The sequence below is a fragment of the Ovis canadensis genome, chromosome 4 (assembly GCF_042477335.2).
Source record: "Ovis canadensis isolate MfBH-ARS-UI-01 breed Bighorn chromosome 4, ARS-UI_OviCan_v2, whole genome shotgun sequence".
NCBI lineage: Eukaryota > Metazoa > Chordata > Mammalia > Artiodactyla > Bovidae > Ovis > Ovis canadensis.
The window spans coordinates 130,551,672-130,623,480 of record NC_091248.1 but is presented as its reverse complement, the minus strand read 5'-3'; the positions used below and the strand labels follow the sequence as shown (position 1 = coordinate 130,623,480).

Here is a 71,809-nt window from a genome sequence, read left to right as displayed (position 1 = left end):
TAGTTTCATCCATTTTGTTACAAGTGACATTATTTGATTCTTTTTTATAGCTGAGCAATATCCCACTGTATGTATGCACCAGATCCTCTTTATCCATTGTTCTGTCAATGTGTATTTAGGCTTTTTATCCCATACCTTGGCTGTTGGAAATAGTGCTGCTGTGAACACAGGGGTGTGTGTATCTTTTGAATTATAGCTTTGTCTCGGCTTCCCAAGTGGCTCAGATGGTGAAGAATCTGCCTGCAATGCAGGAGACCCAAGCTCAATCCCTGGGCTGGGGAAATCCTCTGAAGAATGGAGTGGCTGGAGAGAGAATGGCAACCCATTCCAGTATTCTTGGCTGGAGAATCCCACGGACAGAAGCCTAGTGGGCAACAGTCTGGGTTGCAAAGAGTTGGATACAACTTAGTGACTAACATACGCTGGACACATGCCCAGGAGTGGGGTCGGTGGAGCACATGGCAAGTCTATTTTTAGTTTTCTGAGGAATCTCCAGACTGTTTTCCATAGCGACTGCACCAACTTTTCATTCCCACCAACAGTATAGGAGGGCTCCCTTTTCTCCACACTGATGGATCACTTTAAAAGCTGAGAAGTAAGAAGCTAGTACAGAACTCAAAGGGGAGAGAGGGAAGTGTTTGCTAATGTGCCTGCTCTGGGAGTTCTCATGGAGCTAGTGGCCAGCCAAGAGCTTCTGCTGCCTGAGTGAGTCTGAGCCCCAGGATGCGATTTGGGAGGAGACTTGCCCAGTCACGGCCATGGCCCTGAGACTCTGGTTCATTCCCCGCTCGTACCACTTTCCCTGTCCATGCCCTTTTTTGAAGCTGAGACTCACCAGCAGAGACAGGCTCCTAGGGAAACCTGTTAAGAAGGAACTCTTTCAAAGCCATTCCTGACTCTTGTCTTCCTTTAAACCCTAGGGTCTCACAGGATGAATGATCCAACCCACTCCTCCCCCCTAAATTTCTGCTGAATGGAATTGAGGTTTCCCTAAATAATACTTGAAAAAGCACAGCCAGGAGATGAGTTTCACCTCCTTAATTAGAAACAGAGAGGAGCATCTGGAGAGTCAGAAGCTACAGGAGTACCAACAGAAGCAAAGGCACTGGGGTCCATACCAGCTCAGGATTCAGGGAGGGTCCAAGAAGGGCGGCCACGGATGAGTGAGTGCAGGAAGATGCCCGAACGCCCTGGTTTCCTCTGGCTCACGTCCCCACTCACACCGCCTGTGGCTCTGACGACCAAGACCCCCGAACTGCAGAGAGCTGCGTACTTGCCTGGCCATATTACCAGGTCCAACCGACTTACACAGTGTCTGCTTGCAGGGCCCCGTGGGACTCCTGGGCACAAGGCCTCTGTGTTCCCCAGTTCTTTGATTATAGCAAACAGCCTTCATTCAGTCTCTATGATGTTAAGGTCCTGAGTGCCAATGGGCAGATTCAAGCAGCTGTTAATTAGGGAAGTGAGTAGATATGAGGGCTTCCCTGGTAGCTCAGATGGTAAAGAATCTACCCACAATTCAAGAGACTCGGGTTCAATCCCTGGGTTTGGAAGATCCCCTGGAGAAGGGCATGGCAACCCACTCCAGTATTCTTGCCTGGAAAATCCCATGGACAGGGGAATCCAGCGGGCTACTGTTCATGGGGTCACAGAGTCAGACATGACTGAGCAGCTAACACTTTGACTTTGATTTTTGGAGATGTGAACCAAGGAGAAACAGTCAAGAGCAGCCTTGGGGCAAGATTCTGTTCCTCCATCAAAGGACACACACAGCAATACCTGTGAGCTTGTTTACAGAGACTGAAGCTGCTCCAGGTGGGAGAAGTTAGCATTTAAGCCTGGTATGCTGCCCACGAGCATCCAGACCCCAGACCAGTTGGACCAGAAGGTTGACGATGCTGACTCCTACTTAGCTCACCACCAGCCCATCAGAAGAATGTCCATGAGCTGATCACACCCTCTTTGGACAATAAACCTTCTCACTATCTTCCTCAAGCTGGGATACGTGGTTTGGGGGACATGAGTCCTCTGTGTCTCCCTTCGCCTGGCAAAGAAATAAAGCTATCCTTTTCTTCTTCACCCAAAACTCTGTCTCCAAGATTCAATGTGGCAAGGGTGCATAGTAATTCTGAGCTTTCAGAATCAGATGTAGGGCGTCTGAAATGCCATAGGTGCTCTTAAGCCCTAATTCCCAACCATAGCCTTGCTGTTCACAGGCACCACATCACACTTATTCTTGAAAGCATCTCTCTCTCCACTCAGTCTTCTCCCACTCTTTGTGACCCCACAGACTGTAGCCTGCCAGGCTCCTCTGGCCATGGACTTCTTCAGGCAAGAGTACCGGAGTGTGTTGCCATTTCCTTCTCCAGAGGATCTTCCCAACCCAGGGATGGAACCCAGGTATCCTGCGTCTCCTACATTGCAGGCAGAAGCATAGATGACTTCTATCAGAGAAGCCTCCTTTTGCCTTAAAGCACTGTCTCTCAGATTCCTATATTGCGCACATTCAGGGATGATGGACGACTTCCGAATTACTAACTATCCTAGGAGTGACACATTTCTCAGTTATTTACTCAGAAAAGAACTCTGATAAATGACCTCCTCTCAGGAATCACAGGTAGGTAATAATGGGAGTCACATGGGTAGAGGTGTAAGAAACACAAAATTAATAGGAGAAGTGAGCCTGGGTCAGGAATTGTAAGGGAAAACTGGAAGCTGGGGAAAGAGGGATGGGGTGTAGAGCAGTAATTGGGCCACCATATAGAAGGCTGCCCACGCAGGAGACATACGAGATGCAGGTTCGGTCCCTGGGTCAGGAAGCTCCCCTGGAGGAGGGCACGGCTACCCACTCCAGTACTCTTGCCTGGAGACTCCCATGGACACGGGAGCCTGGTGGGCTGCAGTCCAGGGGGTCACAAAGCGTCTGACAGAACTGGGTGACTAACATACTTCCAGGGAAAAGCTAAGAGCTGGACGGTTGTGATGGTTAACTTCATGCGTCAACTTGACTGAGCCATGAGTTCCTGGTTATGTGGTCAGACTTTATTCTGAGTGTGCTTGGGAGGGTGTTTTGGATGAGATTAACGTTTGAACTGGTGTAAAGCAGATTGTTCTCCCAATGTGGGTGGGCCTCACCCGGCCCAACCCACTGAGGGCCAGAACAGAACAAAAGGGCTCACCCTCCCACAAGTAAGAGGAACGCCTCCTACTTTGAGCTGAAACATTATTTTTTCCTGTCTTCGGTCTCAGCTGGGTCTGGAATGTGTCGGCCTCTGGAGCTAGGTCCCTGCTTTCCTGGGGCTCCTGAGGCTGGCTGCAGACCTGGGGACTTGAGAGCCTCCGTATGACATGAACCAGTTCCTTACGTTAGCTGTGCACACATGCACACACGCGCACACACACACACGTGCACACACACACGCACATGGTCTATTGGTTCTGTTTCTCCAGGGAGCCCTGACTAATGCGTGGGTTTCTTCTCCTTTTGAGCTGTGTATGCGCAGTCACTCAGTCGTGTCTGACTCTGCAACCCAATGGACTGTAGCCTGTCAGGTTCCTCTGTCCATGGAATTTCCCAGGGAAGAATAATGCAGTCGGTCGCTATTTCCTCCTCCAGGGGATCTTCCCAACCCAGGGATCGAACTCACATCTCATGCATCTTCTCCACTGGCAGGCAGGTTCTTTACCAATGAGCCACCTGGAAAGCCCCATTCTCTTTGAGTTCGGGGCTCACATTGGCCATCTTTCCTGCCATATGAAAAGAACCACTAAGTGTACCACCTCTTAAAGCTGTTCATACCGATTAGTAAGAAAATACTCCCTCAAGCACACTCGCCCTCTAGCACCTTTGTGCTTGAGTCAAAGTCCCTTGGCACAGATCCAGGCATCATCATGTCTGGGGAGCAAATAAACCATTTGGACAAATAAATCACAGTGGACAGCTGTGACCCCAGGAGTTGCCCATGACACCCACCCTGTGGCTTTATTGCTGGCTCTGAGGGAACTCGGATTTCCTCTTAGGGAGCTGGGGAAATGCTATCGTGGGTGGCTTGGGCTTGTGCAGACACAAATATAAAGTGCATCCTCTCTCACAGAATAAAAGTTGCGGAAGGAGGGGTCCAGCAAATAATCCTGCCTCCCACCCACAGCATGAGCCATCACCACAACTACCCTAACCAGTGATCGGAATATTTTCGGATGGGCAAGACCCCCCAAGAACTCTGAACAACCATGGACTCGAGGTTTGGAAAGATTGAGGGCAAGACAGAGGTGAACAGAAGGACCACTCCTGTGGCCAAAAATGTGGCTTTATGGTTTGGTCTGGCGGGGGAGAAACATCTCTCCACCAAGAAACATCAGATGTTTCCTTCCACAGGGCTGGAACTCTACCCTTAGAAATGTTTCCCTTCAGATCAAGGCATTGCTGGCTTCAGAATTGAAAACTGCCATTATCATAAAATTTTCATTTGCACTTCAGGGGACTAGAAGCTTTGTGTACATCATCTCAATCGGACTCCTCAGATGGCTCACGGAATTCCACACGCTACACACGGGAATGTCACACAAGTTGTCCTGACCATACAGAATGGGGTGTGTCTCGGGGTCGATGACCAGATACCCAGCAGGTTCTCTGGCCTTGGCAGCTGGCACCCTCAATGCCCAATTCCTGCCCTAACTTTACAGAATCGGGCATAACCTTCAGGGGGAATCCAACCTCTTACCTCCAGGGCAGGTGGGCTCACATCCGCCGTTTGTGTTTTAGCAGAAAACAAAAGCGACCACCACAACTGCCTGTCTCCCCAGCCCCAATCAAACTTCACGTAAGGAAAGAACAGAAAGTAAACAGCAAGTTGTAGTTAAAGCCTCAAAAAGAAGAGGGGAGGGGAAGTGGTACTGTGACCCGATCGGGATCTTACAGCAGGAAGGAGATGCCCCACTGCCCACGTGGTCACGTCTAACCAAGAGCGTGTCCTTGGGCACACAGAGGGACAGGCAGACAGACCTCTGCCTTCGATCACTCTTCCTGGAGCCAGCAAGGTGCTCCTCCCCAACCCTTCTCCACGTGGCCCTGGACAGGCTGGATGGCTCTCCCCGGGGAGGACCGTGCCAGGTGTGCCGCAGCTGGAGGGGCTGGCCCCAGAAGTCCATGTGGCCAGTTCCCCCACTTTCTTCAAGAGCTGTTCAGTTCAGCTCAGTGTCTCAGTCATGTCCGACTCTTTGCGACCCCATGGATGGCAGAACGCCAGGCTTCCCTGTCCATCACCAACTCCTGGAGCTCAAGAGCTGTGAGCTGCTAAAATTACAGCTTCTAGTGCCAACCGCTCTGAGGCTCCATTTAAAAGTGCAAGCAACCCTCCCCATGCAGGTGCTTCTGATCTCCTGTACACATCCTTAGTTTTTCCCGTGGCATTGATCACCTTCTAACATACTGCAGACAAACACTCGCATACACACCTAGAAAGGTACACGTGTGTGCTATATGGACTGCCTATATAATGTGCTTTGTATACTGTATACATATGTATAGGGTCGGCCAAAAAGTTCATTCAGGTTTTTGTAAGATGTCATGGAAAAGCCCAAACAAACTTTTTGCTGCTGCTGCTGCTAAGTCGCTTCAGTCATGTTCAACTCTGTGCAGCCCTGTAGACAGCAGCCCACAGGTGGTGCTAGTGGTAAAGAACCCGCTTGCCATTGCAGAAAACGTAAGAGACTTGAGTTTGATCCCTGGATTGGGAAGATCCCCTGGAGAAGGGCATGACAACCCACTCCAGTATTGTTGCCTGGGAAATCCCATGGACAGAGGAGCCTGGTGGGCTACAGTCCATAGGGTCACACAGAACTGAACACATGAAGTGACTTAACATGTATGCATATATACATGTGCACACATGACAGCATGTAGTCTACATATAATGTGCATATGTGCTGCTGCTGCTGCTGCTAAGTCGCTTCAGTCGTGTCCGCTTCAATCTGTGCGACCCCATAGACGGCAGCCCACCAGGCTCCCCCGTCCCTGGGATTCTCCAGGCAAGAACACTGGACTGGGTTGCCATTTCCTTCTCCAATGCATGAAAGTGAAAAGTGAAAGTGAAGTCACTCAGTCGTGTCCGACTCCTAGTGACCCCATGGACTGCAGCCCACCAGGCTCCTCCGTCCATGGGATTTGCCAGGCAAGAGCACTGGAGTGGGGTGCCATTGCCTTCTCCGGCACGTGTACTACACAATCTTAATTATAGTTATATATATAAACTCGTTATTCATTGAGTATTGTCTGCGTCTCCTAGAGGGTAAGCTCCATGAAGGCAGGGAGGTTTGGGCTAGTTTTCCTCTGCTCTATTCCAGCCCTTAATTTGGTGCCTGGTGCAGCAAAATCTTTCAATAAATATTTGCTGACTGATGGAATACAGGCTTTAGGCATTTGGCCACATAAGGCATTACTGACACCTCTCGATGTGCATCTTTCCCTTAAGAGCCGCCGCGTCCCTTGGTGTTTCCAGCATGTGGGATGCATGGTCCTGAGAGGATGAATGGAATCCCGACACTGACGGTTTCTTGCTCTTGTGACTCCCTCAGCGACGGACTGGAGGGCTGTTGTAAACACTGAGGAGTTCAAGCTCCTCTCCTCCAGTCAGCCGTCCATTCACTTATTCACTCTCCATTCATACATTGAGCTTCTACCTGCCAGGGCTGCATAAAGCCAGGTTCATCCACAGCAACTGCACATAACTTGGTCTCAAGTTGGTGAAACTTCATTTTAAATGCAATTTCGACGTTTTAAAAAGTCATCAGGAAAGCCAAGGAATGATGAACGCTGAGTACTAGTCGTCCTCCTTGTTCGTTCTTCTGCAGTGATCTGCTCATGGCACGTTGCTAGGTCTCCAGAAGGCTGGGGCCGTAGCACCTGTGCGGAGCCCGGGGTTCAGAACCCTGGGCTGGGAGCCAGCTCAGCGCCAGGTTCCCTGTCCTACTTAGAGACCTCAACGCCCAGCCTCCCTGTAAGACGTCCACAATGTGAGAAGTGGGTGCACTCAGCGTTCCCTGAAAGAGCAGTGTTTAAGGTAGAATTCACACAACTGACTATTGGAGGCGATGCTGAGAGAATTGCAGGATGAGGGCCTCCCTGCAGAGATATGAGGTAGGACTCGAGGAAGTGCAGGATTTGGCGGCGGGCAGTTCCTAGGCGATGGCACCCCACTCCAGCACTCCTGCCTGGAAAATCCCATGGACGGAGGAGCCTGGTAGACTGCAGTCCATGGGGTCGAGAAAAGTCGGACACGACTGAGCGACTTCACTTTCACTTTTCACTTTCATGCATTGGAGAAGGAAATGGCAACCCAGTCCAATGTTCTTGCCTGGAGAATCCCAGGGATGGGGAGCCTGGTGGGCTGCCATCTATGGGGTCGCACAGAGTCGGACACGACTGAAGAGACTTAGCAGCAGCAGCAGCAGCAGCAGCAGTTCCCAAAGAAGCAAAAATTTTACCTTCGTGATATTAATAATTAAAATTATGTCAGCATACACTCAAGTTACTTTACCGAACAGATGGCAAGTTCTCACGTTACTTCACTAAATTAATATTTTCCCTCCAAACAGTGGATGGAAATGACCCTCACATGAGGAAAAAGCCCATAGTGCCGGTTTCCCAGAGGAAGGAGATGGGCAGGGGTGAGGGGTGAGGGGAGTCGCTGATGAGCCCTGTGTGGGGCTGCTGCGTTTGGCACCTGTTCCTATTTCCCCAAATATGAGGGTCACAAGAGATACCGGAACCACCAGAAAGGTTCATCTGTGCGTCAGCAGGGCCTGGCCCAGGAAGAATCGGGATTTGAGAGGCTGAAAGTCCCTGGATGGGTGTGCTAAGTCGCTCAGTCCTGTCTGACTCTGGGGGACCCCATGGACTCCGCCAGGCTCCTCTGTCCATGGGATCCTCCAGACAAGAATACTGGAGTGGGTTGCCATGCCCTCCTCCAGGGGATCTTCCGGACCCAGGGATCGAACCCAGGTCTCTTACGACTCCTACATTGGCAGGTGAATTCTTTACCACTAGTGCCACCGGGGAAAAGGTCTTAGAAAAACCCCTATAGAAATGCAAATAGATGGGCAGTGTCATTGAACAAAAATGACACTTAAGGGACTTATTTAATCAGATCAACCTCAACCACCAACCAGCTGAAGTCCGGAAAGGTGTACACTCAGTCTGGGAACAGAAGCAAGGAATTCCTACAAAATAGCAGGAAAAGCTATGCCCGTGTGCAGAGTGTGTGCGGTGTGGAGCGTGTGTTTTGTGTCATGGTGCGCTGCGTGTTGTGTGTGTGGAGACTGTGTGTTCAGTGTGTTGTGGGAGCCTGCCCAGCAAGGAGGGGGAGGTGAAAGGGGACGAGAGTGGGGTCATGGGGGCCCCCCAGCCCCAGAGCCGTTCCAGCTCCAGGTAGAGGCTCGGGGTCCAGCCCCGGGCATGGTTTCCAGGCATGGTTTCCGGGCACACCTGCGGGGGAGGTGGGTGGGGAGCGGGTGTCCGGGCACTGGCCTTTGCCAGCACAGATGGCCTCGCAGGTGGTGACCAGTGCAACACTTTGCAAAACAAGCTTCGAAGAAGGCATCAAGCTGAGACGTGGGCGGTGGGAACAAACCAGCCACGGGACCACGGGGGGCCTCAGGCTCTGCACGGCGTTCACCCAGCGGGTCCACTGGCGGCTCAGAGCCTCCGAGACCAGACCCCACAGCGTGTGTCCACCGCCTGCACCCCTGACCCACAACCCTCCTGCACCCCTGCCTCTGCCCGTCCATTTCTGGGGTCTCTGTGATGGTCTTCTCTCCCCAAAATCCTTAACCTTCTCCCCTCCCTTCCCCAAAGCCACCTGTGTTCAAGGTGTCCCCCGGGATCAGGTTTCAGCAAAGGGTCCCTAACTGCCTCCGAAAGCCCAGCAGAAACGTGACCTGACCTAAGAGGGAGTGGGTTCTGCTGGAGGAGCTAGAGATGAGAGGAGCTGCAAGTGAAGGAGGGCCCTTGGAGGAAGTGACCCCTGAGACCTGGGCGGCATCTGCGCAGGTCCGGAGCCCAGGGGCTCACCTGCTGCCATGTCTACTCAGACACAGCGTGTTCCTGGAGGGTCTCGCTTTGCACACGTACCTCCCACTTCCCAGTGCGTCTTCCCACCCACACCCAAACCCACGAGGCAAAGAATGGACAGAGAAGAGGGTGCAGAGAAAGCCCAGTATGAAGACTGCGTCCAGATGGCATCTTTCTGCCAGCTCTGTGTGGCCTTGGTTCCCGCGGGGCAACTTGCCAGTCCTCAAAACGAGGCGCTACTCAGTCCATGCCGCTTCGCTGATCGGAAGTTGTGTCCTGCTCGGGACCCTGCTGAAGCCACAGGGCCTCAGGGCTGAGACCAAGGGCCCAGGAGGCCTCCAGGCCAGCACTGATTTGGGGCGGGGAGGTGGGAATGTGGGCGGTGGCACCCACAGCAGCACGTGGCCGGGGTGAGACGGAACCACCGCCCCAGGAACTGCAGCTGGGGACACGCTCCAGGAGCAGGAGCCCTGAGGAAGGTCTGCGGATTCCTGAGATGCCCGGGTGTCTGCAGGGCTTCATGGTTGACCCTGGAGTGCTCCATCACCCGTTCAGCCACAGGGCACACGTCCGATCGTAAGGCGTGGAGGGGACTGTCTGCAGAAGAGGAAAACACAGCCCTGGGGACAGACTCTGCCCTTCCCTGCCCATCCATCCTCTTAGGATCTGACGACCGGTGAGCTGAATGTGTTAGTCGCTCAGTCGTATCAGACTCTTTGCAACCCCGTGGACAGTAGCCCACCAGGCTCCTCTGTCCATGGGATTTCCCAGGCAAGAATACTGGAGTGGGTTGTCATTTCCTCCTCCAGGGGGTCTTCCTGACCCAGGGATCGAACCTGTGTCTCCTGCATTGGCAGGCAGATTCTTTACCGTCTGACCCACCAGTAAGTGGGGGGTGTCTTTGTATCCCTTAGATATCTCTTAGGTTCCCTTAGATATTCCCTGCCGCGGTTGTCGCCTGCACAGTTTCTCCTCCAATGCCTTCATGCAACCGCTGTGGGGCTATGAATACACGGGGACCAGGACTGACCTGCCCTCTCCCTCACGGCAGGAGGCTTAGGCTCCGTGACGATGCTGTCCCCCAGCAGATGGCCCATCGGTGCGGCGGACAGATTGCTCCCCACCACCGCCCGCCTTGGAGAGGGCCCTGAGCCGCTCCCAGGAACACATCACACCCTGGGCAGTTCTGTTTCTCGGGGACCTGAGTAAACAGTCTCCCTCACAGGCAGGCTCGTCCTCTGTCTGCCCTGCCAGCGGCTGGAAGAGCAATGTAAACACAGTCATGGGAACCAGCTCAGCCCCGCTGGCCTCAGCCAGGAGGGAGGGGACAGGAGGAGCAGGCTGACAGTGGAAAGCGGGGCGCTCGGTGGAGACCCTCCCCGAGGTCTGGCCCTGAGACCCTGAGGCTGGCCAGCTGCTCCTGTCTGTAATGAGAGGTCACTGCCATCCAGGGGGCTGAGTCAGGGCCAGGGACGAAGGGCAGAGGCAAGGGAAGGGCGGGCTCTGACTGCAGGGCACTGAGTCACAGCTGGGTAGAGCTCTGGGGTGAACTCCGTCCCCCACATTCACACTTTGAGGCCCCCACCTCCAGATCACACAGTGTGACTCTGTTGGGAGGAAAGGAAATGAAAGGGAATTCGCTGAGTCATGCCCGACTCCTTGTGACCCCATGGAATATAGCCTGCCAAGCTCCTCTGTCCATGGCATTTTCCAGGCAAGGGTACTGGAGCAGGGAGCCATTTCCTTCTCCAGAGGATCTTCCCAACCCAGGGATCAAATCCGGGTGTCCCACATTGCAGGCAGACGCTTTACCGTCTGAGCCACCAGGGAAGCCCCTATTGGGAGATACGGCCTTTAGGCCTTGAACGAGGTGATGAGGTTACAATCAGGTGTCAAGGTGGGCCCGCATGACGGATGGCCTTTCAGGAGGAGGAGCCAAGGACACAGACCACACGCAGGACGACCCGGTGAGAAGGCAGCCACCCGCAAGCCGGGGAGAGAGGCCTCAGGAGGAACTAAGCCTGCAGACAGCTTGATCTGAGGCTTCCAGCCTCCAGAGCTGCGAGAAGCCCTCCAGCTTTGGCCCTCTGCTGCAGCAGTCCCCCTCAGGCTGACTCCTGCCCGCGGTCTCCTCAAGTACCCAGGGCAGCTTTCTTGGGAGGCAGATAAAACTCTGCTTGAAACTCTCTACGGTGGTATAGTCGTGGTGGTTTAGCTGCTTAATCGGGTTCAACTCTCTGCAATGCCATGGACTGTATCTGCCAGGCTCCTCTGTCCCTGGGATTCTCTAGGCAGGAATACTGGGGTGAGTTGCCATGCCCTCCTCCAGGGCATCCCTCCAACCCAGATACATGCCCAGGAGCGGGACTGCTGGATGATATGGCAACTCTGTTTTAGTCTTTAAAGGACCCTCCATGCGGATCTGCATGGTGGTGGCACCAATGTACACTCCCAGCAGCGGTAGGAGGGTCCCCTTTCTTCCACACCCTCCCCAGCATTTATTATGTGTAAACTTTTTAATCACGGCCATTCTGACAGGTGTGAGGTGGTGCCTCATTGACCCTCTGATTTTTAAGAAATGCTCCCTACATTTAAGGTAACTAAATGAGCTTGTTTTTCCAAGATAGGAGCATCTTAACTCCTGGAACAAGGCTTACGTGATTCCTTTCCCTCTTTCATGTGGTTTGGGTGATAAATTATTTGGTAAAGTTACGCTTCTGAGTGTCACATTATTAAGTTAGTAATATAAACGAATAGATCCTTGCACACACTTTCTGGGAACAAACACTCAGTTTCATTTCAGCAGGTGAGGGAACGGAGCAAATGATGTTTATCATGATATTTAAGCAGAAGTATGTGTTCTTCTGGGCTTCCCTGGTGTCTCAGATGGTAAAGAAACTGCCTGCAATGCAGGAGACCCTGGATCGATCTCTGGGCTGGGAAGATCCCTGAAGAAGGAAATGGCAGCCCACTCCAGTACTCTTGCCTGGAGAGTTCCAAGGACAGAGGAGCCTGGCGGGCTACAGTCCCTGGGATCGCAGAGTTGGACACGAATGTGCAACTAACTTGCACATTCATTTTCAGATGATCTTCCCTTACTTTTTCTCTGATCCAGTGGATGTTGGTAATCTGATCTCTGGTGCCTCTGCCCTTCCTAAACCCAGTTTGTACATTTCAAAGTTCTCAGTTCGCATATTGCTGAAGCCTGAGCGACTGAACTGAACTGAACTGAGCTGAAGCTTGAAGGATTTTGAGCATTACCTTGCTAGCATGTGAAATGAGCGCGATCTCTTTTTCCATCAGGACATTAGGTGTTTTATTGTAATTGAGTTTCATGTAAATCCCTCTGTGTTCAAGAAGACAAAGCCCTCTTTCCTGGGAGGTTCATGGACAAGACCAGTTTCCTTCAGAGCCTTTGGGGTCTTCTCTTGGGTCACATAGTAGCAGATCAGCTGCTGCTGACAAGTGTGCTTGGTCGTGTCTGACTCTGCGACCCCATGAACTGGAGGCTGCCAGACTCCTCTGTCCAGGGGATTTTTCCAGGCAAGAATACTGGAGTGGGGAGGTGTTTCCTTCTCCAAGTAGCAAGTCAGAGCTGGGATTTTTGTGTTTACCACCCTTCTGGGAGAGTTCAATATCAATTTTTCTTTCTTTGGGTGTATGGGTGGGATGCCGTGATTTTCCTCTTTGTTTGCTGATTAGCTTTTGGTTAAATATTTGAAAATTAATGGCAGAGAACTGTTATGCCCAAGTTGCAAAATCTCCCAATGACCACCAGGGAGCCAATATCCGAAGCAAAAGCAAGAGAGTCTTTATTACCAAGCTCGAGCTGGGGCTCCCACCATTACCGCCGCAACAGCTATAGGGAGGAGCCCCGGGTTTTGGGTTACATTGCTTATATAGGGAGGGTTCATGGAAAAAAAAAAATTTCTAGGTAGGGGGACGTCTGATTGGTCACTTTTTTTCGAAGGGTTGTGTGTTGGTTTTTGATTGGTCCCTATTACCTAGGTAGACCACAAGCTCCTGAACGTTAAGTCAGGAGATTCTGGTCTGGGGTCCCATTGGCTCGTGGCTGGTGGGGTGAGGTCAGGGGATTTCCAAAAGCTCTTTTCCCGGAACCTTACAAAATGGAGTTTTTCTGTTAACAAAATGTAGTAGCTTAGATTCTTCAGGAACCAGAGATAGCAGGTCTCGCCCTGATAGACTCCAGGTGTAGGAAGTGCACTTCTCTTTAGCCCCTCTAGAAAAGAAAGGAAAGGAAAGAACCAAACTTCTAAGCTTAAGCCCAGACATAGAATGTGTCTGTTCCTCCCTTTGCTTCTTTTTCTTGCCCCTGCTTTTCCTTTGCTTCTTTACTTCTTGATGACTTGCAGGCCATGGGCCTGTGTCTTAGCCCATTTGGGCTGCGTTAATAAAATGCCATGACGGGTGGCTTGTGAACACAGGTGCTTATTTCTCACGGTTCTGGAGGCTGAAGTTCAAGATCAAGGCACCGGCACATTTGGTGTTCAGTGCGAGCTGTCTTCCTGGTTCATGGGCCTTCTCTCCATGTCCTCACATGGCAGAGGGACAAATGAACTTCCCTGGGCTTCTGTAATGCGGGCACTGACCCCACTAATGAGACTCTGCCCTCACTACCTAATCACTTCCCAAAGGCCTGGCCTCCAAATAGCCATCACATCATATCAAGTTTTCAGCATATGAGTGATGTGAGTGTTGGACAGACATAAACGCTCAGTCCATAGCAGCCTGTGTGCAGGTTCCTCCCGAGGAGTTGAAAACCATTAAAAGCTGCTGTCCTGCCAATTTCCCTCTGCTGTGCCAAATTGCAGAGGAGGAATAAGGTCGGGTTTACATCAGCTCTGAGTAAAGGAAGCAGCCTTGGGCGAAAGGCTACGGACTGGAAGGCAGGCCCAGAAGCCGATGCTTCTCGACTATATAAGGCAGTGAAGCCAGCAGAGAACAAGGGACGCATCTCCCTGGTGATGAATGGCCCCAGAGCGCTCAGACCTGCAGCCAGCTGGCGTGAGAGATGGGCTCGGACAGAGAGGCTAAGCATTACTAAAAGGGAAGCAGTTTTCAGAACGAGGAACATAATGTTCTAAGGAACTATTTGACACCTATGAACTGAACTAGAAATTGAAGAACGAGGCTGTCCACAAGCAGGTAGGAACTCTTCAAAAGCAACAGGGGACAGGAGAGGGGAGGGTTGTCGATCATGTGACCACAACGCCAGGGGGAACTGAGTTCAAGACCCAGCAAGAAGGTGCATTCAGTGCAGTTTTACACAGTTTAACCCGGCTTCAACTCCTGCAAGTGCACAACCCCGTAATTGTTAGTAACTGCAGAGATGAGCCATCATTACCATAATTTAGTCGGAGTGCAGTTCCTCTGTCTCTAAAAACTTTCCAGGAGCCCATCTGCAGTCAATCAACACTCCCATCCCAATAACCCCTAGTCTGTGCTCTGTCTCGATAAATGTACACTTAATACAGAGTATTCACTGACTTTGAAATAGGAAATGGCAACCCACTGCAGTCTTCTTGCCTGGAAAATTCTATGTACAGAGGAGCCTGGTGGGCTACAGTCCATGGGGTCGCAAAGAGTTGGATATGACTGAGCACACACACCGGCACACATTCACTGGCTTGTTAATATTAACATTTCCCCGTCAATCCTAAAGGAGATCAGCCCTGAATATTCACTGGAAGGACTGATGCTGAAGCTGAAACTCCGAGACTTTGGCCTCCTGATGCGGAGAGCTGACTCCTTGGAAAAGACCCTGATGCTGGGAAAGGAGGATAGGGGATAGATAGGAGGATAAGGGGATGACAGAGGATGAGACGGTTGGATGGCATCACTGACTCAATGGACATGAGTCTGAGCAAGCTCCGGGAGGTAGTGGAGGACGGGGAAGTCTGGCCTATTGCAGTCCATGGGGTCGCAAAGGGTCAGACACAACTGAGCGGCTGAACAACAAATTGCCTGGCTTCTTTCACTTAGCAAAACATTTTAAGATTCATCCAGGTTGTAGTGTACGCCTGTAGTTCATTCTTTTTTGAAGAAGAAGAAATTTGACTTGTTCTCAGCTTGAGGCTGTGATGAATAAAGCTACCATAAACATTCATGTACATAGGTCTTTGTGAAGACATACACTTTCTTTCCTTTCAAGTAAATTCCTAGGAGTCTCATGGGAATTTTAGTGGGTACGAAGTGGCTTTGATTTCACTTCCCTAAAGATTAATTATTTAGCATTCGGCGTCCTTCCCGTGTCCTTCTTAGCCATGCATGTGTCTTCTCTGGAGAAATGTCTACTCAAGCCTTCTGCTCACTTTTGAGTTGGGTTCTTTGTGGTTATGACTGAGTTACAAGTGTTCTTTATGTGTTCTGCAGGCCAGTCCTTCATTAGACATTTGATCTGCAAATGTTTTCTCACAGTCTGTTACTTACTGTTAGCTTTCTTAATGATGTGCTTTGAAGTACAGAAGTTATTAAATCTAGGGGATCTTCCCAACCCAGGGATCGAACCTGCATCTCCTGCATCGGCAGGTGGATTCTTTACCACTCTGCCACCTGCGAAGCCCTGTTAAATACAAGAACTTACATTTTTAAACTTAAGTATAGGAAGCTGTGGGCTGTTACTAATCTCTGCTGTCTCTCTGCCTTGGGTTTGATTTCTTTCTTTTTTATAAAAATTTATTTATTTACTTATTTTAATTGGAGGATAATTACTTTATAATATTGTGATGGTTTTTGCCATACGTCAGTATGAATCGGCCACAGATACACATGTGTCCCCTCCATCCTGAACCCCCTCCCACCTCCCTCCCTACCCCATCCCTTCAGGTTGTCACAGAGTCCCTTTGGGCGCCTTCTTTATATATGAAACTTGCACTGGCTATCTATTTTACATATGGTAAAGTATGTTTCAATGCTATTCTCTCAAAGCATCCATGGTTCCATCCACATATATTATATTATATATATATATATATATATATATATATATATATATATATATATATATATAAAACCAAAGTCAGCAATTCCTTCTATTAAATTCCTCTGGTTAAGAACTACAGGAAGTTTCTTTGACCCTGATCAGACCCTGGCTAACACACGTAAAAATCCTGAAACTTTATTTGCTCCTAATAATGGCTCTTTCATCATGAGGTTTTTCTGCCAAGAACGATCTCTCCAATTCCTTAGTCCCACCCTTGACACACACCATTGACCTAGCAAACTTTTATTCATTATCGAGATTGCAAACCCAGAGTCACTTTCTTCATGTATCTTCCCTGGCCTCCACCCCCAGTCTAGATCAGGTTTCTTTTTCTTTCAGAAACATCAGCTCCAGGAGACAAGGACTCTTCCCCTCATGATCATTTTCCCCACCACTCAACATAGTGCCTGGTACACCGTTCAAGTTCAATAAACTGATTTGAATGCTTGAATGTGGCAGAAGTTCAATGGATCTCTGAACTTGACACTTCATATTTTAAGAAGATCAGAACGAGGGTGAGAGCTGTTGAAAGGAAGAGAGCTGAACAGATTGACTTAATGAGGTAAAAGGAATTCTCTCCGGGGACCAGGCGCTGTTCTCAAGTTGAATGATGAACAGACTCTGGAAAGCCCAGATGACAGGTGTTTTGAAAGACCTGGGACTCCAGACATCAGGGGAGAAAGCAGCCACTCAGGGGCCTGACTGGGCCCCCCAGTTACGCTGATAAGACAGGAATGAAATATGAGTGAGGGTGTCCCTTTGGCAGGAAGCTCGGGACTGGAACCAGGATGCCTGGTGGGAACGTTCAAATTTTTCCTCTTTCCGTTTGGAACCTGCCTCAGTTATGGACCGAATATACATGTCTCCACCAGATTCCTGGGCTGAAGCTCTGCCCCTAGTGGCTGTATTTCAGAAGTAATTAAGATTAAATGAGGTAGAGAGGTGGGGCTCTGATCTGATAAGATCAGTGTCCTTCTGTTGTAGGAAGGAGGAGCCTTCAAGGGTCAGAGCGTGGGCTCTCGTCTAACACTCAGAAATGATTGTCTGAGGAGACACACAAGCTGACAAAGCAAGAGACTACTGGGAAGGGGCGCCCGGGCAAAGAACAGAAGGCTAAGGGAACCCAGGAGAACTGCTTGGCCACGTGGCTCGAAGTCTTGGGTTTTATGGTGATCAGATTACTTTCTGGGTTGTCTCTGTCCAGTTGTTCTGACTCAGGGTCCTTCCTGGTGGTGCACGCATTGCTCAGCCAAGATGGAGGCCAATGAGAGGGATTCTGGGAGGTGGTCAGACACGGGACGTCTCCTTTTGACCTTTCTCGAACTCTTCCGGTGGGTGGTGGCTTATTAGTTCCGTGTTCCTTACCAGGACCTCCTGTCATAAAACAGCTCACGCAAATGCTTACTGTGGTGCCTGGCCAGGGTGGGCGGTTTCAGTCAGCGTGCTTCCCTTAACACGTAAAAGAAGAAACAGCAGAGAGCTCTCTCTCCATCCCCCCTTTCCCAGCCCCACGGGCACACACAGAGCAAGGGCCACGTGAGGGCAGGGAGAATGTGACCCTCTGCAAACCAGAAGCAGAACTCTTGCCAGAAAGTAAACCGGACAGAACCTTCATCTTGGACTCCTAGCCTCCAGCAGTCAGAGAAAATAAATTTCTGTTGCTTAAGCTGAGGAAGGCAAAGAAGCAGGTTGCCCGGACTGAACTAACTCCATCTTGAAAGAAAGGAAACTCCATCTTACACTTGTAAGGAACTCTCGACTACATATCTGGTAACCATGGAGATAACATACCAATGGCCAAGCAAGCCTCCCGGATGGATAAACACCAGACCAGGCTGACCTCCTACCTAAACTCCCTGGAGCCAAGAAGAATACAATAACTCACTATGTATCAGACATTTCCTGTCATGTTCAAGGAGCCATTGATGCGGGCTGCACTGCAGGGCCTGGTGACCTTCAGAGTGGGAGTCACATCTGTCACGTAATTGTATCTCTTTCTGACATTTTCCAGAGTAGACTTGAGAAAATCGGGGACATGGGCTTGGGCACGTACATTTTGGGTGTAAAAAGTGGTCTCAGAAATCAGTCAGGGTCCCTGGCTAAGAGGCCACTCTGCCTCAGGCCGGCCGGTGGGATAAACTGTGCTCCACTGTCTGCACTGTCCTTCTGAGGGAGTTTGTTTCCCGGGGTGTTTGGCTACAACAAAGCCAAGCAGTTCATCGTATTTTACGGCAGTCCTAGATTCAATCGATGGCTGGATTCAATGAGGGAGGGAGTCTGTGTCTTTGCTTGAGTGACAAAGTGAGGAGAAAAACAGCATCCTGCAGAAGAAGGATGACGGTGGCTCAGGGACACAGGGTTCTTAATGAGCCCGGGGTCCTGGGCTGAGGGCTTTGTGTGCTCAGTTGCCCAGTCATGTCCAGCTCTTTGCGGCCCCATGGGGCCCTCCAAGCTCCTCTGTCCATGGAATTTTCCAGGCAAGAATACAGGAGTGGGTTGCCATTTCTTCCTCCAGGGATTTTTCCAAACCCAGGGATCATATCCGCACCTCTGTGTCTCCTGCATTGCAGGCAGATTCTTTACGATCGAGCCACCTGGGAAGCCCAAGTGCTTTACGTGTATCAGCTTGATTAGTTCTCACAACAACCCAAAGCGATGGAATCAGGAAGTAAGGCGCAGGATGACTGTTACCCACTTAGTCCACAGTGGAGCTGGGGTCCACACCCAGGCATGTCCCATACTGCACTGACTCTCAGAAGCATGGGCCAGATGCGGGCAGGTCAGAGGGCAAAGCGGAAACCAGAAACGAGGAGCAGGACTTTGGAACTTGAGGCGACTAGTGACCCAGTCCTCCTACCTCTGATCCTGCTGTTTTCTGAGAGAGGTTTGGGATGAGTAGAAAGTGTCCGTTTCTTTAGGGTGTGCCGAAAGGCAATGCTCTCTGTCCCTTCTCTATTCATCTCCAGCAGCAGCTGTGGAAATCAAGACCAACCAAATGAGAATAACCAAGGGCTCTTCATTCAGAGGCTGTTCCTGTCTCTTGTGTTCAGCAGAGAATCAAAGGTAGGTGGGGGAGCAGGACGGCTTCACGGTGGGAGAAGGAGCCTCAGAGGCACTCAGATGGAGGCTGTGGGGCCAGGAGCTGCGGGCAGGCCAGCTAGAAGCAGGGAAGGTCCTGTATGATTAGTTGGGGTGTATATTTAGACTTCTCTGGTTGGTTTAGAGAAGCTGGCAGATAGTAATCAAGTCCTAGTCATTTCAGGCAGATTACTGTAGAGGCTCTCTGTTGGTTTCTTGAGCTGGTTGCTGTTAGGGACCAAACGACGGTCTCTAGGACCTGAGTCATGTTTACCAAAAAGAGACAGGATATGTGCTCATCCTGCCTGGCCAATCATGTAACGCCAGCTATTCCTGTAACTGAGACAAAGAACTGCCTGTATATAAGCCGCCATACTCCTTTGTTCGGGGCTCTTGTCGGATTCCCTTGTGTGGGATGAGACTTGGGCCCTAGTGCGCTAGAGATAAACTCCCTTCTTGTTTTTGCATTACTGTGGTGGACTTGCTCTCTCGGTCGGTTCAGAGATACGGGCTCAGAGCATAACATTTGGGGGCTTGTCCGGGATCTCCGTCCCGCCGGGGAGGACAACTCTTCTGATACAAGGGAGTAACCTCGTTAAGAAATAAGAGCTCTGAGCACCGGTGCTAATGTTGCAGAAGCCCAGATTAAGTCCAGGGCCCAGTTTCGTGCTGGGGAGGCATCTGGGTGTAAAGTGCAGAGGTAAGCCCAGCGTAAGGCCGGGGCCCAGTTTCGTGCTGGGGAGGCAGCTGGCTCTGGTTACTGGATTAAGTCCAGCATAAGGCCGGGGCCCAGTTTCGTGCTGGGGAGGCGGCTGGCTCTGTGAACATCCTGCAGGTAAGATTGAGTGCATTGTCGGTGGCCACCTTGCGTTTGTTATCTGTTTGTCTATTCGTGGTGTCTGCGTTGCTCTTTGTGTGCTCTGTTGGCTCCCAGTGTACTTTTCTGTGATCATGGGACAAACAACTTCTACTCCTTTATCTCTTATGATTAACCACTTCTCTGATTTCAAGTCTAGAGTACAAAATCTCATTGCTGGTGAAGAAAAGCAAGTTAGTAACTTTTTGTTCTGCCGAGGGGCCTGCTTTTGATGTCAGCTGGCCACAAGAAGGCACCTTCAGCCTGCCTACTATTTGAGCAGTCAGAGAGAAGGTGTTCGCCCCCTACACTTCGGGACACCCAGCCAGACCAAACTCCATACATTTTGGTCTGACAGGACCTGGTGGAAAACCCCCTGGCCTGGCTAAAACCTTTTGTTTTTCAGCCCCTCATTTCCCTTCCCTCTTCCCCGCCCTTGCTTCCACAGGTTCCACAGGTTTCATCGGGAAAAGCCAGAAAGAAAACCAAGCCTTCAGCTCCTCCCAGAAAAAGGGGCCCCGCCTAGAGAACTCAGGGAAAGGCAAAAAAAAAAAAAAAAAAAAAATGGAAGAAGACCCGGAGGTTCCCTCCTCCACCGTTCATGCATTTCCGGTCCTGGCGGGGCCAGCCAGCGAGGGTAGAAAATGGACATATCAGTATTGGCCCTTCTCCACTAGTGATTTGTACAATTGGAAAACCCAGACTCCCTCCTTCTCTGAAAAACCGCAGGGTCTTATTGATCTTTTAGAGTCTATCCTGTTTACTCACAATCCCACTTGAGATGATTGTCAGCAACTGTTACAGGTACTTTTTACTACAGAGGAGCACAAATGGATCCTGTCAGAAGCCCGGAAAAATTGTGCCAGGGGTGGATGTGAGGCCCACAATACAGCCTAACCTCATTGAGGAGGGGTTCCCCTTGGTGCAACCCAACTGGGACTTCAAACGCACTGAAGGTAAGGAGCGTCTCCAGCCAACTCTCATGGCTGGCCTTAGAGAGGCCACCAGAAAGCCAACTAAATTGGCCAAAATAAATTCAGTGAGACAAGAGCCAAATGAGAGCCCAGCAGCCTTCCTGAAAAGGATAATGGAAGCTTTTAGACAGTATACCCCTGTGGACCCACAGGCAGATGAGTCATGAGCGGCAGTTATGTTAGCATTTATAAATCAAGCAGCCCCCAATATTAGAAAAAAGTTACAAAAGATAGAGAGGTTAAGTAAACAATCCTTGCAAGATCTAGTGAGGGCAGCCGAGAGAGTTTTTAATCATAGAGAGACCCCAGAAGAGAGAGAAGACCACATTAAAAGAAAAGGAAAAAAAAAAATTAGAGCTGAAAAAAAACGTAAAAATCAAAAAGAGCTGGCCCAGATATTTTTTTGCTGGGGTTAAAAACAAAAACAGGTTCTAGAAAGGAAAAAAATTGGACTCAAAAACTGAAAAAAAAATGACAAGGCGTAAGCTTGAAAAAAACCAATGTGCATTTTGTAAAGAGTTTGGACATTGGAAAGATAAATGCCCCAAGAAAAATCTAAAAGAGGGGCCCAAGAACCCCAAGAACGAGACTCCCTCTCCAGACAGTCATATCCTCTATGCGGGTGAGGATAGCGACTAGGGGGGTCAGGGCTCGAAGCCCCTCCCCAAGTCCTGGGTAACTATAAATGTGGAGGGAAAACCGGTTGGCTTCATGGTGGATACGGGAGCTCAATACTCAGTCTTAAACCAAAAAGATGGACCCATGTCTAAGAAAAGTAGCTGGGTGCAGGGAGCAACCGGGACTAAGTGATACGGATGGACTACAAAACGGCATGTAAACTTGGGGGCCCACCAAGTGACCCATTCCTTTCTGGTGATACCTGAGTGTCCAGTGCCCTTGCTGGGAAGAGATTTACTGTCTAAAGTAAATGCCCAAGTTCATTTCGACCACGGGCAGGTGTCAGTTTTAGATGGAACCGGGCATCCTCTTCAGGTCTTGTCTCTGGCATTAAAAGATAAATACAGACTGTACTTGCCAAAGGCCCCAGCAACAATAAGTCCAGAAGTACAGCCATGGGTTCAGAGATACCCTCAGGCCTGGGCTGAAACAGCAGGAATGGGACTGGCCAAACAGAGGCCCCCTATTATTGTGGAACTAAAAGCCAGTGCCTCACCAGTGAGAGTACGACAACATCCCATGAGTCAAGAGGCTCGGCAAAAAATTACTCCTCACATACAACACCTCATAGACGCTAGGGTCTTGAGAAGGTGCCGGTCCCCATGGAACACTCCCCTGTTGCCTGTGAAAAAGCCTGGGGGAACTGATTTTAGACCGGTTCAAGATCTACGAAAAGTCAACAAACGGGTAAATGATATTCATCCTATGGTTCCTAACCCTTATACATTGCTAAGCAACTTGCCTCCAAACTACATTTGGTACACTGTTTTAGATTTAAAAGATGCCTTTTTCAGTTTGCCTCTTGCCCCCGCAAGCCAAGAGATCTTTGCCTTCGAATGGCAGGAAGACGGTGGTCAGACCCCTGTGCAGCTGACATGGACTCGCTTACCACAGGGTTTCAAAAACCCGCCCACGTTATTTAACGAGGCCCTGGACGAAGACCTCCGTGAGTATCAGGTTGAACACCCTACCGTTGTTTTATTACAATATGTTGATGACCTTATGCTGGCAGCGGCTACAAAAAAAGAGTGCCAAGAGGCAACAGGTGACCTTCTCCAAACCTTGGGGACTTTAGGTTACAGGGCCAGTGCCAAAAAGGCCCAGATTGCCAAGCAAGAGGCTACATACCTACAAACAGGGCCAAAGGTGGCTAACACAGGCTATAAAAAAAAACCATCCTCCAGATCCCTGAGCCGGCTAACCCTAGACAAGTGAAAAAATTTCTGGAAACTGTGGGATATTGCCGGTTATGGATCTTGGGGTTTGCAGAAAAGGCCAGGCCCCTATATAAAGGGACCAAAGAAAACAAGGACTGAAAATGGACTGAGCCAATGAAAGAGGCCTTCCAAGAGCTCAGGCGAGCCTTGCTAGAAGCTCCTGCCCTTGCCCTCCCTGATCCATCTAAGCCTTTCCAATTATTTGTAGATGAAAAGTGGGGGATAAAAAAAGGGGTACTAACACAGAGATGGGGACCATGGAAGCGACCTGTAGCTTACCTTTCCAAGAGACTGGACCCAGTGGCAGCCGGAGGGCCACCTTGCCTCCGTATCATCGCAGCCACCATGCTCTTAGTCCACGATGCTAATAAACTGACTTATGGACAGAGACTCTTGGTCTACACTCTTCATGCCATAGAGAGAGTTTTAAAGCAACCCCCAGGTAAATGGATTTCTAATGCCCGCTTGACACACTACCAGGCCTTGTTACTTGACACCCCACGGATTCATTTCCAAACACCCTGCACTCTAAATCCGGCCACTCTTTTGCCCAATCCGGAGGAAAATAGCCCCCTCCATGATTGTGATGAGATACTGGCCGGGGTAACAGCAATGCGAAAAGACTTAACCAATACTCCACTGGATAACAGTGAGCTAAAATGGTTCACAGATGGCAGCAGTTATGTAAAAGATGGACAGAGACTGGCCGGAGCCACAGTAGTAGATGACACTGGACAGACGATATGGGCAGAGGCCCTTCCCCCAGATACCTCAGCACAAAAGGCAGAGTTAATTGCCCTGATTCAAGCATTAGAGAGAGCAAAGAAAAAAAATAACTATTTTCACTGACAGTCGCTATGCTTTTGGCACGGTACACATCCAGGGCCCGATATATCAGGAACGGGGGTTTTTAACAGCTGAAGGGAAAGAAATTAAAAACTTGCCTGAAATCCGTAGACTTTTAGAGGCTGAACAGATGCCTCGGGCTGTGTCAATAGTACACATACCTGGACATCAGAAGGGTGACAGCCCCACGGCACGAGGGAATCGTGCCGCAGACCTGGCAGCTCAAAAAGTAGCTGATGAAGATTTCATCACCCCTGTGTTGGCGATCGGACTTCCACCTCCAGGTATGGGAACTCTGCCCCCAACCCCTGAGTATTCATCCACAGACCTTGCTTGGATCCAAAAACACACCAACCTTCAAAAAGGTGAAGATGGATGGTACCGAGACTCAGACGGCTACTTGATACTCCCTGCTCAGTTGGGACGGCAACTATGTGAGCATTAACACTTGTCTACTCATCTGGAAAAAAAAAAAGACTCTGATGCTCTTTCAAACTGTGTGCCTGCGATTTCCCCGGCACCAGACAACTGTAAAGAACATAGTGCATGCTTGTAAGGCGTGTCAACAGATGAGGCCAGGAAAAGGACAACATGCAGGACTGAGGTATCGGGGAGAAGGACCAGGGCAACACTGGAAAATAGATTTCACCGAGGTAAGGCCAGGCAAATACGGTTACCGGTACTTGTTAGTGTTGGTGGATACCTTCTCAGGGTGGGTAGAGGCTTTTCCTACAAAGGGAAAAACCTCGATGATAGTGGCAAAAAAAAAAAAAAAATTAAAAAAAAAAATAGTTCCCAGGTTTGGCCTGCCAGTGACCATCGGCTCTGATAATGGACCTGCTTTTGTGAGTCAAATAGTTCAGAGCCTTGCCCTAGCCCTGGGGACTAAATGAAAGTTACATTGTAAATACAGTCCACAGAGCTCAGGGCAAGTAAAAAAAATAAATCAGACTCTAAAAAAAAACTTTAACTAAATTGGCTATAGAGACTGGCGGGGACTGGGTGACCCTCCTTCCCTTCACCCTCTTCCGTGCGCGTAATACTCCTTATCAACTTAATCTGACTCCATTTAAAATTCTGTATGGGAGACCTCCCCCTGTATGTCCAATATTTAAAGAAAAGAAACTACCGCCTCCCACATTGGAACAATTCCAAGAGGCCTTGATGGCCTTAAGCAAGGTGCACTCTCGTGTCTGAAAACTGCTCCAGGAAATACATGTGGGTCAAAATAAGGGAACTATTCCCTCACATGACATTGGCCCAGGAGATTGGGTATGGGTCAAAAGGCACCAAACCAAGGCACTAGAACCCAAATAAAAGGGTCCTTATGTTGTTCTTCTTACCACCCCAACTGCCCTAAAGGTCAATGGTATTGGGCCTTGGGTGCATTGCAACCACGTGCACCCAGCTGCTTCAGCAGAGCAGAAAGACGCTAAAAAAATGGAAAGCATCTCTGCACCCGTCCAACCCCCTGAGGCTAAAGCTTCAAAGGCACCAACAGGACCAGGACAGCTCGGCTGGGCTGTCTTGTGGATGACCCAGTTACTCTGCTCCGGAGCTGCCAGTGTGAACCCGCATCAACCCGTCAAAATCACCTGGAAGCTGCAAAATAGACTAACACGTGAGATGCTTAACTCCACCACCGCAATACATCCACCAAATACTTGGTGGCCAGACTTATACTTTGACCTTAAGCCGGTGGTAAATGTACCCTGGAAGAGGGGCAAGCTCCCAAATCATGCATTCCAGGCATGTCCAGGTGCGCCCAGGTATAACTAAAAGATCTGTGGGGAGATACAGAGAAGACTCGGTGCTGCCCTAAAAAAGAGTGTTGTTTTTATGCTGATCACACAAAAATAGTTTTAAAAAATCTATGGCCAAAGTAAGAGAGGGACTAGCCCAACGTAAATGCGAACGTGAGGCTCAACAAGGATGGTTTGAGTCTTGGTTTCAACAATCCCCTTGGTTGACCACCCTAATCTCCACCTTGCTGGGACCCCTGCTAATACTTCTACTGATGCTTACCTTTGGCCCATGTATTATCAATAGCCTTTGTAAAGGAACGCATAAATACAGTACAGCTGTTTGTGCTTCGACAACAATATCAAACTGTCTCAGGACCAAGAGGAAGATTCCTCTATATGATCTAAGGACAGGGGGGGAATGTTAGGGACCGAACGACGGTCTCTAGGACCTGAGTCATGTTTACCAAAAAGAGACAGGATATGTGCTCATCCTGCCTGGCCAATCATGTAACGCCAGCTATTCCTGTAACTGAGACAAAGAACTGCCTGTATATAAGCCGCCATACTCCTTTGTTCGGGGCTCTTGTCGGATTCCCTTGTGTGGGATGAGACTTGGGCCCTAGTGCGCTAGAGATAAACTCCCTTCTTGTTTTTGCATTACTGTGGTGGACTTGCTCTCTCGGTCGGTTGGAGATACGGGCTCGGAGCATAACAGTTGCTAGAGACAGCATTCTGTCTTCCTGCAAATCTGACTTATGGATAGTGGGCTGGCTTCCTGGGCTACTATTGACCATCTGGTGATGCCCATATGTAGCGTCTTCTTTGATTATGCCAAAGCCTTTGACTGTGTGGATCACAAAAACTGTGGAAAATTCTTAAAGAGATGTGAATACCAGACCACCTGACCTGTCTCCTGAGAAATCTATACGCAGGTCAAGAAGCAACAGTTAGAACTGGACATGGAAAAACAGACTGGTTCCAAATTGGGAAAGGAGTACGTCAAGGCTCTATATTGTCACCCTGCTTATTTAACTTCTATCCAGAGTACATCATGTGAAATGCTGGGCTGGATGAAGCACACGCTGGAATCAAGATTGCTGGGAGAAATATCAATAACCTCAGATACGTAGATGACGCCACCCTTATGGCAGAAAGAGAAGAACTGAAGAGCTTCTTGATGAAAGTGAAAGAGGAGAGTGAAAAAAGTTGGCTTAAAGCTCAACATTCAGAAAACTAAGATTATGGCATCCAGTCCCATCACTTCATGGCAAATAGATGGGAAACAGTGGAAACAGTGTCAGACTTAATTTTCGGGGGGGGCTCAGAAATCACTGCAGATGGTGACTGCATCCATGAAATTAAAAGATGCTTGCTTCTTGGAAGAAAAGCTATGACCAACCTAGACAGCATATTAAAAAGCATATCACTTTGCCAACAAAGGTCCATCTAGTCCAAGCTATGGTTTTTCCAGTAGTCATGTATGGATTTGAGAGTTGGACTATAAAGAAAGCTGAACTCCAAAGAACTGATGCTTTTGAACTGTGGTGTTGGAGAAGACTCTCGAGAGTCCCTTGGACTGCAAGGAGATCCAACCAGTCCATCCTAAAGGAGATCAGTCCTGAATATTCATTGGAAGGACTGATGCTGAAGCTGAAGCTCCAATACTTTGGCCACCTGATGTGAAGAACTGACTCACTAGAAAAGACCCTGATGCTGGGAAAGATTGCAGGCTAGAGAAGAAGGGGCTGACAGAGGATGAGATGGTTGGATAGCATCACCAACTCAATGGACATGAGTGTGAGTAAGCTCCAGGAGTTGCTGATGGACGTGGAGGCCTGGCGTGCTGCAGTCCATGGAGTTGCAAAGAGTGAGCAGCTGAACTGACCTGAACTTCCTGGGGCACTATAACTAACAGATTGGGCTCCTGGGCTGGCTGCTGAAGATTTGGTCAGAGTTCTAATTTTGCGTGGGCTTTCCAGGTGCCACTAGTGGTAAAGAATCCCCCTGCCAATGAAGGAGATTTGGGGGTTGGGAAGATCCCCTATAGGAAGAAATGACTACCTATTCCAATATTCTTGCCTGGGAAATTCCATGGACAGAGGAGCTGGCAAGCTACAGTCCATGGGGTTGCAAAGAGTCAGAGGCAACTGAGCACGCATAAACACTAATTTTACGTATGGTCCTGCCATTGTCCATTTGTATATTCAATTGCTCAGTGCTAAAGGAAAAGAGCTGTCTTTGGAGATGTCAATATCCTCCAGCATCTTTTGCCTCTGGTGGGGAAAAACTCCTTAAATCAGAAGCTTTTAGCCAAGACTGTGCATGAGGACCACCTGGGCGCTGAAAGGAGGTGCTGATCCTCAGGGGCTGCCCCAGACGGCCTATGTCAAAGTCTCTGAGTACAGATGGCTCAGTCCCCAGTAGGTTCTAAAACCTGTTCTGTTGATTCAATTACTGCCAAGAACAAGAACCACTGCTCTGAAGGTTAAATGCCTGGGGCTGAGCTAGGAAAAACCCTTTCAAATGTTAATGTGCAAACAAAACACTTGGGGATTTGGTTTAAAATGTAGATTCAGAAGAAAAAGGTGAATTTTGATTCTGGGCAGCTGCAACCTGCACACTAAGCATGGCCGAGAGGAGCTACCCCACGTCCTAGGTCAGGGGCAGAAGCTGGGAAGACCCCATGCCCAAAGGGCGGCGGCCAAGAGGAGTTACCCCACGTCAGAGGTCAGAGGCAGCGGCTGAGAGTGCCAGGCTGCGACAGTGCAGGAACGGCCGAGAGGAGACACCTCGCGCCCGAGGCCAGGGGCGGCGGCCGAGAGGAGCCACCCCGCATTGGAGGTCAGGGGAGGCCGGGAGGAGCAACCCCAAGTCCAGGAAGCGGTGGCTGCGCAGGCTCAGGAGGGCCTAGAGGAGCCATCCCACATTGACGGTCAGGAAGGGCGTCAGTGAGGAGATACCCTTCGTCCAAGGTAAGGAGCAGCGGCTGTGCTTTGCTGGAGCAGCCCTGAAGAGATAACCCCACGCCCAAGGTAAGAGAAACCCAAGTAAGATGGTAGGTGTTGCAAGAGGGAATCAGAGGGCAGACAACTGAAACCATACTCACAGAAAAATAGTCAATCTAATCACACTAGGACCACAGCCTTGTCTAACTCAGTGAAACCAAGCCATGCCCGCGGGGCAACGCAAGACGGGCGGGTCATGGTGGAAAGGTCTGACAGAATGTGGTCCATGGAGAAGGGAATGGAAAACCACTTGAGTATTCTTGCCATGAGAACCCCATGAACAGTATGAAAAGGGAAAATGACAGGATACTGAAAGAGGAACTCCAACTGAAAGAGGTCAGTAGGTGCCCAACACGCTACTGGAGATCAGTGGAGAAATAACTCCAGAAAGAATGAAGGGATGGAGCCAAAGCAAAAACAATACCCAGCTGTGGATGTGACTGGTGATAGAAGCAAGGTCCAATGCTGTAAAGAGCAGTATTGCATAGGAACCTGGAATGTCAGGTCCATGAATCAAGGCAAATTGGAAGTGGTCAAACAAGAGATGGCAAGAGTGAATGTCGACATTCTAGGAATCAGCGAACTAAAATGGACTGAAATGGGTGAATTTAACTCAGATGACCATTATGTCTAATACTGTGGGCAGGAATCCCTCAGAAGAAATGGAGTAGTCATCATGGTCAAGAAAAGAGTCTGAAATGCAGTACTTGGAGGCAGTCTCAAAAACGACAGAATGATCTCTGTTCGTTTCCAAGGCAAACCATTCAATATCACAGTAATCCAAATCTATGCCCTGACCAGTAATGCTGAAGAAGCTGAAGTTGAATGGTTCTATGAAGACCTAAAAGACCTTTTAGAACTAACACCCAAAAAAGATGACCTTTGCATTATAGGGGACTGGAATGCAAAAGTAGGAAGTCAAGAAACACCTGGAGTAACAGGCAAATTTGGCCTTGGAATGCAGAATAAAGCAGGGCAAAGACTAACAGAGGTTTGCCAAGAAAATGCACTGGTGATAGCAAACACCCTCTTCCAACAACACAAGAGAAGACTCTACACATGGACATCACCAGATGGTCAACACGGAAATCAGATTGATTATATTCTTTGCAGCCAAAGATGGAGAAGCTCTATACAGTCAGCAAAAACAAGACCAGGAGCTGACTGTGGCTCAGGTCATGAACTCCTTATTACCAAATTCAGACTCAAATTGAAGAAAGTAGGGAAAACCACTAGACCATTCAGGTATGACCTAAATCAAATCCCTTATGATTATACAGTGGAAGTGAGAAATAAATTTAAGGGTCTATATCTGATAGATAGAGTGCCTGATGAACAATGGATTGAGGTTCGTGACATTGTACAGGAGACAGGGATCAAGACCATCCCCATGGAAAAGAAATGCAGAAAAGCAAAATGGCTGTCTGGGGAGGGCTTACAAATAGCTGTGAAGAGAAGAGAAGTGAAAAACAAAGCAGAAAAGGAAAGACATAAGCATCTGAATGCAGAGTTCAAAAAAATAGCAAGAAGAGATAAGAAAGCCTTCTTCAGTGATCAATGCAAAGAAATCGAGGAAAACAACAGAATGGGAAAGACTAGAGATCTCTTCAAGAAAATTAGAGATACCAAGGGAACATTTCATGCAAAGATGGGCTTGATAAAGGACAGAAATGGTATGGACCTAACAGAAGCAGAAGATATTAAGAAGAGACAGCAAGAATACACGGAAGAACTGTATAAAAAAGATCTTCATGACCCAGATAATCACGATGGTATGATCACTCATCTAGAGCCAGACATCCTGGGATGTGAAGTCAAGTGGGCCTTAGAAAGCATCACTATGAACAAAACTAGTGGAGGTGATGGAATTCCAGTTGAGCTCTTTCAAATCCTGAAAGATGATGCTGTGAAAGTGCTGTAATCAATATGCCAGCAAGTTTGGAAAACTCAGCAGTGGCCACAGGACTGGAAAAGGTCAGTTTTCATTCCAATCCCAAAGAAAGGCAATGCCAAAGAATGCTCAAACTACCGCACAATTGCACTCATCTCACATGCTAGTAAAGTAATGCTCAAAATTCTCCAAGCCAGGCTTCAGCAATATGTGAACCATGAACTCCCTGATGTTCAAGCTGGTTTTAGAAAAGGCAGAGGAACTAGAGATCAAATTGCCAACATCCGCTGGATGATGGAAAAAGCAAGAGAGTTCCAGAAAAACATCTACTTCTGCTTTATTGACTATGCCAAAGCCTTGGACTGTGTGGATCACAATAAACTGTGGAAAATTCTGAAAGAGATGGGAATACCAGACCACCTGACCTGCCTCTTGAGAAATCTGTATGCAGGTCAGGAAGCAACAGTTAGACCTGGACATGGAACAACAGACTGGTTCCAAACAGGAAAAGGAGTACATCAAGGGTGTATATTGTCACCCTGCTTATTTAACTTATATGCAGAGTACATCATGAGAAACGTTGGACTGGAAGAAACACAAGCTGGAATCAAGATTGCTGGGAGAAATATCAATAACCTCAGATATGCAGATGACACCACCCTTATGGCAGAAAGTGAAAAGGAACTGAAAAGCCTCTTGATGCAAGTGAAAGTGGAGAGTGAAATAGTTGGCTTAAAGCTCAACATTCAGAAAATGAAGATCATGGCATCCGGTCCCATCACTTCGTGGGAAATAGATGGGGAAACAGTGGAAACAGTATCAGACTTTATTTTTTGGGCTCCAAAATCACTGCAGATCGTGACTGTAGCCATGAAATTAAAAGACGCTTACTCCTTGGAAGAAAAGTTATGACCAACCTAGATAGTATATTCAAAAGCAGAGTCATTGCTTTGCTGACTAAGGTCCGTCTAGTCAAGGCTCTGGTTTTTCCTGTGGTCATAGATGGATGTGACAGTTGGACTGTGAAGAAGGCTGAGTGCCAAAGAATTGATGCTTTTGAACTATGGTGTTGGAGAAGACTCTTGAGAGTCCCTTGGACTGCAAGGAGATCCAACCAGTCCATTCTGAAGGAGATCAACCCTGGGATTTCTTTGGAGGGACTGATGCTGAAGCTGAAACTCCAGTATTTCGGCCACCTCATGCAAAGAGTTGACTCATTGGAAAAGACTCTGATGCTGGGAGGGGTTGGGGGCAGGAGGAGAAGGGGACGACAGAGGATGAGATGGCTGGATGGCATCACTGACTAGATGGATGTGAGTCTGAGTGAACTCCGGGAGTTGGTGATGGACAGGGAGGCCTGGCGTGCTACGATTCATGGAGTCGCAAAGAGTCACACACGACTGAGCCTGAAATGAACTGTGTAACAGGCTCCCAAATAGGCTGATGCTGTAGGTTCTCTGGACATACTTTTTTTGTTCAGCTGCTCAGTCCTGTCCGACTCTGTGACCCTACAGACTCCAGCACCCCTTACTTCCCTGTCCTTCACCATCTCCCAGTATTTACTCAAACTCCTGTCCGTTGAGTCTGGTGGTGCACGCCATACTTTACATACAAAGAACCAGCATTTGGCTCAGAAAAGGAATAATAAAAGGGCAATTATGGATAGAGAAGGACAACCTGCTCCAATATGCTTGCCTTGGAAATCTCAGGGACAGAGGCGCCTGGAAGGCTACAGTCCCAGGGGTCGCAAAGAGTCAGACACAACTGAGTGATTAACACTTTCAGTTTTTTCATAGTTGGATCTTTCCACCCACTGGACCACTCTGTCTGGAGCTGCTATAACCAGTGAGACGTGGAAAAGCCAGCTGGGGGTGGCGTGTCTGGAGATTGAGTTTTGTCTCTGGAGAAATAAAAAAGAAAAAGCTGAATAATTTCTTGGGTGTGTAGCATCAACTTTCCAAGCCTCAACTTCCTAATAGACTGTACAAGTGATTTGTACTAGATAATCTTTTTTGTTTATTGAAGTATAGTTGATTCCCAGGTGGCGCCAGTGGTAAAGAACCCACCTGCCAATGCAGGAGATGCAAGAGACGTGGGTTTGATCCCTGGTCGGTAAGATTCCCCTGGAGGAGGAAATGGCAACGTGCTCCAGTATTCTTGCCTGGAGAATCCCACAGAGAAGCCTGGCAGGCTACAGTCCAAGGGGCCGCAAAGAGTCGGACATGACTGAGCACACACCTCCTCATAGTTGATTTACAATGCAGTATCAGTTTCAGACAAACAACACAGTGATTTGGTGATACATACATACATATATAATTTTTCAGATTTGTTTCCCTTATAAGTTATTATACAATATTGAGTATCATTCCTGAGATAATCTTATAGAATAAAAATTGTGGTAATTAATATTTTAATGCTTTCTATGTGCATAAAATATGCTAGCTTTTTGCTATGAGATGTATATAAAACAATGAAAGCAATCTTGGTAGAATTGCCAGATTAAATACAGGACAACCTGTTAAGTACCAGATTAGCAACAAACAAATGACTAGTTTAATTATGCCCCATGCAAAATTTGGGACATACCTGTACTAAAAAAGTATTCATAGCTTATCTGAAACACAAACTTAACAGCGCATCCTGTATTTTTATCTATTAAGCTTAGCAACCTGAAAAGGTCTTAGACCCACTGCACAGAAGTGGAGACCAGGTAGTAAGTGGAGGAGTAGGTATTTGAAGACACACAGGCTCCCTCTTAAGCCCAGGCTCCTGGTTGCTGGGCTCACCTTGTTTGGATGCTAATACTGGTGAGACTTAGTCCCCCCACCACGGTACTGGAGGCAGCAGAGGGAAACAGGAGCTTTACCCACCCAAAGGCATTGACACGGAGGTCTGTCTTGCTCATGACTTTGTTCATCAGCCTTTCCTTGTCTGTAAGGGGTCAGCCTCAGTGCCTGGCTTTCTTGTAGCGATGATCAGGATGGCACTGACGCAGTATCGGCGCTGGGGGGTCTGGGTATGACTCCATCTCTCTTTAGTCCTTCATCTGCCATTTCAGAGGAGAAGGGAATGGCCGCCCACTCCAGTGTTCTTGCCCAGAGAATCCCACGGACAGAGGAGCCTGGCAGGCCATGATCCATAGGGTCTTAGAGAGTCAGACACGACTGAAGCAACTAAGCGCCTGCTCCATTTCAGAAGGGGCGCCCTCCTCCTGAGGTTTGTTGCATGCTGAGTACAGTATGGTCCTTTCAGTTTGGGGAATCTTTACTTACCATCTTGGAATGTATGGTTTTCCCCTGAATTGACTTCCTTTAGTCGATGTGCGTCTTCTGTTGTGTAAAGGAAACCCCAGGATGCTGACATTTCTCTGGGACCCCATGTCCGGCATCCTATTCCACTCACATTCAGTGAGAGGGTCAGCCCCGACCCTCATGCTAAATGAACACAGATGGCACCTCAGTTCCCAGAGTCATTGTTGGAGGACCTCGTCTTCCTCACTTGGCTTCTCCCCTGGTTTCTAGAAGAGACCTTACCCCAGGGCTCAGGTTTCCAGTTTCTTCTGGAGAAATGGGCAGGTCTGGAACTCATGGTCTGGATGAGGGAAGATGCCAGCCCTTCTGTGAACTTACTCTGGCTGTCCCCTTACAATAAGCCCCAGGTGAGGGTGACCTCTCTTCTTCCGTTGTTACAGGAGGCTCTGCGGGAATGTGGACAACCTTAGGTCTTGCCTTTCTTTCTGGTCATCTCAACAAGCTCTTCTCCAACCACCCCATGTCTGGAAGAATCCCTCAGCCTTGGATTAAGCACCCAGGTCCTGACAACATGGCGGCCGATTTGACCTTGGTTCCTGCCTCCAGTAAGTGTACCTTAGCCATATCCCTTGCGTGGGGGCTTCACACATCTATGAATGTGCTTTGTAAACTCTGATACACCCCAAGTTCTGTTCACTAGATCTCTGTCTTATGCAGTCAAGACAGCCATTGCCAGGCCCCTGCAGGGCATCTCAGGGTCATTGAAAATGGGGTTTTGTAAGAACTTAGTAGTCAGGTCAGGACCTGGGATACCAGCCTGTATTCTGCCAACAGGCAGACAAAAGACAGACCTGCCTCTCACCTCCCCTACAACACAACAGCACCAAATATTTTATGCCCATTATCGCCTAATGATGAATGAAAAAACAAACCAAGAGAAAATCTCCTGCTTTGAGAATTATTTGGCAAAATTGAGACCCACTCTTCTAAACAGGATACAAACTATCATGTCTGAAGTTAACTGGGAAAGCATCTATGAACAGTGGATTTTAAAAGCGACCAATATCATTTTCAAAACGAAACCCTCAAAACCTTCAAATTAATTATTCATCTATTTTGTCCACCAGCCACTTCCTCCAACTGCACCAGCTTTCCATGAAGTGAACAGGAAGCAGAGGTTCACCACAATGGATTATGGCTAAAGGGGAGAAAAAAGCAAAAACTGGTCCACATTTATGAGTAAGGGAGGAAGGGAGACCAGAACAAACCACAAGCCAGGTCGTGAGAGGACACACCAGGAGTGAGTTACAGGGAAATCCCAGAGAAGGCAATCCTTGGGGGAGGGAAAAACCTACAAGGAAACCCAGTGAGATGGGGGTGTCCCAGATGGGGAGTAGAGAATGATTGTTTAAGTAAATTCCAACTGGCAAATCAATGGTCCATGTCAGGAGTCTGGCAGTGAATTTGAGGTTCAGAGGCAACGTCCAGACCCTGTCTTGGAGTCATAAAGACATCCCATGCATGTGTGCGTGCTCAGCCACTTCAGTCAAGTCCAACTCTTTGGGCGACCCCAGGATGCTCTGTCCATGGGATTCTCCAGACAAGAATACTGCAGTGGATTGCCATGCCCTCCTCCAGAGCATCTTCCTGACCCAGGGATCGAACCCAGGTCTCCTGCATTACAGGTGGATTATTTATCACTGAGCCACCTGGGAAGCCAGATGGATACACACTGCTATATAAAATAGACAGTCAGTAAGGACCTACTGTATAGTGCAGGGAACTCTGCTCGATACTGAGTAATAAGCTGTATGGGGAAAGAATCCAAAAAAAATAGACACCTGTATGTGTATAACTGAATCACTTTGCTGTACTCTTGGAACGAACACAACATTGCAAATCAACTATACTCCAACATATGAGGAATTTTTATAAAAAAAAAAAAGAGGAAACTGGCATCTTCTGTGTTGACTGGAACTATTGCAACGTATTTGGGTGTGTGGCCAGGAACGATGTAATGTTGGAAGAGGCGGGGCAGGGAGGGGAGAATAACTGAAATACAGAAATTTTTGAGAAACACATGACATTAAATATAATAAAAGTACTTTAGCCAGCAGCACGCGCTTCTGCTTTTGAAGGTACCATAAGTCTGACGGCAGGAAAGTGTGAGCCTTTGAAGTTCTTCAACATAAGCAACCTAAACAATGGTGTTAAACTTGTCTTGTCAGTATTATACGAGTCCTCTAAATTGTGATTGTGTGTTTTCCAAAGTCACGTGGAAGCTTTTTTATCTGAAGAATTTCAACAACTAATATGATAAGATTAACTTTAGATTTTATAACCTTTTTTGTTCAGTCGCTAAGTTGTGTCCAATTCTTGACGACCACATGGACGGCAGCACGCCAGGCTTCCCTGTCCTTCAGCATCTCCTGGAGTTTGCTCAGTCCGTGGTGTTGACGATGCCATCCAACCATCTCATTCAGTCTTTCCCAGCACCAAGGTCATTTCCAATGAGTCTGGTGGCCAAAGGATTGGAGCTTCAGCATCAGTCCTTCCTGTGAATATTCAGGGTTGATTTCCTTTAAGATCGCCTGGTTTGATCTCCTTGCTGCTGCACCTTTTAGTAAATTGTAACTAGAGAAAACAAAGCACTCAGGAAGGAGGTACACAGAGGCACTGAAAAGTATCAGTGAACACATTTGATATTTTTGCACATTTAAAAAATAAAAGAAGTTGACCTGAGAATATCCTGCACGTAGCAGAATTTGTTCTGTGATCACTAGGGCCTCAAGGAAGGGGAAGCAGCATCTGTGTTCCAAGCATAATTGTTCGGCCTGTGTTCATTTTTAATATTTATTAAGGCAATATAAAGAATTTTACTTAGCTTCAATGTATATGGATATATCATTTGTTTCAAAACTAACTTTATTTTTGAAAATGGTTTTAGAAAGCTAATTTATATATCTACCTATATAGCAAAGGCAGCTTGTCAGATACTTGACATAAATTCCAGGGTCACCCTATGTCTGCGTGGGTGCTAAGTCACTTCAGTCGTATCTGACTCTTTTGTTGTTGTTGTTTGGAGGCTAATTACTTTACAGTCATGTGGTGGTTTTTGCCATATGTTGACATCAATCAGCCATGGGTATACATGTGTCCCCTCCCTCCTTCCTCCCCATCCCATCCATCTGGGTTGTCCCAATGCACCGGCTTTGAGTGCCCTACTTTATGCATTGAATTTGGACTGGTGATCTATTACACATATTGTGATATACATATTTCAATGCTGGAGAGGGTGTAGAGAAAAGGGAACCCTCTTATACTGTTGGTGGGAATGCAAACTACTACAGCCACTGTGGAGAACAGTGTGGAGATTCCTTGAAAATCTGGAACTAGAACTTCCATACAACCCAGCAATCCCACGGCTGGCCATACACACCGAGGAAACCAGAATTGAAAGAGACACGTGTACCCCAGTGTTCATCGCAGCACTGCACTGTTTACAGTAGCCAGGACATGGAGGCAACCTAGATGTCCATCAGCAGACGAATGTATCCGACTCTTTGCAACCCTATGTACTATAGCCCGCCAGGCTCCTCTGTCATGGGATTCTCCAGGCAAGAATACTGGAGTGGGTTGCCATTCCGTCCTCTGGGGGAATCTTCCCGACCCTGAGATGGAACCTGCATCTCTCATACCTCCTGTATTGGCAGGCAAGTTCTTTACCACACTGCCCTCTGGGAAACCCCCACCCTCTGCGTAAGCCTTTTCAACTTTCTCCAAGACAAAGCTCAGCATTGAGGCATCTCGGAGGGGAAGGTGTTGCCGTGCTGCAGGAGCATCTGTAGGGCTGGAATCCTGGAGACAGGGAGACGGCAGGAGGATATGCAGAGACAGATTAGATAGTCACGGCCATGCTGGGTGACGGACCTGACATTTGGTACCTACATTCCTGGTTTCTGGTGATACAGTCATTGCTCGGGCCTACCACTGATTGAGAGGGGAAGAATCCTAGAAGAAACAGCCCCACAGAGCATCCCTGTGTGTTTTCTTGAGGAGGAGGGATCGTCCAATCAGCACTGTTGCTGAAGAATTCCAAACCGGGCTCTAGCTTCTCCCAAGTTCTGGAGAATCTCCAGGCCTGTCAATTTCCTTGTGGTCTACACCACAAGGGGAGGAATAAGTCATATTTCACAAAAACCACAGCTTTGTTCTCCCCTTCAGAGCAATTCATTGGGAACAATAACTAAGATCTTACAATTCAAAGCCAGTTCAGGTTAAATTAAGCAGCGCAGCCTCAAAGTACATGAGAATTGAACTGTTCGAGCTGGATGTGCTAGAACGCTTAAGTGGACAGTGATCAATAATCAAAACCCCAGGTCGATTGATTAGACTGCTCGGTGATGAATTTTGTAAATTGCTCATTCTTGTAATCTACCAAGAAGCAATTTTATCCAAACTGAGTCGGTAAAATCAATAAATAAATTAACAAGGAGAAGTCAATTAAGGCATTCACTCAGACATCTTTGGCACATGTGTGAAGGTTCCATCACGTGGAAAACACTTTTAAGTCTGAGAAGTAGAGAGTGCATTACGTTTAAGTCCTGCAGATCCCCTGCAGCCCACTGGGTCTCTACCTGATTTTAATTTTATACATTGGAATGACAGCTCTTGCTACAGTGTGACTGGTGTTCAACACATGAGATTATATTCCATTAATGAGCCCCTACATTAATGAAGGAATGTGCTCCAGGCATTAGCTAGAGATTTCAAATCCGAGTAGGTGGAAACCCTTGCCTGCCAAAGCCAACTTGAGGCATCTGATATCCAAGAAAACCCATCATATGCTCAAGTTTGTGAGTGCGCTCAGTTGTGAGTCGTGTCCAACTCTTTTCGACCCGGTAAACTGTAGCCCACTAGGCACCTCTATCCAGGGGATTTTCTAGGCAAGAATACTGGAGTAAGTTACCATTTCCTTCTCCAGGGGATCTCCCTGGGTCAGGGACTGAACCTGTGTCCCCTGCACTAGCAGGCGGATTCTTTACCACTGAGCCACCTGGGAAGCCCCATGCCCAAGTTTACTAACAATCTAATAGGTTTTGTTTTGTTTTGTTTTTAATGTCCTTTTGCTATAGGAAGTCAGAACATTAGATTACAATGAACAAAGATTGTATTGTAACCCAGTCAAAGCAATTTTGCAGGCAACTAAGGTAATTTTACGTGGTGTGCCCTCTTTCATTTTAACAAGATGTACGCATGTTTTCAAAACTGTATTTAATTGCATTGTCTATTCTGTTACCCAGGATTCTCTAAATCATCCTCATTTGAATTCAATAACAGGAAAACGCTTGACAAATAAACCAGAATATTTGCCTTCAGAAAGCAGCAGAAATATAAATCAATGCCTTTCTCTTTTTCCTTGGTAACAAGGAAGCTAAGAAGAATAAAGTCAATTAACAGAAAGCAAAAATGTTCTCATGGCACAATAAGAGAATTATTATAATTTTTAAATGTTCAATACAAAATTGAACTCTGTATTTAATTTTTAAGATGTCTCAAAACTGTTTCAATACCAGATGGAGTATAAATTCTAGTCAAGATACAAGAAACAAACTAGGATAATGGGCAAAATAAAACTTTTGCAAGCTTGTTCTGGTTGCTATATTTTGGTACCAAAAGGGGATTAGAGGAAATGTTTGCCTTCTTAAATCTTTTTTGTTCAAATGTTCTTCAATGGTTGTATTTATCAATTGAGAAATGGGATATTTCTTGCCATATCAGTAAACAAGGATGTCACAATCCTCAGCTTTGCAGTCCTCCAATGAGAGCTTGTGAACCCTAAGGGCATTCAGGAAGGAGAAGAATGCCTGTGATCTTCCAGCTTCAGGCTGCAGCCACTCCCTATGTTGAGCCTCAAGGGCGCTCTGGACGTGAAAAAAATATAAGATCCCTCCCAGGATAGCTGAGATACCTATGAAAGAAATGATTTCAGTGAACCCAGACTCTTGCAACTCCCCGTACATAGAAAAGTTCTAAATTACTTAACTTGCGATATCTAGCTTCCTTTAGTTGGGATACTCATTTGATGTTCGTTCTACCTGCCCTTTGTTACAAAACTTCTATATAACCTGACTCCGCCCCTCGCCTCCTCAGAGCCTTTCTCTCAGGGTCACTTGAGATGCTGTCTCCATAGCTTGAAACCCTAAAAATCCCCACTGAATAAAGCATAACTCTCAACTTTTAGGCTGTGACTATTTTTGAAGCTGATACTATGCATCTATATGAAATAAATATAGGCTTTTGGTATTGGATATCAATTCTTCAGGGGCTCCCCAGATGGTGTGGTAAAGAACCCACTTGCCAATGAGGAGATATAAGAGACCTGGGTTCCATCCCTGGGTCAGGAAGATCCCCTGGAGGAGGGTTTGGCAAGCCTACTCCAGTATTCTTGCCTGGAGAATCTCATGAACAGAGGGGACTGAGTCAGACACGACTGAAGCAACTTAGCACACGTTAATTCTTCAAGAATATATTTCTTTTTTTTCCCCAAATTTTATCTCCTCCACAAAAACACCCAAATTTAACCTACAGTGATTCTTCTGTCTTGGAGCATTGTGGAATATATTTTATCTATATTTCAAATTATGTCACTTAACATTAGCCTGTAGTTTATTCTCTATATACTGTTTGAGAGTTGACATTATATCTGATTTTTCATTTCAATCATATATATGTAAAGGGTACAGCTGTATACATTGTGAAAGAATTAGCACAATCAAGCTAATTCACGCATCCATCTCTTCATACGGTTACTTGTGTGTGTGTGTGTGTGTGTGTGTGTGTGTGTGTGTGTGTGTGTGTGATGAGAACACCTAGGATCTAACCTATTGACAGATTTCAAGTATACTTTATGGGGTTGTTGCATGTAGTCTCCATGCTATACATTAGGTCACCAGGACTGATTCATCTTGAATAACTGAAACTTTGTACCCCTTGAGTAGGGGTTTCCCAGGTGGCACAGTGGTGTAGCCTCTGCCTGCCAGTGCAGAAGACACAAGAGTCACGGTTTGGATCCCTGGGTCGGAAAGATCCCCTGGAGTAGGAAATGGCAACCCACTTCAGTATTCTTGCCTGGGAAACTCCATGGACAGAAGAGCCTGGCTGGCTACAGGTCATGGGGTCACAAAGAGCTGGACACAGCTGAGCATGCATGCATGCACCCCTGAGTAACCCTCCCCATCAAGCCTGCACTCCGCTCCTGTCAGCTCCACTGTACCCTCTGCTGCTGTGTCTTTGACTGTTTCAGATTCCACGTCTGAATGAGATGGTTCAGCATTTGTCTTCCTCTGTCTGGCTTATTTCACTTAGCATAATGTCCTCCAGTTCCACCTATATTATTGCAAGTGCAGGATTTCCTTTTTGTTTTAAGTCTGGATAATACTCACCTGTGTGGATGTACCATGTTTTCTTTATCCATTCATCCACTGATGAATATTAGCTTGTTTTTGTATCTTGTCTGTTGTGAATGATGCTGCAATAACTGTAGACTGCAGAAAAGTTTGAGACCCTAATTTTGTTTCTCTGCGATAAATACCTAGAAGTGGGACTGCTGGGTCAGATGGTAGTTCTATTTTTAATCTTTTGAGACATCTCCATACTGCTTTCTGTAATGGCCTTACCAGTTGGCACTCCTACCAACCATGTAACACTTCTCAACAAAACATCACTTCTCTCTACATCCATGCCAACATTTGCCTTTTGTTTTTTTAAATAATAGCCACCCTAACAGGTGTGAGGTGATATCAGTCATGGTTTGATTTGCCTTTCCCTGATGGTTCAGACCTTATTCTTCTGCTCTGGCGTCTTGTAGACGACCTAGTGAAGACTGGATAGAATAGCACAGATGCTTAGAGAGTTTCACTGCACACCAATGATCGCAATGAAACATTTTCTTAAGTAAGAGTGGTCTAGTTGACATAGCCCAAGTCAGAGTTAGTGGTTTAAAACTCTCTAAACCACACCACATGGTTTTCTGGATGTATCCTAGGTTAACTGGTTGTACACAAACAGCCGTAGGAGTTAAGGGTCAGACTGTGCTTATGAATTGGCACATGGAAACATCCACTCTCTGTGCCTGGGACTGAGGCTGACCCTGGAACGGGGTTATCAGGAGACAGTGAAATATGGAGAAGACCCTTCTAAGCTCAATTGACACCTCCCCCCCAAAAGTTCAAGTTCTTTCTGCAGCCTCTCGTCAGAAGACAAATTAGGGAGTTTGGAAGGACGAGCAGAAAGAGCAGCAGCAGCTGGGAAGGAGAACAGAGAAGGAGCTTCCTCACTGATGCTGAGCCATCTGTTTCGGACCTGAAAAGGGGCATCCTGCTGGGAGCTCCAGAACTTGGATCCTTGGCCACAGGATCCTGAGGAAACAGTGCCCACGTCCAGGCTCAGGCCAAGGACAGCACCAGCTGCGCCTATTTTTAGGTTGGGGATAAAAAAATAAAGGAAACCTGAAGGGCTGGCCCCACTTACAGTTCCACTGTGTGTCCCCTCACTCTATACCTCAGGGGTCTGCAATGGAGATAAGCAAGTGAATGATTAATGTGATGGGAAACCAGGGGTTTCCTCTTTAAAAAGTATCATCCCTTGGAAGAAAGCCTCATGAGATCTCCTTAGCCCCACCTCTGGGATAGACAAGGCGTTGAAGGTGTCACATAGATCAAGAGGCACCACTTCACCTCTCATAGCCTCAGTTTCCCCAACTGCAAGAAGAAAAGCACCCGTGTGTTCCCTTCCTATTATTGCATAACTAACTACCATGCAGCTAGCAGCTCAAAACAGCGTCCTTTGATTAGCTCATAGCTCTGCAGGTCCGATCCAAGCTGCCCATGGTCATATTCTCTGCTCCTCCTTATTTGGAGACTGAATGGGTGTCACAAAACTCAGCCTCTGTGGTTATAGCCTTGAGGTCCCATTTCCTTGCTGGATATTAACAAGAGCTGCTCCAGCTCCTACAGCTCCATACGTTACCTGCCATGTGGCTCCCTCTACCTTCAAAGCCAGCAAAGAAGAACTCTCAATATGCGTCATGCTTTGAATCTCTTTCTTCAGGAAGAGAGAAATCGCAACTTTTTCTAAGGGCTCACCTGGTGAGGTCACCTTGATAATCTCTCTAGTTTAAGGTCAACTAATTTGGAATCTTAATTGTATTTCCCCTGCGGATAGTGACTGCAGCCACGAAATTAAAAGAGGCTTGCTTCCTGGGAAAAAAAAAATCTATGACAAACCTAGGCAGCACATTAAAAAGTAGAGACATCACTTTGCTAACAAAGGTCCGTCTAGTCAAAGCTATGTTTTTTTCCAGTAGTCATATATGGATGTGAGAGTTGGACCCGTAAAGAACGCTGGGTGCCAAAGAATTGATGTTTTTGAACTGTGGTGTTGGAAAAGACCCCTGAGAGTCCCTTGGACTGCAAGGAGATCAAACCAGTCAATCCTAAAGGAAATCAACCCTGAATATTCATTGAAAGGACTGATGCTGAAGCTGAAGTTCCAATACTTTGGCACCTGATGTGAAGAGCTGACTCACTGGAAAAGACCCTGATGCTGGGAAGACTGAAGGTAAGAGAAGAAGAGGGCAGTAGAAGATAAGATGGTTAGACAGCATCACTGACTCAATGGACAAGAGTCTGCTCAAACTACCACACAATTGCACTCATCTCAGGCTGTAGTCCATGGAGTCACTGACAGTCAGACAGGACTGAGCAACTTCACTTTCACTTTTCACTTTCCTGCATTGGAGAAGGAAATGGCAACCCACTCCAGTGTTCTTGCCTGGAGAATCCCAGGGACGGGGGAGCCTTGTGGGCTGCCATCTATGGGGTCGCACAGAGTCGGACATGACTGAAGCAACTTAGCAGTAGCAGCAGCACACACTAGTAAAGTAATGCTCAAAATTCTCCAAGCCAGGCTTCAGAATATGTGAACCGTGAACTTCCAGATGTTCAAGCTGGATTTAGAAAAGGCAGAGGAACCAGAGATCAAATTGCCAACATCCACTGCATCATCAAAAAAGCAAGAGCATTCCAGAAAAACATCTATTTATGCTTTATTGACTATGCCAAAGCCTTGGACTGCATGGATCACAATAAACTGTGGAAAATTATGAAAGAGATGGGAATACCAGATCACCTGAACTGCCTCCTGAGAAATCTGTATGCAGGTCAGGAAGCAACAGTTAGAACTGGACATGGAACAACAGACTGGTTCCAAATAGGAAAAGAAGTACGTCAAGGCTGTATATTGTCGCCCTGCTTATTTAACTTACATGCAGAGTACATCATGAGAAACGCTGGGCTGAAGGAAGCACAAACTGGAATTGAGATTTCTCGGAGAAATATCAATAACCTCAGATATGCAGATGACACCACCCTTATGGCAGAAAGTGAAGAGGAACTAAAAAGCCTCTTGATACAAGTGAAAGTGGAGAGTTAAATAGTTGGCTTAAAGCTCAACATTCAGAAAATGAAGATCATGGCATCTGGTCCCATCACTTCATGGGAAATAGATGGAGAAACAGTGGAAACAGTGGCTGACTTTATTTTGGGGGGCTCTAAAATCACTGCAGATGATGATTGCAGCCATGAAATTAAAAGGCTCTTACTTCTTGGAAGGAAAGTTATGACCAACTTAGATAGCATACTAAAAAGCAGAGACATTACTTTGTCAACAAAGGTCTGTCTAGTCAAGGCTATGGTGTTTCCAGTAGTCATGTATGGATGTGAGAGTTGGACTATAAAGAAAGCTGAGTGCTGAAGAATTGATGCTTTTGAACTGTGGTGTTGGAGAATACTCTTGAGAGTCCCTTGGACTGCAAGGAGATCCAACCAGTCCATTGTAAAGGAAATCAGTCTTGGGTGTTCATTGGAGAGACTGATGTTGAAGCTGAAACTCCAATACTTTGGCCACCTGATGCAAAGAGCTGACTCATTGGGAAAGACCCAGATGCTGGTCAAGATTGAGGGCAAGAGGAAAAGGGGGGAACAGAGGATGAGATGGTTGCATGGCATCACTGAGTCAATGGACATGGGTTTGAGTAGACTCCAGCAGTTGGTGATGGACAGGGAGGCCTGGCATGCTATGGTTCATGGGGTCGTCAAGAGTCGGACACGACTGAGCGACTGAACTGAACTGAACTGAACTGAAGTTTGAGAAATGGGGGAGTTTTTTAAAACATTAAATAGGAATAGGACTGAACATGGACTTCCCAGGTGGCTCAGTAATAAAGAATCTGCTTGCCAACGAGTTGGGAATATCCTTTGGAGAGGGAAATGGCATTCTACTCCAGTATTCTTGCCTGGGAAATCCTGCAGACAGAGAAGACTGGTGGGCTATAGTTCACAGGATCGCAAAGAGTCAGTCGGACAAGGCTGAGCACACACTTAGAAGGAATAGTAGTAGGACTCAACACACGAGACCTTCTGAGAACTCCTGCAAGGATTGGCATCACACATTCACTATTCCGAAGGGGAAGTCACAGCACACTAAGGATGTGATTCAAAACTAGACCATTGTTCATGGTTTAATGTTTCTGAAATCATGTCATATTAAAGTTGATATGTGCAGTACAAGCAGCACCATGTGAAGGTTGATACACGCATCATATAGTGTGACTTCACTTATTCCCAAAGGCTGCTGTATAGTTGATGGTACAGAGGACAATCAATGAAGCCGGACCAGACATGGAGGGCATGGTGAGGCAGTCCAGACATGAGCTACCACAGGAGCCACCACTGCCCCATTAAGATGCGAAGTGGGAGGTGGTCACAGCGAACCCACCAGGCATGTGCTTCTTCAAAAGCTGGCATCTCAGTGGGAGGCTTAGTACCCAAGCTGGGTTTCTGGATAGAGGGGCTATCCAGCAGAAGGAGGATCCTTGTGGGAGGAATGGTCCCACCATAGACACTGCCTGAAACAGAGAAAGGAAGAGTATGGTCCCCAGCACAAGTATCCCAGTGGCTAAATCAAGCCAGAGATCAGTTGACAAAAAAGCTTGGGGAGTCTGGTTTTCAGAGCAAAGGATCAGACAAAGGAGGGCAGGAAAGGAAGGAAAGAGTAAACAGAAAGTGCTTGGAAGAGAAAACAGGAAGTGCCTGAAAAAGCCAACAGGAAATACCTGGAACAGCAAATGGGAAATGCCTGGACGAGCACACAGGAAGTGCCTGGAAGAGGCAACAGGAAATGCCTGGAATAGCAAATGGGAAGTGCCTGGAAGAACACAGAGGAAGTGCCTGGAATGGCTAGGTCAGGTAGAAGGAGGAAGCTCTCACTGGACATTTCCTGTTAGAGTTTTGTCTTATGAGGAAAGATGGGCGCATCAGCGGGTAGAGGAGAAAGGCAGCCTTTTCTTTCTCCCATTAGCTGCCGCGTGGACCCGTGGCAGGTAAGCTCAGCGGATGAGCAGTGGTGTCTAAAAAAGACAAAAGGCAAAGGAAGTTTGGAGGTCAAAGTCCAGACAAGCCTCCATTTGGGGAGAAGACTGGAGTGTTGCAAGGTGGGAGCTGGGAGAATCAGACATCCTGATGGAGACAAGGAACAGCCAGGCTTAGGTGAGCATGAAAGCCAGCAGCTGCCTTCCCTGAAGACATGGTCCAGTGCAGGACTCAGGATCAACTCAGCAGCAGAAGCCCAGGAGGTTCAGAACTATGAAGACAGCCAGTGGCTCAGGAGGAGGCATGGTGCCTACCAACAGTCAGCAGGACCATCAATTTTGGATCAACCATGTGGAGTGAGGTGTCCAGGAACTGTGCGTGAAACCAAGGAGTCTGTGCAACAAAGCAGGAGGGGCTGGAGGAAAATCAGGAAGATCAGGGGCTGGGGCAGCCTTGAATCCTGCTGGGACAGAGCAGATGGTCCAGCCTAATCCTGAGCCCTGGGCTTCAAGGAGACCTGGGGAGAAGGTATTGAAACTAACATGTGAGAGCCAGGAGCACAGCCGGGACACAAGGTGAGAACCCAGCGTGAGGACCCTGGAGAGGAGACTCCAGCAGGATCAGAAGTCTGACTCAAAGTTCAGCAGGGAACAAATGCCCTGGGGCAAGGGTCCTTGTGACTCTCTGTTCCAGGCTATGGTCAGGATGGATCCTGGAGGTCAAGTTTCAAGTGGACCCAAGGGGTGAAAGTCAATGGCATATTGTTGCAAGTTTGCAGGGAGCAGAGGTGAGGGACCAGGAAGTCTGTGCAAGGTTCTGGGACCCTCAGCAGCAAGAGACTGGCTGGTCTCTTTTGTAAGATAAAGTTGGTCTCATTTGTAAGATAAAGTTGTTGCTGATCATGGGCAGGTTGAAAGGCTGGTTTCTAAAATTGAGTTTGGTGCTGAGACGTGAATTGCTTTGTAGCTGTGTGACCAATGGAATTAGGCGTGTTATGCGTGGCCAGAATTTTTTGTCAGGAACCCAAGTTGTCAAATCCGCTTGTATTTTTTGAACTCTCCTTCCATTATTCCAGCTAAAACTTCAAAAGTTCCCTTCTGTGTGGTGCAGCTGGTCTCTGCCCGCCCCCCACCCCCCGCTTCACCAAAAACACGATCTGCACGTAGATCTTCTCATAAATGTAAATAAGGAAATAAGCACCAGGTATATTCTTATACATAATTCATTTGCACAATCACTGAATGAGAAGCACACAATATTTAACTATTGAATTCTCACGGGATGTGGTGACTGCATTTCTGATGCGAAAAATACATTTCCATGATTTAAGTAGCATTTTTTGTGGGAATAACTTGAGGCATTTGGAGCAATACCTGCTAGATAATATTTCTTTTGTTTTTTAATAAACTCAATTATTCAATTGAAAAATTGATAAGAGGAAACCTTCAACTGTGTAATGGAGTTTAATTTACAGATCATTTCTTAATTCTACTGCACTGGAACAAAGTTATAAGTGGTGCATATCATCAAAAGATTACCATTTCAGAGTTTAAGATGAGTACATTTAAACTTTATAATGATTTCCCAGAAAATTCTCTGCCTTTCAGAGGAAAGAAATAATGACAACTCACATAGATGAACTTGCTTTGGAAACATCTGACTCCTTAAACAGCCTGTATTTCCTCATTTGACTCACTTAACACCCTTGTGAAGACCACTGTTATACATAAAATAGATGAACTAGTAAGAGCCTACTGCATAGCACAAGGAACTCTATTGAATACACTGTAATGACCTAGATGAGAAAAGAACCTGGAAAGAGGTGGATGTATGTACAGGAATAACTGAGTTACTTTGCTGTACGCCTGAAACTAACACAATATTGTGCATCGACTATGTGTGTGCCTGTTAGGCATTCAGTTGTGTCCAACTCTTTGCGACCCCATGGACTGTAGCCCTCCTCTGTCCATAGAATTCTCCAGGCAAAAATACTGGAATGGGTTGCCCTTACCTTCTCCAGAGGATCCTCCCAACTCAGGGATCAAATGCAGGTCTTCTGCAGTATAGGCAGATTCTTTACCATCTGAGCCACCAGTATCAACTATACTCCAGTAAAAATTAATTTTAAAAAAACAAACAAACAATCCATGCATTTAGAACATATCCACATCCTTCTGGCCTCTGTAGAGTGCCACCACTCTTGGCCTGAGACTCAGCCCTCTCCAGGGCCACTAGCTTGCCCTCAGGAGAAAGGACTCAGCTGGCCCCACCCACGGTCACACGTGTCAACCTAAGCGCACCCACCCACCCCCAGCTGATGGCTACCTTTCCTGGCATCTGATGCTGAAGGCGCAGCAAGCACATTCTGACTCCAAAAACTACCAGTGGGCCCCACACGTGGGCCCAGAAAACACCACGTGGCTGGACTTGGGACGCTGCCATGTGAATGAGGGCCTCAAGTCCCTGAGAAAGGGTTCCTGGAGGCCTGGGGGGTGCCCACTGGTGCCTTTCAGAGGCCCCTCTGCCCACTGAGGTCAGCAGCCCGTCACTCGCCTCTAAGACTGATCCGTGCGCCCAGAAAGGTTAACTGTCGCTCTGATTGCCGGGGAAGCCGGGGCAGCGGAATGAGTATTTTTAGTGTCCTTTGGTATTCATTATCAAACGTTGGCTAACATCACCTGAAAGCCCATGGCCACGATTTTCCAAGGACAGGAGTAGGAACAGCCGAGGGACAAAACATAGCGGCTCCACCGTGGGGGCCTCTGCCTGAGATCGCTCCCCTCCTCTGCTCTTCCAGCACGCCCTTCAGCACCACTGCCAGGGAGCAGGAAACGCCGGACCCCAGGAGGTATTACAAGGAGCTGGACCACAGCTCTCTGTGTCCTCCCACGGCTGTCCCTGGAGCTGTGGAGGCCGCTTCCCACTGACCCGCGTTTAGATCAGCTGTGGAAATGCAGGGATGGGGCAGTGGAGACACACCGGACACGCTTGGAGACAGGACATTCACAGCTGCAGGACAAAGACCTCACAGGAAGTGCTGTCTCTCTGGGCCCTCGCAGTGCCTGGGAGTGCGCCATCAACATTTTTTAAAGCATGGATCAACACACTTTTGGGGACGACAGAGGGTGACATGGTTGGATGGCATCACTGACTCAGTGGGCATGACTTTGAGTAAACTCCAGGAGTTGGTGATGGACAGGAAGGCCTGGCATGCTGTGGTCCATGGGGTCACAAAGAGTCGGACACGACTGAGCAACTGAACTGAACTGAAAGTATGGATCATTTCAAGCACAGCAAGAATGATGGAACAAGCCCCCACCTCGTATCCACCCTGTAGTGGGCATTTTCACAGACCTTAGCCCTTTGCTCATGCAGCTCTCACAGGGATGCTGAGAGGAGGAAATAAAAGACATGGGACACGTGACCCCTGTCAGCACAGGTGTGGGCTGGCCTGGGTGCCAACCCGGAGGCGAAGCTTGTCTGGAGATCATCGCTGTTCACCCCACTGCTCTGTAACCCGGATGGTACAGGGGGACCCGCACACGCTCCTGACTTCAGTAAAAACACAAAGTCTCCCTGCGACGCAAAGGCTTTTTCCCTGTACAGGATGCAGAGCAAACATCTGCTAACAAGAGACACTCTCTTCCGGCAGAGGGAGGAGGCAAGCGGTTGGGGCCACATCTGTCAATCAAAGGGCCACAGCAGAAGTGTGTGTCGTGTTCTCAACAAGCACACATCTGCAGGTTCTTTTGGATTCGGAGGGATGGATAGACAGCAAACATCGATTCCAGTTCGTTAAAGGCATTGAGCTGCCCAGAGAGGCCCTGCATTTCCGGTGTCACTGTTGTCTTTCTGGAGGAAGAATGTGACCCCACAGCTTCATCTGGTGACAGACAGCACATACGAGCAAAGCACCAATTAACTCAGACCTTGTTCTCCAAGGGCTTCTGCCTGCTGGGTGTTGCTTACGGACCATGAGGAACTGAAGTCTAAGGCTCGGGGGTTGAGACCACTGCCGCGTGAGACAGCAGAGGGGAGCAAACGATCATGGTGAGTGAAAGCAGAATGCACAGCCACGTGCTGATCAAAGGGCTCTGAAAACAGAGCATTAAAACTAAGACAATCAAATAACTCAGAATAAAGGGATGTAAAAAGACAGCATTCAATGACTAAAACGTGAGTGAATAAATAAAAGAGAGATTTGATTAACTGGACTCCACCTAAATGAAAAGCTCTGATTTATCATTTTTTGAAAATGTGTCTTATTGAAGTACAGTTGGCTCACAATGTTAGGTTCATCCGTGCTGTACAGTAAAGGGATTCCGTGATACCTATAGACACACTCTTGAGCCCAGTCCCCTGTGCTGTATTGTGGGACCTTGTTTATCCACCTAGGTATAATAGTTTGCGCCCGCTACCCTCAAACTCCCAATCCCCATCTCTCCCCACTAAACTTCTGCTCTTTACAAGATGCTATTAAGAAAACAAAAAGTCAGCCTTGGATGAGGACAGAATAGTTTTAAATCCTGTATCTTATAAAAGTATACCGTACAACCTAGCAATTTCACTACCAGCTGTATCTCTTGGAGAAATAAAAACATTTCCACACAAAACCTTGGTCATGAATGTTTATAGCAGCTTTATGTATAATCGCCTGCAACTGGGAACAGCCCAAATGTCATCAACAGGTGAATAGATGAGCAAAATCCACCATCCACATCTGTAGTAATATCTCTCTCAGATGATAGTACTCAGCCATTCAAAATAATAAACCTTCGATACACTGCAACCTGGATGACTCATCAAATAACCATGCTTATTTATTTTTGTTTTTATTTATGTATTATTTTTTGAAAAATAATCATGGTGATTGAATTTAGATAAACCAAATACACTGTAGGCTGCCATTTATATAAGGTTCTAGATGACACAAACCAATGCCTGTTGACAGAAGTAAGGCCAGGGATTTTGTGTTGATGGCCGGGGATGGGCAGGGAGACCAAGGGGCGCACGGGGGCTCTCATGGGTGAGCACATGTCAACACTTGTCAAGTTATAGCCTTCACACTCACGGTTCATTATATGCCAATTTTGCTTCAATAAAACTTTAAAATATACAGGAAAGTAAACAGAGCCAGAAAAACGACACACTAAAAAATGGAATATAAAAAAAAGCAGTATAGAAAAGAGAAGAACAGAAATACATGAAACCTGGAGAAAACAAATGAGATAGAAACCCGAGCACGCCAATGATCACATTAGAGGTGCATGTTCTATGCAGTCTAATTATAAGACACAGGTCTTCAAACTTGATTTAAAAAAGCAAATCCCACGACAAGTTGTCAACAGGAGAAACACTTCAGATTCAAGGGCACAAATAGCTTGGTCATGAAAGGATGAAAAAGATGTTCTGTGCAAACATCGACTGTGAAAGACCTAGAGCAACAGTATTAATACCATAGAAAATAGCCTCAGAGATAAGAAATATTGCTGAGTCAAAGAGGGACATTTCAGGACAATAAAAAGCGTCAATTCACAGTTCAGTTCAGTCGCTCAGTCATGTCCAACTCTTTGTGACCCCGTGGACTGCAGCAGGCCAGGCCTCCCTGTCCATCACCAACTCACGGAGTCCACCCAAACCCATGTCCATCGAGTCAGTGATGCCATCCAACCATCTCATCCTCTGTCATCCCCTTCTCCTGCCTTCAGTCTTTCCCAGCATCAGGATCTTTTCAAATGAGTCAGCTCTTCAAATGAGTCAGGTGGCCCAAGTATTGGAGTTTCACCTTCAACATCAGTCTTTCCAATGAACACTCAGGACTGATCCACAGGAAAGCATAAAAAATACTAATGTATAGATGATGCTCAAGTTGAAGCTCCAATACTTTGGCCTCATGCAAAGAGCTGACTCATTGGAAAAGACCCTGATGCTGGGAATGATTGAAGGTGGGAGGAGAAGGGGATGACAGAGGATGAGATGGTTGGATGGCATCACTGACTCAGTGAACATGAGTCTGAGTAAGCTCCGGGAGTTGGTGATGGACAGGGAGGCCTTGTGTACTGCAGTCCAGGGGTTGCAAAGAGTTGGACACAACTTAGTGACTGAACAATAGACGACTAACAGCAAAGTTCTACCTCTAATGTTAATCACAGGATAAAAGAGGAAAAGCATGCATAGCCTTTGCCCCCTGGGTTTCTCTGCCTGTAGAGGTGAGCAGAAGTTAAGCTCCCTGTGGTTGAGTTTGCAGAGATTATGGCTGAGGCATCAGGCCCACCTGTAGTGTAGACAGGAAGACCGGTGAATGTGAGCCAGGGGCACAGTGGGTATAGACAGGTGTGACTGTAAAGAGGGAAGCAGATGGGGCTGGAGGTGGGACCAGGAATGGACTGAGAAAACAGATGGGAGGAGAGAGAAAAGGACCCCGACCTGCAGCTTCACGAGCCAAGTTCCACACATCGACTTTCTGCTCGTGTAAGAGATGAAATGGGGGTCATCCCCACACTGCAGGTGGAAGACTGAGGTCCTGGGGGGAGAAGCACGTCTCCCAGGAGCAGGTTTATGACTGAGCCAGACTCCTAAGTGTCTGGTCCACTGGCCACACCAATCTCCATGTGGGCAGCCCCTCCTACCATCTCTCAGGGTGACTCCAAGCTCACACGGTCCCTGGGGCCAGCTTCTCATACAGTCTGAGAACGCAGGAAAGGCCTCTTGGCACTGGCATGTATTTTCCCAAGATCGAGTTTGCTGGTTCTGCCTGTAAGGATGTGAAAAGAGGGCTTTGAAAGGCAGGTGACATCCTGGAGATACAGAGGCTCATCTCTCCTTCACCCTCCTGGGGTGGCTGGATCGAAATAACAGCACCTACAAGGACTAGCCGGGTGAGTGATGGCTCTGCCTCTGACACCGGCTGTGTCTAAGAAGCCAGAGAAGCAGGGTGATTAGCTGAGAGCTCCAGGCACCACCGGGAGACACGGCCCCCACCCTGTTTCCGCAGTGGATGCCCTTGACCTCATTAAAAATAAGACGCGGCAGGAATCAGAGAGGACCCAGCCTCAGCCCTGGAGCCTGCTAAGATTAGTGGGAGTTCGGAATGCCCTCCCCCGCTTCTTGGACCTAGACTTCTAAGGAGGGGCCAGGGGCAGCACGCTCCATTAAAAACCCATCAGCTACAGAAATTATTTTTAGTAAATTGATGACTTCATGGAGGGCTGGGAATGCTACACAGAGGACTGGAGCGGTGACAGGGACAGCCAGGTCAAACGATGTCAGGAGCTGGAGCTGGAAAGGTGGGAAGCATGTGTGCCCCAGCCCTGTCACAGCCCAGCTGTGCAAAGGTAGGCAAGGCACTCGACCCCTGAGAGCTTCAGTTCCCGTCTTCATGGTGACTACATTGTAACGGTACCAAGAACGGTGATGCAATATGCGAAAGGCTTTGAGCAGTGCCTGCCCGGTGCATGACAGCTGATCGTGAGCAACTCTAAGCCAGTGCTTTCTTATTAGTCCACATGAAGTCCCTGACCTACAAGTAGGATATGTTCCGTTATTTCCTATGCTAGAAATCTGTTTATGTCATTGTTGTACCCAAAACGCACTGACTGGTTTTCACAGCAAAGTGGTGGTGGGAAGCACACATTTGGGAATCTACTGGAGTTCGAATCCTGGTTCTGCCCTTCATGGGCTCTGAACTCCCAGCCACTCACAAACCCCTCTTTGTTGCAGTGTTTTGTTTTGTTTTTCTGAGGATAAGAAACATACAGTGTTGTTGTAAAGATTAAATGAGCTACTACTGTTATGTATCACCCTTTGCTCCTGAAACGTCTCCCGCCAGGCTCCTCCTCTGTCCATGGGGATTCTCTAGGCAAGAATATTGGATTGGGTTGCCATGCCCTCCTCTAGGGGATTGTCCCAACCCAAGGATCGAATCCACATTACGGGTGGATTCTTTACCATCTGAGCCACCATGGAAGCCCAAGAATCCTGGAGTGGGTAGGCCTATCCCTTCTCTGGAGATCTTTCCGACCCAGGAATTGAACCGGGGTCTCCTGCATTGCAGGCAGATTCCAGCTGAGCTACCCGGGAAGCCCTAAAGATTCAATGAGCTACTTCTATTCACCCTTTGTTCCTGAAAATTCTTTCTCGTGAGAGTGTGGACGCAGGATGGGCATGGGGACAGGGGCAGAAGACGAGGGGAAGAGAAGGTTTCTTTTTATTCCTGAGTGTCCCTGGTTCTGTCCTGAGGCAGCTCGCAGTCTGGCTGAAGGCTGCACCTGGGGCCCTCCGTATCTGTTATGACCATGAGCAGATTGATTTGGCTGTAAGTCAGGTAGCAGGGGGCCTTCAATTCAAGGCTACCTCTTTGATTTTGCAGTTGGCTTGAAATCCCAAAGGTGGGGAGGCCTTGCCAAGAGGATCCCAGGAGCAGCGTGGGAAGTGAAGCAGTATCGGGGCTGCCTCATTATCCGCAAAGCCCCTCCCCACTGTTGCTGATGGCTACTGCTCCGGCCCGAACACATGGGCTTGCTTAGCTGTTCTTGCAGCAGTTTCTGAGCTCCAAGGGCAGAACGCCACCTGCAGAAAGGAGTTCTGCTACTTGGGACCAGAAGGGAGGGACGTCGAGGTGTGATTGGTCTGCTGCTGTTCAGCCTCTCAGTCATGTCTGACTCTGCGACCCCGTGGACTGCAGCACACTAGGCTTCCCTGCTCTTCACTGTCCGCCGGAGTTTGCTCATGTCCATTGAGTTTATGATGCCATCCAACCTTCTCATCCTCTGTCGCCTCCTTCTCCTCTGAAGTATTAGAAAACCTACAGGATGATGTCTCCAGAGCACTTAATATTTAGTGATAAGCACAGTGAGGGGTAAAAGGAGGTGAGTTTCTGTCCCTAGGGCACTTACTCTCTGTATGGAAGTCTCTTTCCTTCACAGTCTTCAGAGGGTGGTAGCCGAGGGCACTGTGCTGGGCAAGCCAAACTCAGGGTCTTATCTGCACCTGAATGTATTAGATGGTGAGATTGTGAGTCCAGTCCCAGGACAGATGAAACTTCGGGGGATCTTGGGAGGCGGTAGGCATGTGAGATGAATACAATTAACTTGCGGCTAGAATGTGAACAACGTGCTTCTTTTTTAATTGGTGTATAACTGCTTTACAATGTTATGTTAGTTTCTACTATAAACAAACAATGTGAATCAGCTGTGCATATATACATATATTCCTTCCCTCAAGCCCCCCTGCTATCAGTGTGCTTTTAAAAAGAAGAACAAGTATCAACCAAAGAAAAATTATTTGAGGACTCATTAATGAGGGCTTCCCTGGTGGTTCAGACAGTCAAGAGTCCAACTGCATAAGGCAGAAGACCTGGGTTTGATCCCTGGTTTGGGAAGTTCCCCTGGAGAAGGAAATGGTAACCCCCTTCAGTTTTCCTGGCCCGGAGAGTCTCCAGGTTTACAGTGAAGCTGGCGGGCCACAGTCCGTGGGGTCACAAAGAGTCAGACAGGACCGAGCGACTAAGCACAGTATAAATCAATGTCTTGAAACTATGATAGGAAAAAAACCAAAAACGAAAAAAAAGAGAATATCCCTGGTCTCTAGGAGTTGGGGCAGGGATTGACTGGGAAAGGATGTGAAAGGACTTACAGGGCTGGAGGTTTTATACCATGATAGGGTTTAGATTATATGGGCGTGTTCATTTGTCAAATTCAATGTATGCAAAAGACTTGTGCGTTTATTATGTGTAAGAGTTACTTCAAAAGAAAAAAAAATGTAAAAAGTGTTGAACTCTTATTAGTGATAAAAATAAATTTGGAAATAAACATATTAAAAATATATGTCTGCACATGTTTTGACTCTCCACCAAAAGGGTGATTCTAATTCACCTCTCTTTGGAGACAAGCTGTCTTAATGGCTCACTTCTGATGAGTAGGGCGTGGCAGAAGAAACCCAGGGCTGGGTCTTAAAAGAGATACAGCTTCTATCTCAGCTTGAGATGTTCGCCCTCCACATCCAGGTTGACAGACTCCCACAGGGAGTAGCTTCAGGTGTTTCTGACCAATTACTATTAATAGGAGTTGTTGGGTTGCTCCTCTAACCATAGCATCCAGAAGACTCAAGACAAGTCTCCGGTCTCAGACTCTTGTACCAGCTAAGGCACTGTTCCTCCCTGGTCCTTTCTCCTGTCTCCTGTTCCTACATGGCCCCAGACCATGACCCTGCCGCAGTGCTCAGCCTTGTGTGACCTACACCATGACCTTGGTCTGTGTGCCTTTCAGCCAGCACACTGACCAGTGCAAAGGCAGCCCTGAGTGTAAGTGGCTTTCTCAGGGCTTGACTCGTGAGCAAGGAGGAAGCTCTGCCTGTATGAATGATATTCTTTACTGGGATGCCATAGTCCCACTAATTCCTGGTGGTATCACTTAAGGACTGCGAACTTCCTCTGCGGCTGCTCTTGGCTCCCTGCCCCACCAACTGATTAACTGTTGCAGCTGGAGGCATTTAACCACCAGCCCCAGACTCTCTGTCTACTCCTGTCCTTGGTGAGGGAATCACAAGGACTCCTGGACCGTAGTAGAGGGACTTCAGGCGACTGGGCCACTTTCTCCGTTCTGATCACTGCTTTTCTGCCAGGTCCCTGGAGAGCTGGCCACGTGCAGCGCCAGGCTCATCAGCTGACGTGCCTTCTGGGAACTGAGACTTTCCTTTATCCCTTGAGGCCTGAGAGGCAAGGCCGTCCTTTCCCCAGCACATTCTTCACAGCTGGAATCCTGGGTGTGAAATTCAGTCTCTGTGAGTGGTTCCATAGAATTTCCCAGATGATAGTGACGACCTTCACGGAATTTTTCCCCACCACCGAGGCGATGACTCCAGTCTGCTCTGTCCCGGTGCTTTGCTGGGATCCACATTGTAAAGTCCCCTCGTCAGACCTCACACCACCGGCTACATCCTACATCCTGATGATGCAATGGGAAGCTCTAGGACACAAGCTGGCTTGTAGGGACCACTCTGGGAATGTCGCAGAGGGGATGAGTTATAGGACAGAGGGAAGGCTTTTCCTGAACGAGGAAAGCAAGCCAGTGTGACTACCCCACTCAGAGAAATCCCTCCTCTCCTTGGCCCCAGGGGACAGTCAGCATCACCTTGTCACCGCCTCCACCTGGCATTGGAGTGAGCCCCAGGGTGCCTGCCACGGAGTCACTGCCCCAACTCAGCCGCCTGCCAGAGCGACTGGGGGTGGTCTCCTGAGGGTGCTGGATGAAGGCCATGGTGCACGTGTGCGCGCTCAGTCGTGTCCGATTCTTTGCGACCCCATGGACTGTAGCCCACCAGGCTCCTCTGTCCCTGGGACTCCAGGTCCAAGAATATTGGAGTGGGTCGCCACTTCCTCCTCCCGGGAATCTTCCCGACCCAGGGATCGAAACTGTGTCGCTTGGGTCTCATATACGTCGTCAGAAAGGTCCTTTACCACTGGCACCACCGGAGAGGCCCAACCAACGTCATTAGGAGCCACTGTCCCTGAAAGAGCTACCAGTCCTGTTGGTGAGCCAGGAACCTGTCAGTAGACAGGACCAATCTTGTGGGTCAAATTCTCAGGGAAGAAAGGCTTCCTAACATGTGATGGGGGCAGGGGGACAAAATCCAGACCCGCCGCGGCAGCGAGTGTTGCTGCTCACAGAGGATCCACATGGGGGTCTCCATCCTCAGGCCCCTCCTTGTCTGAGGCTAATGCAAACACACGCGTCTTCCATAGGCTGGCTCTCTCTCTATCTCTCTCTTCCTCCCTCTTTACTCTTCTCTCTCCCTCCTCATCCCTTTCTCTCTCCCTTCATCTCTCCACGAACCCAGAAGGAAGGGATGCTAAGATGCTGTAGATGCATTATGAAAACAGTTTAGACCCCAGAGTCGCTACCAAGAACAGCCAAGTCCCCGAGAGGCATGCAGTGAATAGACAGAGGGGAGGTCACGTGGGGTGCCCACTCAGGAGGTCCACTCGGCCACGTGCATGAGACCCAGGGTCTCTACATATGCCAGGGTTGAGAGGCTAGGGTCCATTTGCTACAGCAGCTTAGCTTATCCTAGTCCGTCTAATATACACTGGGTATTGTTAGGATTTCTTCACCTTTGGTTTTCTTCTCATCTTTTGTGAAACTTGCAGGGCTGAATTCTGTTGAGACACATTAAGCAGCCCAACATGGAATTATGGTGACAAGTGGGAACTTACGTACTAGTAGTCTCAAAATGTCCATTGAGGACTGAAAGTGAAAGTGAAGTCACTCAGTCGTGTCCGACTCTTTGCAACCCCATGGACTGTAGCCCACCAGGCTCCTCCATCCATGGGATTTTCCAGGCAAGAGTACTGGAGTGGATTACCGTTTCCTTCTCCAGGGGATCTCCCCAACCCGGGGATCGAACCCGGGTCTCCTGCATCACAGGCAGACACTTTACCGTCTGAGCAACCAGGGAAGCTGTAGGACTGGAGGGTCTCAAAGTGAAAAACTAAGAATACTGCTTTAGATATAAGGTTCGGTGGGTTGTGTGTGTCTCTGGAGCAGAAGGAACAGCAGATAGAGCCAAGATCCCTTCCCCCTCAGGAGACTGTTACTCCTTGAAAACAGACACTGAGCAGAGAGGCTTGAAGGCCCTTTGCTGGAGGACCCGACTCCACACAGCTGAGAGCAGGTCCAGACGGAGGCTCTGTCAGGACAGAAGGCCAGAAGGCAATATCCCACCCACACTTATCTTAAGACCTCTTGCTGAACTTGAGATGCCGCTCATGCCAAGACACCTCTGTCTCAGAGCTCTCCTTGGAGTGGTCAGTTACCCCCTTTTCCCTACTTGGCTGGCCTGTGTTGTGTTCTGAATGTGAGCAATCTGGGATTCATGAATTGAATGTTGGCTACTGGTCATGCGTCTCCAATCCTGTGATTCTTACCTGTCCCTCCTGCCAGGCCCTGCAACAAACTGGGTATTCTGGAAGGTGGCCCAAATAGAAACTAGTGAGCTGGGCGTTTCAGGTAGAGAAATAGCATGGACCAAGAACTCTGGGGGGTCTTGCCTGGTGGTCCAGCAGTTAAGACTTCCTGGACTATAGCCCAGCAGTCTCTTCTGTCTATGGAATTCTCCAGGCAAGAATACTAGAGTGGGTAGCTATTCCTTTCTCTAGGAGATCTTCCCAACCCAGGGATCAAACCCAGGTCTCCTGCATTGCAGGCAGATTCTTTACCAGCTGAGCCACCAGGGAAGCCACACTTTCACTTTCCAGAACTCTGAGGGGACGTCTCTGGTGGTCCAATGCTTAAGATTCTGCAAGTCCACCGCAGAAGGCACATGTTCGATCCTTGGTCAGGAAACTAAGATCCTGCAAGACACACAGCCAAAAAAAAAAAAAAGAAAAAAGAATTCTAAAGTAGGATACCACAAAAACAAATGTGGGAAATTTAAGCTTCTCCTCTGAAGTCACCCAGAATAACTTTTGCTGACACTAAATCTCCAATTACAAGCTGTAAATCATCTTGCATATTATTAGTCCTGACGATTTTTCAGTGTGATGTGACATGTTCCAGGCCCCTCCATCAACTGTCAAGAAAAGAAATGTCAGATTCTGAGCTGCTTGGCCTGCTGGGGAGCAATGAAGCAGCATTATTTGCAAAGCTTACCAGCCTGGAAGGAGCTCCGGACGGGGAGTCAGGCTGTCGATTCTAAGCCCAGCCCCTCTCAGCTCCAGCCAAGGCCATGAATACATATCCGCTGAGCTATTACTGTGAATGAGAAGGTTGGAAATGATGATCTTCATGGTTTCCCTAATAGCTCAGTTGGTAAAGAATCCGCCTGCAATGCAGGAGACCCCTGTTTGATTCCTGGGTCTGGAAGATCTGCTGGAGAAGGGATAGGCTACCCACTCCAGTATTCTTGGGCTTCCATTATGGCTCAGCTGGTAAAGAATCTGCCCGCAATGCGGGAGACCTGGGTTCAATCCCTGGGTTGGGAAGATCCCCTGGAGAAGGCAAAGGCTACCCACTCCAGTGTTCTGGCCTGGAGAATTCCATGGACTGTGTAGTCCATGGGGTCGCAAAGAGTTGGATACGACTGAGCGACTTTCACTTCCGTGGTGGTTTCCGCTTGTTTTGATGATTGTGTACTATTGTGATGCTAACAAGGCTTATATTTCCTGAAGTTTGCCACTCTTTGTTATTCCAAGAAAGCTCAGCAAAGCAAACAGTTTGAACACATCTGCAGCCATTTGCATGCAACTCAGCAGGGGGCATCCATGACTCTGCCGGGTAGCAGGGGAGGCTGGCTTTGGTCTTGTGACATCCTGGTAGGCGGAACTCAGTCTTGGTGAGCGATCTTCTGAGGAGAATCTTCCTGGTTTGTTCATAAGAATGCTCAGAGTCAGCCTCATGGATATCTGGCCCCACAACCTGTCCTTTGTAAAGACCACTGAAGTGAAGTGAAAGTCGCTCAGTTGCACCCGAATCTTTGCGACCCTGTGGACTGTAGCCCACCAGGCTCATCAGTCCATGGAATTCTCCAGGCAAGAATACTGGAGTGGGTTGCCATGCCCTTCTCTAGGGCATCTTCCCGACCCAGGGATTGAACCTGCGTCTCCTCCACTGCAGGCAGATTCTTTACCATCTGCACTACCAGGGAAGCCAAAGACCACTGCACTTTGTTTAAATGCTGGGAGTTTTCAAACTAAGCATTAACGTGACTTGTCAGCCAGATGAATGTGGACAAGTCACTTAACCTGGCTGAGCCAATAACTCCGTTTGTACGATAGATATAATCGCATCTACTTTACAGGATTGTTACCTGTATTCAGTGAAGTTCTATATAGGAAAACCTGTAACAAAATCTGTTTGACAGAGTAGACTCTTACAAAACTTAATGAACAGAAGTACAGGGGGGTAGATGGACGGACAGATGGCAAGTATTCTATCCAGAACCAGCTACTGAGGGTGGGGGACTTCCCTAGTGGTCCAGTGGTTAAGAACCCACCTTCCAATGCCGAAGACGTGAGTTTAATCTCTGGTCAGGGAACTGAGGTCCTAGACGCCTAGGGGACACTAAGGCCAAGCGCCACAACGAAGACCCAGCATAGTTAAATATATTTTTTTAATCAAACCAACTACTGGGGGGAAACAATCAGTATGACATGAGCTCACCTCCTCCCACAAATAAAACCAGCTACTTACTGGGGAGACAGAGACAGTCTTAGGATATTGTAAGGGGTTTGTGGCTTGAACCAAAACATTGCTTGGATCTCTTTGCATTATACTTTTGCTATCTTCTATGGAATGCATTCTCTAAATTCTGTATCTGCTGCCTAAAGAAATTTTTTTATAATATTATTTTTCATTAACTAACCTCTGGATTCACTTCCATATATATATATATATATATATATATATATATATATATATATATATATATATATGTATGTATGTATTTGGCTGTGCCCCATGACATATGGGATCTTAATTCCTGAGGCAGGAATAGAACCCATGCCCCTCCCCAAGCACTGGAAGTGCAGAGTCTTAACCACTGGTCCACTAGGAAAATCCCAAGGAGTATTTTTTCCTCATTATTTGTCTTAAGGCTGATGACTTCAAGCTATTCAATAGCCCCTGTTGTTCTGCTGCTTTTGGATTTCAAAACATTCTGTTCAACTTTCCATTTACTTCATGACTTTACAAACTTTGATCACCCTGACTTTTCTGCCTTCTTTTTCTAGCTTGGAGAGTTTTGTTCTTTTTAGGTTATCCTCCTGAGACAGCTTCAGTGTCCCCTTGATCTTATGAAGTTTTCTTCTTTTAAGTTATCTCCAGCACCATTATGCCATTATTCTTAAGAAGCCCTGACTTTCAGTTTGACAACATGTGGGATGGGAGGGGGAGAGAGTTGAGATCAAATCAGTTATGAAATCAGTGCTCTGAAAATAGAAAGATGTGGTACTTGCCACCTGAGTGACAGGGGCTTTGATGTACCCCATCCTGATGTGCTATTCAACTCTTTCGACACCATGGACTGTAGCCCGCCAGGCTCCTCTGCCCAGGGGATTCTCCAGGCAAGAATACTGGAGTGGGTTGCATTTCCTTCTCCAGGGGATCTTCCCAACCCAGTAATCGAACCGGGGTCTCCTGCGTTGCTCGCAGATTCTTTACTGATCGAGCTATTAGGGAAGCCCCTCGAAATGCTAGAAGAAAATGAGAACTGATGTTAGCACAAGTCTGTGTGCCCAAGGGCTCAGTGAGTCCAAACAAACAGAAAGGTTGGCGTTTGGAGCAAAGAAAGATTCATTGCAGGGCCGTGCAAGGAGACAGGTGGCTCACACTCCCCCTCAAAATACCCCGAGATCCCAGAAGGGTTTCAGCAAGGCACTTTTAAAAGCCAGATGAGGGAGGAGGGTCTCAGGGGATGGGATGAGCTCATTCATTGTTCTCTGATTGGCTGATGGTGAGGTCACAGGGTGGGGTCACAGATGTTAACAGGATCGGTCTTTAGGCTCCAGAGACCTGGGGGTTATATGCTCCTGATCAAGTAGTTAACATCTTCATTTGGTGGGTTCTCACATCTGTGGAACAACTCAGGAGATTTGCATCAGATACTATTGTGTAGGACCTTCAGAGAGAAGGCACAGAAGGGGTGGGGGCAGCCTGTCCCAGGAAGACCCCACAGGGTCCTACTTGGTTACACTGGGAGCTCTTCTGGGGCGCGTCTAGTCTAGTCTCTTCCACACTTGCTCAGTCTTAAGAATCTTCCAAACCACTGGTTAAATGTTCAGACCCCAAGGCTCTGCACAGACCTGTGCTGTCCAAGATGATGGCCACAGCGGCCACAGGGCCCTTGAGAGGTGGCCACTCCAAGCTGAGTTATACTGTATGTGTACAATACACCCTAAGTGTTACAGTCTTCATTCAAAGAAAGAATTGAAAACATCTCACCACAGTTTTCTATTGACTACATCCTGCATTTTCAATATATGGCATCAAAGAAAAGATTAGCATTAACTTCACTTATGTCTTTATGCTTTTTTAAAAAAACGTGGCTGCTAGAACATTTGCCACGACACGACTGGCCCATACTACATGCTGCTGGACAGGCTGGTCCAGACATACGGAATCAGAGTCCCTGTGGGCGAGGCTTACAGTTGTCCGGCGTTCCTGGTGATACTTATCTGACTGGGAAAACTGGGAGCACGGTGAACTCATTTGACAGAGGAGGAAATTCACATTCAAACAGTCTGATCAGCTTGTCCAAAGTCATGCCGAGATCCACATTGTTAACCTCATCACAATGGACGCTGGCTGAGTGCAGAAATCTGGAGCATCTTGTCCACTGATGCTGACAGCAGTATCTTACAAACACACGCTGAACGGATGAGGCCACTTAGACACAATGTTCATGAAGCTAAACACGTGATTTCAATCCCCCAGCAGCCTGGTCTTCTCCGTTCTCTTCTCCAGGCTGCAGGCAACAAGACGATTCTTATCCACAAGGGAAAGAAAGACAGGTTAGAGGCCATCTAGAAACTATCCTTGCTTGAAAAGCACAGCACAAATCACATTAGCATCTCCTGGAGAGAGTCCTCTTCACAGGCAGGTTTGGCATTCAACTCATATCCATTCCGGGAGTCATTTGTACCACTAAGAAACATAATCAGGGCTGCCCTCAGGGCTCAGTGGTAAAGAATCCACCTGCCAATGCAGGGGAAAGGATTTCGAACCCTGACCTGGGAAGACCCACACCCCAGAGAGCAACTAAGCCTCTGCACCATAACTACTGAGCCTGTGCTCAAGAACCGGAGCCCTCGTGCCTCAACTACTGAAGCCGTGCTCCGCAATGACAGCGACCCCTGCAATGAGAAGCTACACATGCGCCTAGAGACCAACCCCCGCCTGCCGCAACGAGAGAAAAGCCCATGCAACCACACAGACCCAGCGCAGCCAAAATAAACGAGGAAACATTTGGTTTTGTTTTAAAAAAGATAGAAACATAATCACCACAGCTCTCCCCCCAGTTCCACCTGTTGGAAATTCTATCTCCTCTACCAAATATAAAGAAGAAGGAATTTTTTTTTTCCCCCTAAACCTCCTAAGCTATTCAGCACCCAGAGGACTCACTTCCAAGTCCCTCTGGGGCTCATGGTTTCTATTTTTAATCATGCAAGGTGCAGAGAGAAAAGCAGCTCTGAAAGAAACTGGTGTGCAGAGAGACCGTGAACACCCTCTGGCCTCTACAGGTGAATGTGAGTGACAGAGCAGTAGGCTTCTCAGAATCCAGGGAGGACACGGCCTTTGAGTCACCCAGGAATAGCAAGAGCCGAAACCTCATTCCTTTCCCCATCCTCTCCATCCTACACATTACTCACCAGGCAGCTGCAAGTAGGAAGCCCAGTTTTACACCGAGTGATGGAGCAAAGCTTCCATGTGGGCAAACATTCAGTAAGATGGGGGATGACTCATAGACCATTCAGCTCATTGTTAGAGTGGTCCCCACCTGCCTCTCGGCAGGCTGAAATAATCCGTTGTCAATGCTGCTGCAGAAAAACCTAATTGCAACCCTGGTCCCCCAGCCCCTCTTGAATTGCTCACCCACAGGCTCGGCTTTAATTACATAACACTGGGAGAGAGGAAGGCAGAAAAGACGAAGCCTACCTTGGTTCTTAAGTAAAAATGGAAATTGATCAGCGTTCAGTCACCTGCCCAGGGGCCTGCGGACCATGCGTTGTATCCCCAGGTCACCCAGGAAACTTGCTACTAAGCCTGCTGCCGGGGGCCCTCCGCCAAACTCTCTACACTGAGCGCAGCCTCCAGGAATATGTACATTTTAATCAATTCTCTAAGTGATACCTGTGCATACTAACCAGTGAAATACCAGCCTAGAACCATGTCTGCCACCCTGAATTTTGTTGAAGGGAAGTTGAAGTATGTAGATGAATAAATACTTGTTATGTGTGGGTACACAGGCCTCTTCCCTCAGGCTTCTGAGACTCTGCTTCTGAATCCCAGCCCCATAGCAGCTACTATGCAGCAGGACATCTCTGTGGCAGCAGCACCCAGCAGACAGCCTCACCAAAGACCCCTCATCCCCCGATCCCCGATCTGGACCACAGCTCTGAAAGCTTCATGGGAGCCTGAGCTACTAACTACAGTCCCATATGCCTGACCCCCCCCGAAAGACCCTGATGACCGGCCCAGCTCCCTAGTCTACCAGTCTACCCTGGGGAGGTGCCATGCAGACCTCTGTGCCTCGGGTCCCACTCCTGGACAAGCCGGGGCTCACCATACACGAGGAATCCAGAGATGGACACCACACGGGGCAAGGCTGCACACTTGGCCTTAGTTCGGAGGATTGGGGGTGGTCAGGGTAGGGAAAAGGAGGAAGTCAGGGTGGAGGCTGTGCAAGAAGCCGACAGAGCAGATGGTGCCTGCCACAGCATTGCTGGGCAAGGGGACAGCACAGGGGAAGCCACGGCCAGCTCTGGTTTCTTTCCATCATTTCAGCCCCAACCGCCCATCTCCCACTTCTGACCCGTCCAGGACTGGGTGTGGGGTGCAGCTTCAGGAGCAAAGGTGATGCTGCTTTCCCAAGGCAGGTGCACTAGAGGGTGTGGCGTTGGTGCCCCTGGGTTGCATACACGATGAAAAGCAGCTGTGTGCCTCTGTGTATACCTCTGTGTGTGTATCTGTGTCTGTGGACTTCCGTGTGGGTGTCTGTATGTATCTGTGTCTGTGTGTGTGTATCTGTGGATGTCCGTGTGTGTGTATCTGTGTGTGTCTGTGTGTGTGTGTATCTGTGGGTGTGTGTGTGTATCTGTGTCTGTGTGTGAGTGTCTGTGGGTGTGTCTCTGTGTGGGTGTCTGTATCTGTGTCTCTGTGTGTGTATATCTGTGGGCATCTGTGTGTGTGTGTGTGTCTGTGGGTGTCTGTGTGTATCTGTGTCTGTGTGTGTCTGTGTGTATGTGTATCTGTGTCTGTGTCCATGTGTGAGTGTCTGTGTGTGTGTGTGTATCTGTGGGTGGGTGTGTGTATCTGTGTCTGTGTACTTGTGTGTGGGTGTCTGTATGTATCTGTGTCTGTGTGTGTGTATCTGTGGATGTCCGTGTGTGTATCTGTGTGTGAGTGTCTGTGTGTGTGTGTGTATCTGTGGGTGTGTGTGTATATCTGTGTCTGTGTGTGAGTGTCTGTGGGTGTGTCTCTGTGTGGGTGTCTGTATGCATCTGTGTCTCTGTGTGTGTATCTGTGGATGTCCGTGTGTGTATCTGTGTGTGAGTGTCTGTGTGTGTGTGTGTATCTGTGGGGGTGTGTGTATATCTGTGTCTGTGTGTGAGTGTCTGTGGGTGTGTCTCTGTGTGGGTGTCTGTATGTATCTGTGTCTCTGTGTGTGTGTATCTGTGGGCGTCTGTATGTGTGTGTATCTGTGGGTGTCTGTGTGTATCTGTGTCTGTGTGTGTCTGTGTGTATGTGTATCTGTGTCTGTGTCCATGTGTGAGTGTCTGTGTGTGTGTGTATCTGTGTCTGTGTCCGTGTGTGAGTGTGTGTGTGTGTGTGTGTATCTGTGTCTGTGTGTGTGAGTGTCTGTGTGTGTTTGTGTTAGGGTTAGGGTTAGGTGTGTGTGTGGGTTAGGGTTAAGGTTAGGTGTCTGTGTGTGTGTTTATCTGTGTCTGTGTGTGAGTGTCTGTGTGTGTATCTGTGTGTGTGAGTGTCTGTGGTTGTCTGTGTGTATCTGTGTGTGTATGTATCTGTGTCTGTGCGTGAGTGTCTGTGTATATCTGTGGGTGTCTGTGTATATCTGTGTCTGTGGCTGTGGGTGTCTGTGTGTATCTGTGTCTGTGTATCTGTGTCTGTGTGTGAGTGTCTGTGGATGTCTGTGTGTATCTGTGTCTGTGTGTGTATGTATCTGTGTCTGAGCGTGAGTGTCTGTGTGTATCTGTGGGTGTCTGTGTATCTGTGTCTGTGTGTGTGTGTCTGTGTCTGTGTGTGTGTGTGTCTGTGTCTGTGTGTGTGTGTCTGTGTCTGTGTGTGTGTGTCTGTGTCTGTGTGTGTGTGTATCTGTGTCTGTGTGTGTGTGTGTCTGTGTCTGTGTGTGTGTGTGTCTGTGTCTGTGGGTGTGGGTGTCTGTGTGTATCTGTGTCTGTGTGTGTGTGTGTCTGTGTCTGTGTGTGTGTGTCTGTGTCTGTGTGTGTGTGTGTCTGTGTCTGTGTGTGTATCTGTGTCTGTGTGTGTGTGTCTGTGTCTGTGTGTGTGTGTGTCTGTGTCTGTGTGTGTGTGTATCTGTGTCTGTGTGTGTGTGTGTCTGTGTCTGTGGGTGTGGATGTCTGTGTGTACCTGTGTCTGTGTGTATCTGTGTCTGTGTGTGTGTGTCTGTGTCTGTGTGTGTGTGTCTGTGTCTGTGTGTGTGTGTGTCTGTGTCTGTGTGTGTGTGTATCTGTGTCTGTGTGTGTGTGTCTGTGTCTGTGTGTGTGTCTGTGTCTGTGTCTGTGTGTATCTGTGTCTGTGTGTGTGTGTCTGTGTCTGTGTGTGTGTGTCTGTGTCTGTGTGTGTGTGTGTCTGTGTCTGTGTGTGTGTGTATCTGTGTCTGTGTGTGTGTATCTGTGTCTGTGTGTGTGTGTCTGTGTCTGTGTGTGTGTGTATCTGTGTCTGTGTGTGTGTGTGTCTGTGTCTGTGGGTGTGGGTGTCTGTGTGTATCTGTGTCTGTGTGTGTGTGTGTCTGTGTCTGTGTGTGTGTGTCTGTGTCTGTGTGTGTGTGTGTCTGTGTCTGTGTGTGTGTGTGTCTGTGTCTGTGTGTGTGTGTCTGTGTCTGTGTGTGTGTGTGTCTGTGTCTGTGTGTGTGTGTCTGTGTCTGTGTGTGTGTGTATCTGTGTCTGTGTGTGTGTGTGTCTGTGGGTGTGGGTGTCTGTGTGTATCTGTGTCTGTGTGTGTGTGTGTCTGTGTCTGTGTCTGTGTGTATCTGTGTCTGTGTGTGTGTGTGTCTGTGTCTGTGTGTGTGTGTATCTGTGTCTGTGTGTGTGTGTCTGTGTCTGTGTGTGTGTGTATCTGTGTCTGTGTGTGTCTGTGTCTGTGTCTGTGTGTGTGTGTGTCTGTGTCTGTGTGTGTGTGTATCTGTGTCTGTGTGTGTGTGTGTCTGTGTCTGTGTGTGTGTGTATCTGTGTCTGTGTGTGTGTGTGTCTGTGTCTGTGGGTGTGGGTGTCTGTGTGTATCTGTGTCTGTGTGTGTGTGTGTCTGTGTCTGTGTGTGTGTGTCTGTGTCTGTGTGTGTGTCTGTGTGTGTGTGTGTGTCTGTGTCTGTGTGTGTGTGTCTGTGTCTGTGTGTGTGTGTGTGTGTGTGTGTGTGTATCTGTGTCTGTGTGTGTGTGTGTGTCTGTGTCTGTGTGTGTGTGTCTGTGTCTGTGTGTGTGTGTATCTGTGTCTGTGTGTGTGTGTCTGTGTCTGTGGGTGTGGGTGTCTGTGTGTATCTGTGTCTGTGTGTGTGTGTGTCTGTGTCTGTGTCTGTGTGTATCTGTGTCTGTGTGTGTGTGTGTCTGTGTCTGTGTGTGTGTGTCTGTGTGTGTGTGTGTCTGTGTCTGTGTGTGTGTGTCTGTGTCTGTGTGTGTGTGTATCTGTGTCTGTGTGTGTCTGTGTCTGTGTGTGTGTGTCTGTGTCTGTGTGTCTGTGTGTCTGTGTCTGTGTGTGTGTCTGTGTCTGTGTGTGTGTGTATCTGTGTCTGTGGGTGTGTGTGTCTGTGGGTGTGGGTGTCTGTGTGTATCTGTGTCTGTGTGTGTGTGTGTCTGTGTCTGTGTCTGTGTGTATCTGTGTCTGTGTGTGTGTGTGTCTGTGTCTGTGTGTGTGTGTATCTGTGTCTGTGTGTGTGTGTGTCTGTGTCTGTGTGTGTGTGTCTGTGTCTGTGTGTGTGTGTATCTGTGTCTGTGTGTGTGTGTGTCTGTGTCTGTGGGTGTGGGTGTCTGTGTGTATCTGTGTCTGTGTGTGTGTGTATCTGTGGGTGTCTGTGTATCTGTGTCTGTGTGTGTGTGTCTGTGTCTGTGTGTGTGTGTCTGTGTCTGTGTGTGTGTGTCTGTGTCTGTGTGTGTGTGTATCTGTGTCTGTGTGTGTGTGTCTGTGTCTGTGTGTGTGTGTATCTGTGTCTGTGTGTGTGTGTCTGTGTCTGTGTGTGTGTGTCTGTGTCTGTGTGTGTGTGTCTGTGTCTGTGTGTGTGTGTGTCTGTGTCTGTGTGTGTGTGTCTGTGTCTGTGTGTGTGTGTATCTGTGTCTGTGTGTGTGTGTCTGTGTCTGTGTGTGTGTGTCTGTGTCTGTGTGTGTGTGTGTCTGTGTCTGTGTGTGTGTGTCTGTGTCTGTGTGTGTGTGTCTGTGTCTGTGTGTGTGTGTATCTGTGTCTGTGTGTGTGTGTCTGTGTCTGTGTGTGTGTCTGTGTCTGTGTGTGTGTGTATCTGTGTCTGTGGGTGTGGGTGTCTGTGTGTATCTGTGGGTGTCTGTGTGTATCTGTGGGTGTCTGTGTATATGTGTGCCTGTGTGTGTGAGTGTCTGTGTCTGTGTGTATCTGTGTCTGTGCGTGAGTGTCTGTGTGTATCTGTGTCTGTGTGTGTGTGTATCTGTGTCTGTGGGTGTGGGTGTCTGTGTGTATCTGTGGGTGTCTATGTGTATCTGTGGGTGTCTGTGTATATGTGTGCCTGTGTGTGTGTATCTGTGGGTGTCTGTGTGTCTGTGTCTGTGTGTGTGTGTGTCTGTGTCTGTGTGTGTGTGTGTCTGTGTCTGTGTGTGTGTGTCTGTGTATCTGTGTCTGTGTGTGTGTGTGTCTGTGTCTGTGTGTGTGTGTCTGTGTGTGTGTATCTGTGTCTGTGTGTGTGTGTGTCTGTGTCTGTGGGTGTGGGTGTCTGTGTCTGTGTGTGTGTGTCTGTGTCTGTGTGTGTGTGTCTGTGTCTGTGTGTGTGTGTCTGTGTGTGTGTGTGTGTGTGTCTGTGTCTGTGTGTGTGTGTCTGTGTCTGTGTGTGTGTGTGTCTGTGTCTGTGTGTGTGTGTCTGTGTCTGTGTGTGTGTGTGTCTGTGTCTGTGTGTGTGTGTGTCTGTGTCTGTGTGTGTGTGTCTGTGTCTGTGTGTGTGTGTGTCTGTGTGTGTGTGTCTGTGTCTGTGTGTGTGTGTCTGTGTCTGTGTGTGTGTGTGTCTGTGTCTGTGGGTGTGGGTGTCTGTGTGTATCTGTGTCTGTGTGTGTGTGTGTCTGTGTCTGTGTGTGTGTGTCTGTGTCTGTGTGTGTGTGTCTGTGTCTGTGTGTGTGTGTGTCTGTGTCTGTGTGTGTGTGTCTGTGTCTGTGTGTGTGTGTGTCTGTGTCTGTGGGTGTGGGTGTCTGTGTGTATCTGTGTCTGTGTCTGTGTGTATCTGTGTCTGTGTGTGTGTGTCTGTGTCTGTGTGTGTGTGTGTCTGTGTCTGTGTGTGTGTGTATCTGTGTCTGTGCATGAGTGTCTTTGTGTATCTGTGGGTATCTATGTGTATCTGTGTCTGTGCCTGTGTATCTGTCTGTGTGTGTGTGTATCTGTGTCTGTGGGTGTGAGTGTCTGTGTGTATCTGTGGGTGTCTGTGTGTATCTGTGGGTGTCTGTGTATATCTGTGCCTGTGTGTGTGAGTGTCTGTGTGTGCACGGGCCTGTGTTTTGTACCTTCCTCAAGACTGTCTTGAGGCGGAGGGGGATGTTGGGGAAATGTGTGCCTTTGCCTCCTCCCACGGGGTGCTCCACACATCTTCCTGCCTCCAGGCCGTCACGTCCTCCTGCCTCCAGGCCATCCAAGGAGACACCAGACACCAGCTGCATGCTCTGCGCATGGAAATACTTGCGGTCTCCTGTGGTTTTCTTGATTAAAACACCCCACTCCCACCCTCACTGGGGAGCAGAGATGCCCAGAACTCTAGGCTCCCCCCAAGGGGTTTTCTCCGTCATCCTTTTCAACCTCATCTTTCCGGGTGGGCTGGAGGTTGAAGACGAAGTGACACCAATCAAGCAGCTTCAGCTCCTTCCCAAGAGATTCCCGCTCAAGGGCCCCAGTTCCTGTCTGGTGCTCGCAGGCGTTGGGGCCTCAGCCTGCCAGGCGACTGTATGCTCCTCGGTTCTGTCTCGTCACAACAAAGATTTGGAGCAACGGACACTAAAGCCCTCTGTGCGTCACAGCTCTCAGGTCTTGGACAAACCATGTTATAGCTCTTAGACAAATCAGTGTTACAGCTCTATTTTATTTAGAAGATAGCAGGAGAATCTATCCTCGAAGTGTGAGGGCATGCCAACCAAAAGGCACGAAGCGAAGGGAGTGAAGAAGCACGCCAGCGCCAGGGAGAGAAGGGGAGAGAGAGCGCGGGCTGTGGCTCCTCCTTTTATATGTCCCGCCCCCCTCCCCGCCCCCGCCCCCTCCCTCCCCAGGCCTGCCCCGCCCCCGCCCCGCCCCCTCCCTCCCCGGGCCCGCCCCCGCCCCCGCCCCCGCCCCCGCCCCGGGCCTGCCCTGTGCAAGTTGGGCTTAGCCAGGGGTGCTGGTTGTTCTTCCTGAGGCCTTCACTCAGGTCCTCAGACCTCCCTTTGACCTTCCTTTGTTCTATTTTCGCAGGCTTTTCCCATCCTTGTCTTTTAGCCACTGCCATTTTGGACTCCTTTTCCCTATTCTAACTACCCAACAAGCCCAAGCCGAAGCATCTCATCTGAATATCTTCTTTCTGATATGCAATTATAATTCAAGGTGATATTTACTCAAATGGAAAAGCCTGTTTATAGCAATAGAATTATCAGGCAATCTAGGAGCAAACA

General features: G+C 48.2%; 1 non-coding gene across 1 annotated transcript; it reads right to left on the bottom strand.

Moving 5' to 3' along the window:
• Nucleotides 1-58,425: 58,425 nt before the first annotated feature.
• On the bottom strand, nucleotides 58,426-58,498 carry TRNAH-GUG (transfer RNA histidin (anticodon GUG)). The gene has a single exon. It is a non-coding gene; the product is annotated as a tRNA-His (tRNA).
• Nucleotides 58,499-71,809: the final 13,311 nt, after the last annotated feature.